This window comes from Mya arenaria, chromosome 13 (genome assembly GCF_026914265.1).
Source record: "Mya arenaria isolate MELC-2E11 chromosome 13, ASM2691426v1".
NCBI lineage: Eukaryota > Metazoa > Mollusca > Bivalvia > Myida > Myidae > Mya > Mya arenaria.
The window spans coordinates 68,119,866-68,191,954 of record NC_069134.1 but is presented as its reverse complement, the minus strand read 5'-3'; the positions used below and the strand labels follow the sequence as shown (position 1 = coordinate 68,191,954).

Genomic DNA, 72,089 nt, shown 5'->3' with positions numbered 1-72,089 from the left:
GGTCAGTTACGAAAAAGTGATATATTTACGTATAACAGTGAACTTAGAAGTAGTGGACAATTACCAATACTTAGGGTTTATTATGAGCTCTGGGGTTCCTTTCGTCAATGTATCGATAATATTGCGAGTAGAGCCTTGGAATCTATGTCACTTCGGAATATGAAAATCTACTTATATTTACTAATAAATATATCACATTTGATTTATTTGATGCTTATGTTTCCTCGATCCTTAATTATTGTGAAGAATTGTGGGGATTTTCTACGGACGATAGCCTGAACAGCCTACATCATAATTTCCTAAAACAATCACTTTTCAAAATTACCACAAATAACCTAGCTTTATAGGGTGAAAAGGGACGTTTCCCTTCTTTGTTATTAGGAAAGTCAGAATTGTAAAATATTGGTGTAAACTAATGAACTGTTACACCACCAACCATATATTGTACACGCCGTTACTTAGATGTGATCAAGGCAAAATAAATTGGGGTAGAAATGTTAATGAGATGTTACAATTAACTGGGTTTGGTGATGTGTGGACATTCGGAGACCCTTTCGTCAATGTGCGGCATTATTTTTCGAATAATTTAAACTAAGATTAAAGGACCTCTACATTATGCAATGGCTAGAGGGAGTTCAAGCGTCGTCTGCATGCCACTTTTTAACGCACTTAAACCGAACTTTGATAAGTCTCGATATCTGTAAGTTATTGATAATGTTAAACATCGACAAGAGTTAAGTAAACTTAGACTGTCTTAACACAAACTATTCGTAGAACAAGGACGATACACGAACATTGCAAGAAGTGACCGGATGTGCATTATTCGTGGAATAAATGACAAAGAAGACAAATTTCATTTCATTCTTGTTTATCCAACATATAGGGTATTACGTGAAAAATATATTCCTTTGTATTATCGGAGAAGACCGAATATGTTCGTATTTGAAAACATGCTAATTACAAAGAAAAAATACTAACTTCACAAAAAAAGCAACTTATTTGATTAAGGTAAATAAAGTAAGAAACGCTGCAATCAACATTCCTGTGTGATATATTAAATTTTGTGTTATATACTCTCATGTCAAAATTCACTTGTTATTTTGCATTTTCTGTTTGTATCATTATTTATGTTATTGTTTAATTGTAAACTATTTACATATATGCATGTTTGAAAATACTGTGTAATTGATAGTAAGCTGTACATGCTTACATCAGAATAAACTTAATGTTATGTGTGTTATGTTGTTATTTTTATTAAGCATATCATGTTAACCTCTTTGTTGTTCCATGTTAAACTCTATGTGTTACTATGTATTGTTTATATCAAAATTTAGGTAAAACGAAAATAAAACCGAGGCCGAATAGTATCATAAACAACTAGTATTGTTATGGCGGCAATTGTTGTTGTTTGTTGTTTTATTGTTCGTGTATTGTTTTAGTCTATCAGCAGATAGGGTTACAATGGATGTGTTCATCGTTTTGTGGGTTTTTTTTGTAATTTCTTTATGATGGTTTTATCAGAATTAACTACATTCCTTTTGCTGTTTTTTATAGTCTCAAATCCTTCGTTGTTTGTAGGCGTACAAAAAACACATGTTAACTATTAATTTCACATGCAAACAATAAAATTGTTCTCAAGTTACAAAAAGAAGGGGGTGTAGCTAAATAGAGATATCAGATATGTCATGTCCTGAGATTTCAGAAATCACAAGGTATTTTAATGATGACGTTTTAATTGAAGAAAAGCCCCAAAGCATCCAAATACCTGTTTCAACCACAATGTCATAATTAATGCATGGTGACATGTATGGAGGCAGTTCAAACGGACGTTATGTACTTTAAACTATGTTGTTTACCTGTGTTCAACAGTATACGCACTTCACATATTCTAATGATGATAAGATAAGAGAATAACGTAATGGGTATCACAAAAGACGCCTCTCACAAAAGAGGTCATGGGTGCAATCGCCACCACGGGTATTTTCTCATGGCTTCTTGAGAAGGAACTAGTACTGGTTTCTACCATGGTAACAGGCTCGATTGAGATTCATTGCAACATCAAGCTGAAGTCACAATCGAGATGAAACAAAATAGAATTTAAACTTAATTATGATCAATATGTATGCAAAAAGCTACAGAAACATGCTCAGTAGCAAAAAGTTTAAACATAAACCCGGTTTAGTGGCAATGGGCAACGCCAAAGACATAAAACACAAATTCATAAACAAGAAACATAGAACAGCACACAACTCTACAAACAGCACAGTGCATAAATACTATATATATATTTAAATAATTGGTATGTTTATCAAGAATTGTTAGGTACCGCCTTGGAACGGTCAGTAAAATGTAAATTTACTGGGGGTTTAAACCAGTTTATGTGCACAAACATAATCCAGGTTCATGCGAGACTGTGCTAATAAATGTATACTAACATTGCACTAGTTGGCGACTGGGTTCCCAATTATTTTATAATTATAAAAACAATGAACAACCTGTTATAAACATGGGTAAAACATTATTTGAAATGTGGATAAAACTATTTTTCGTAGAGTTCAATGGTAAAGCAAAACCCTTTGTGGTGAGCTTGGGATCTTTCCCTTCGATATTGCACGTAAAGAACGAATTACGGAATTTTGGTACATATACACCATGGTACTTTGGTTAATTGAGAACAAAGTGAAGGTTGATAATCAAGGATCATGGGCAGTAAAGGTAAAGAAATTGCTTAATAATTTAGGTTTTAGTTATTCAGGGTGTGGAATCACGTGACCTTAAGAGGTTCTTGCATGGGTCATCACGGGCCACAACCGCCGTAAACAAACAATAAAGTGACATCAAATTCACCGAGAAGTATTTTTAATGCAATCAAGGTCGTTTGTTTTGAATAACGACAATTCAATACAAACGACAATGCCTTTTAATAACCCTACAGTGGTGTCAGTCAAATCATAACAAAAATGCTTTGTATTTCTCCATAAACAAATTTCACACTTGGACCGACATGACGGAACTCTCAGTGCAAAACGGGTGCTCTGGCAACCTAACAGTTTGGTAAAACAATAAGTTTTCAACTTAAAAATAAAAACAATGAGCAACACGGATGTGGCTCAAATGGTTCCAATTTGACAAGGAAAAGTAGTGTATCTCTCATAATGAAGATGATGAAACAGTTATACTTCACATTTCAAGTTCTTTCAAAACGTATATGTAAGATAGGCGGGGAGCCCCCCTTGCATGCAAATAAATGAATTGGATCTGATTTAAAGAGATATGTCCTAAGGTTAATGGTAACATGAATTATGAATTTATAAAACATTCTTTATTATTATAATGTATCACAGTACTGAAGATAAGTTCCACATCATGTCAAGGTGAGTGACCTGTATAACTAAAGAGTCATTAGAATATCAAACATCAGCATTATGAGTTATACTATAACATATATAATAAAAACGGAAGCCGAGCTCATAATGCTCCTCTACGAAATAATGTTGTATGTACTGGAGACAGAACACAGACATAATTACTTTTACTCCCGTGTTTGATACATAGAAAAATGAATTTTGTTTTTAGATCGTTGATCATGCTATGCTGTTATGTGGTAAAATGAGATGACATTGAGACTTTTATGTGGTAAAATGAGTTGCCATTAAGACATGACTTGAGACATCCCATAATGCAAATGTTTATGACAGTGAAATCACTTTGGTACTCAGTTTAAGGGGTGCAGTCAACCTAGTCCACCTAAATGGACGTGATAGAGTCTTTTGACAATTTTGTACTTGGCAGACTCGAGACTGGGATACATAACAAATGTCAAAATGATTAAAAAGAATCCGTGAACGCATAGTCACAAGTATTGTGGCTAGCAGTCAACGTCATATCTATATCAACAATCTCTGAGAACGTAACGTATATAAAAAAAAATAAATAATTATTGTTTTATATCACAAGAAAATAGTTTGTATCGTATCAGCATTTGTCATCTCCTCATTGATGGTTCTAGTGACATTCCGAAAAGTGGCCACAAGATTGCCATCAATACCTCCCATTTCTTCGTTATTTTAAACGCCCTCAATATCTTTAGTTATACGTCCAAGCTTTGCATTCACTCGTTAACCAATCTCGGCCATCTGTCTATACCAGGCAGTGTTCAAATTCATCTCTAGAAGTTATAACTTTCAGTCCAACCAAACCGCCTTCTGCGGAAATTCTTAATCATAACCAACACAATAACTCGCGGGCTTCATGCTCATGCACTGGTTAGTCAGAAGTCGAATCAGCATCACCTTCGCGGGTTTGAGGATCATCTTTATTGCAACGCAGATCAGATCGCCTTCAAGTTTGCTCAAATAATTCGCGCATTGGGGAAACGTTTTTGATAGCAGGAATATCAGTTTCAAGACTTTAAAATTGTCTGTTAGATATTATGTCGGTGTCAATAAAATATGTTTGATTTAAAGTTAAATAAGCATATTTTATCTTATATACTAAAAATACTTTATTCTTAGATAAAGTTTATGATTTTTGTGTCAATGGCGGTTAGGTCAATACCATCTATCGTGTACATAATAAATAAAAGTTTTATATGATAGCATCATTCAAAACAAGAATTAGCAATTGACCAAACTTTTCAGACTGGTCAATTTAATTTGTTTTTAAAAGTGTCTTTTATTTCAGTCGCTCTGTGATTGAATAGCAAACTTTGCAATGGTTTGTCAAACAGCACCGTAAACCATTTTTACTCATTAAGTGGACATCATGATCTTGAAAAAAAAATCACCCGTAAAACCATTGTTACACGTGCGACCTTATTGCAGTCACGTGTGAAGCACTTTTAAATTCAATGTATTGCGGTTTTTAAATCATGGCAAACATTAAGAAATGCAAGATGGCGCCATCGACGACTTCCCTAAGGCTAAATGACAAAAAATAAACTTATTTCTTCGAAAAACATTTCCTTGAAAATCATACGGGCTAAAATGAATTGATTTGTATCTTTAAACGAACTTACTTTTTTTTATAAAACGTGATAAGACATTTCAACTTTCGAAGCTAGCATACGGTTTGCAATTAAATGTTCGTATAAAATGTTTACAGTGGCCCACACTCAAGGTCGTGATGAAAGGTCATTCCAGATCCGGATTTTTTTTTCTTTTGAAAGCATGAAAACGTGTTTATTTCGTCATGGTATACTTTCAGGAAATCCGGTGTTTCCAGCGCTCGTATAGAGTTATGGGAATTCTTTATTAAAGTATTACCACGAATAAGTCTATTAACAATTCGTTTTACTGCTCACATATATGTTAGAAAAACGCGTGGTCTAGAATATAATATTTCTGATATTTTTCCATGTTCTTTTTTACATTTCGGTCACGTTCTAAGCTTCTGTCGGTTACTCAACGTTACATTAAAATATGGAGCTAATAATTCTCCTTTTTCAGTTATTAAAACAACATCAGAGCGCTTAGGTCAAACGGCTTAAGGATGCAGAATGTCTTCTTCTTTCACTTGCAATAATTCAAAACCTGATTTTTACAATATGTTTTTGTCCAAATGGACAAAATAGTTATGTAAAAACATTTCTGTGTATTGGACAGTGCGATATGGGTGTTAGGGCCTCTCTCGTTGCGCCATTTAAGCAGGGTAGTGAGAAATACCAATCGGCAAACTATACCCCTTCGTGTATGACCTGATAATGTAAGGTGGTTGTCGATGGTAATATATGATGACTATTGTTTTGCGTGTTGTGTCGAAATTTAGAGCTTTCATTATTTAAGTGTGTTTTTATTGTACGCAATGTGATTTGAATAACTATAATTACTTAATTTCAATTAATGATTAAATGCTGAATAAACTTATCTCCAATAACTGAGAAATATGAAAAATGAGCTAAATCAATCTAAGTAACCGACGATAATTGGGATTTTTTTGCATTTTCAGTGAAATTAAGACATTGATTGATAATGCTACACATCTGTACATGATGTTACACACATTTGTTTTGTAAAACTTGTCGACAAGATAAGTAATAGTTCGTATTTTGCAAAATCATGGACCTAAAAACAATATAGCTCCTTGACAATACACATATTAAGGGTATATAATTCCCGTATGAAATGAAGAGCATCGATATATTATTACGTCTAAAACTTTGTATTAATTAAAACAATGAAATAAAGCGGATATATTTTAATAGTTATTTGTTTATTGTTGTTATTTGTGGGGGGTTTTAACGACACAAATTCTCTACGGCTTGTTTTAATTTAATATGATGTATGATAAGGAAATGGTTTGTTTTTTCATTGTTCAAAAAAACAGTAGCATTCTAATTGGTACGAATTGTTGTTACTTGGTATATTTTTTAACATTTTTGTTTTACTTTTATGATTTTCCTGACCATGCCCAGTGAAAAGATCATAAGAGCCATAGCTGAAATTTATTTTTTTACGAAACTATCCACTGCTGATGTCCAAATAACATTTAAACGTATTGGCATTGTTAAGTTTGCGATTTATAACACCCAATGTGTATGTTCTTTTTTGGAGGTGTGGTATAACGGTCAATGTTTTGAACACGAATTCATAAAAAACCATTGTTACCGCCACATACATGTAATTATTGCGCTCAGGAAAGCACAGGTCCGAACCGGATTAAAACTAAAGAACAAGTGAGAAAGGCGCCAAAATAAAGAAGGGCGGACAATTGAACATTCGGCAATGAGAAAGAGTTCCCTCCCTTTATAATTAAGCTTGTGGCTTATAGTTTATAACATATGCTCATTATTTAAAAGAGGTCTGGTTTAAAAGATTTACTTGCAAAATTTAAATAAACTTAGAACCCATGTTTGTATCTCCCTGGGTACATCGAATTTTAATACTGTAAACCCCTGCTAAACCGTTGCCCTATTCGGCATAGATGATTTAACTAACAGGTATTGTATCTTTAACTGATGTATGCACTGAAGTCATAGTAATAAATTAATACATGTAAATGAGCAGTTTTTTATGTGATTATTTAGAATATTAAACTTATGTTTACTTCTATGTTTAGATATTTTATATTACATTTGTCATTTTTGTAATAAATAGGTTGAATATGATTGTTCCAAGATGTATACGTATACGATAATCAAATAATATTCTTGTACTATACTTCGATGATTTGCAATAGCATTATGTTCACTTCTTCTTTCATGTCAATTATAATTTCTTAATGCCGCTAAACGCATAGTGTAGTTGTTATGTTGATATATTTATATGTAAATGTAACAAAAAACTTTAACATGTACGTGTAATAACATCTGTTCTGTCCTGTTATGATATGACTTAAATTAACTATAAAACTATGGAAATACACACAAACTGTGTTCGATTTTTCATCCTTTTTTTATTCATCTCTTAAATGCTACAAATACTCGTTATTACATTAAACCATTTTAATTAAAACGAAGAACAGGATTACATGTTAAAAATTTGAAGTGACAGGTAATTAATAGAGTTCATCGTTCTCCAATACATTATTAAATGGCACTTTTAGTTATTGTGTGCCATTGAAGATAATAAGTATCTTCCATGGTCGAGAGTGTAAGATAGGTTCGTTCCGATCCGAGCGAAGGGTGTTTTGCGGAAACGAGGTTTACCGAGTTTCCGCAAAACACACTGCGCGAGGTTCGGAATGAACCTATCTTACACTCTCGGCCATGGTAGATGCTTTTTCTCCCACCTCAGTTAAACAAAATTAAGTAAAAATGTAATTTTTGCTTGAACTTTTTTGCGCTTAGTGAAAATAATTGCTTATGGACATGCGATAAATCGTGGTTGTCATGGATATGCGCGCAGTGACTCAGATTATGTTAATAGTCAAATCGGTCGTTAAATAGTTCTAAGGCAAGTCAAGCATTTATTCTTGAAACGTGCGTGAAAACAGTTTTATGGTGACATTTGAAGCGAGAAACAATTAATTAGCGTTCTAAATATTGCAACAAGACAAGGTTTCCATGCAGCTACAGACGACAGTCTTCAACAAGGGAGGTAATTACAATGTGGTGATCATTAAAAAGGAGTTCCATACGGGCATTTTATCTTCGCCCGTGGGCAAGATAAGAATTTCTAGCATGGTTAAGTTATTGGATTTACTTATCTGACGTTGGAGAATATAAGTATCTTCAATGGCCGAGATTGAAAGATAGATACATTCCAACCCGAGCGTATGTTTTTTTTCGGAAACGAGTTAACCGAGTTTTACAGAACAACCTGCGCGAAAGTTGGTATGAACCTATCTTACACGAGCGGCTATGGTATATGCTTTCTCTTCCATCTAAGTTAAACAAAATTTAGAAAAAAATGCGTTGTTTTAGTCGGAATTATTTTGTGAGTATTTTTTTGGAGGTAGTAGTAGTTCAATACGGGTAATTTTTCATCTTTGCGCGTGGGCAAGATAAGGATTTCAGCATGTCGAAATATTTGGATGTTCTTATCAGGGAAGGGAGAAAAAGCTTTCAGCATCTTTGACATAAATAATAATATACACAGACACCTACCTTATTTAACACTAGTTCGGCAATATGATAAAATATATTATTAAACTGTTTTTAACAATAATAATTCGTGTATTATTGCAAAACACTTGTTTTATTATATACATAACAAAACAATATTTGATTTTTCAAAGGACACAAAAGTACTATATTGCGGCAAAGATTTCAACAAACTCAAATATCAAAATAATCTGTCTTCTTGAAATTAAACAAATAAATTAAATTGTATTTTTTTTTTACCACTGCTTAACTAGCCAAAATATATGCCAGTGTTGCAAAGACGCAAAACAAGGTGTTGAACCGTGTTAAACTCCAACGTTGGCAATTATTGTGCTTTTAAAGGAGTTTCAGACCCTTAAACTAATCTTACTTACAATTCTTAGTTCGTTTATTAGAAAGGCAATATTTTATAGCCCTCAAGGGTTTTCCCAAAATGCCACCAAAAATAATAAAATCAAAAGTTGTGTATCAAATTAAGAAAACAAATATTTCAGAGAGTATAAATACTTCTATATTAATTGCAGTCAAAACTAACAACACAAACCTACACAAAAAACATAACCAAAAGCAAAACTGATATAGAACTGAAATTAAGATACATTCTCAAGGACGTTTTTACGACACATGATTACTTAGATATTTAAAAGCTTAAACAGTAGTTTTGGGTGCTTTCCAATACTATAAAGAAAGATATTGCAATAAATCTTTTATTGTTTAAACAATGATGTAGTTTATTAAGAAAAGAATAACATAACTTGTGTCATACTTCAAAAGGAATAATGCAAAAAGAAAAGGCGTTTACATGTTGCATATTAGACTAGACATACATCTTATCATCAACATTTCGTGCACAAAAATAAATGAAAAATACATACATCATAAGACAAAACACTAATTATTCTTAGAATTTGAAAAGTCATAAATATGGTAATGGTAAAACGTATACAAATGCATGTTACTCCTAAGCGGTCAGTAGATCGAGTGCAAACCCATTAACTTCATTTAAATAATGGTAAATTGTATATCTTATTCATTTTTACAAATCTTCACAACGGGAAAATATACCATCAAGCATACGAAAAAATATCTTAAGATTGATAAGTTAATATCAAGATTGCGTCTATTAATTATAAGCCCTTAAACACAGCATTTGCCTCGTCCAATAATACAACGGCCTCCTATTTAACAGTGCCAATATCTATATCAGTTAGAGGCCCCGGGCCGAAAAGTGATATAGATATAAAGCCTGCATTTTAATTAATTTGATTGGCTTATTAAATAGGGCCAAAAATGATATAGATTCGCAGCTGGAAATTCGGAAACGGCAGCCGTTTTATTTTAAAGTTAGTATTTAAACGTTCGCATTGGTTATATGTTTCTGTTTTTTAATAAATTTAGTGTTTAAATTTGAATCCCTTAAGTGCATGAAGTTATTAAATAAAATTGGCAATAAATAAGTGATTTGAAATTGGCCCTGTTATTTGTCAGAGGGCAGTCGTATTGGCACGAGGGCCAATATCAAATCAATTATTTATTAACATATAATAATTGCCAATCCCGAAAAAAGCAGATTTGCTGGATAAAGGGGCTTCCATCCCTTTGTAATTGTTTCCAATCCTATTATATTCATTTCAAGGTACTTCCTACTGTTTTGGGTGCTAATTTTCGAGAGAAAAAAAAACAATTTTGTGATATTGAAAGCACTCAACATCAATCATGACATTTGTATCTAAAGAAACAGTATTATTACTTCGGTTTCAATCGTTGATTTACGTACCCAATGAGAATTCGACGTATCATGTTTATATCAATGATGCTACTATGTTGACAGAGTGTTCAAGCTTGTGGAACTGAAGGGGGCCGCAATCAGATTCCAACGCTTGTATGATTTTTTTTTGTCAATCAAGGGACAATTTCATAACACTTAAAACCAGAGTAAAGGAACTTGCTACGCATGTGCATATTCTTACAAAGATGTGTACCATATTCCATGTGAATATCTTGAACAGTCAATTTATAATGGCCATTTTTTGAAAGATTTTAGACTATCAAGTGGCATAACTCATCAATGACTGATCCAGAGTTTAGGTCTTGCTAAATAAATACTTATTGTCACTAGTAACTATACAAGTGTCATGAGAATACAATGTGTTTTTGTTATAGCGTAGGTAAAGATTGTGCACTGACAACAAAGTTTTGATAATAAATAACTCGACTTTTTTCGAGCCCAATATCCTTGCCAATGTTATGGATACTGTTTATTTGGCATATTTTTATCTTACATAAATGTCAATGTATTGTTGTTGGACTAAAACAGTGTTGGCAATAAAGCATGCATGGTATCACGGAAATTTAAACCATGGTTTATATGTTCGTGGTGTTATGACAAAAATATACCACGGAATCATGTTTGATATGATTGTGATGAAGAAAATGACAGCTAAAATATTTGCTAAAGATCAAAGACAACTGACATTGCTATTCTGGTCAACAATTTCTAAATGCATGTCCTAAATGGTTCTCTTAATCAGGAATGAACAAGGTAATCATTGTGGTTGATCCATTATGTTTAATATCTTACATCAAATCCATCAAACGACTGTGACTCTCTGCATCTCATTGAATTAAGCAACTGATTTAAATACCGTCGCAAATCAAATAAAAAAAATAAACCAAATAACGATTATAATCGCATGCAAAAAGTTAGGAAAACATGATTTTCACAGAAAACGCTGTTAATGACAACCAAGCATAATTTGATAAGTTCTTACACAAAAGAAAAAGTCAAATAAATAATGAAATGACAATTCTAGTCAATTACTTTCCACATTTACATTAACAATTAGAAACAAACTGGGGGGTTTCAATTTTCAAGTTCAATAAAATGTTCTTACACGACAAATAAATAATGAAAAGAAATCTGGTCAAAACTGTTCAAATTGACCTAAAAAAATAGTAACAAGATAGGGTTTTCAATTTCAGATTAAGCCAAAAATGATTTATTTTTTAGATATATTTGGTTAGAGTGCATACAATTTATATCTTATTTCATTCTAAGCATAGAACTGGGCATTCAGTTTTAAGTCAAAATGTGTTTTATTTTTGTCGCTTTACTTTACGATTTTCTTTAAACTTTAGTATCGATTACGATACCAAATGTATAGAACAAACCTATTGTATTAGGTGTATATAAGTATTTCACTTGAGTGCCCTTAACGCTGTTGAAACATATAATGCAATATATTTTTAAAATGTTTTTTCTGACTGCACTTAATGAATAAGTTTCCTAAAATAGTAAAACTACTTAAAGTTATCCTGTGTACCAAGTTTCAGAACAATCAGTCATGAACTATAGATGCTGTTTGAGCCACCACAAAAATGACCAATCAAAGATATGGTGGCTCATATATATCACAAACCAACTGAAAACCCAACCATATGGTGACACCCTGTAAAACTGTGTATGAAATACCAAAAAGGAACCATACACATATATTCGTTCATAAATATCAAATGGACAAGAAGCCACTATCTTTAAAAACTTTCTTTCCTTTCTTTTCTTTCATTTGACTTGACATAAGTTTATCATAAATAACTTTGAAATGCATTAACGACATGTAACAGTTACAAAATCACTCAATCTATAAATTGCTTGAAGAAGCTATACAAACTAATACTAACTGTATATAGCTGTAAGCGTTATCAATTAAGTTCATGTATTTTTCAGGCATTTAAGTCGTTGATCGTGTGGACTACCTTTGAAATCCCTTACTATAATGAATATTAATGCCGTTTTTGTAGTCGTTACAAGTCACAAATGCCAACATACTTTTAGACACTATTTTGTGACAATTCAGGACATACATGAAGTACTTAAATTTCACAACATTGGCGAAGATACACACGGTAAAGCAGAAATAGGTGAGCCAACAAAATATGATTAATTTTCAAGGCAGTGAAACATGATGGAGAATCGAGTAGTAAACACGGCATATAAATGCAGCAGTTGCTCTCAATTTCGAGAAAGTTAGTGCATTTTAAAGAGTATCCATCATCTTTTCTAATAACCATGGTATGCACGGAATGTGCGTTAATTAAACCTTTTAATTTATTGTTGCTCAGAATAGCGTTGTTAGGTCCTCAAAGTAAAAAAAGAAGTCTTGTTTTTGACAATTGAATGAGTACAACTCAGTCACCAACAGGCAAGAAACTTTTTCGACTTTCAGGTCTTTACTACACAATTCAAAGCAACAATAAAAAATACATTTTCAATCTTCTATTGTTGTGCATTCTGTGTACAGCATTTTGAAAACGATAATGAAGGAATATGTTTTAAGGTACACGTTTTCTAATAGAATATTAAATCACCTGCTCCATTATATATTCGTGTTTACTACAGCTCGATTAATGGAAGGGTATCGAAGCAAATATTACATCTTGCTTTCTGACTTGTATATCTTGCTTTATAGTGCCATTAATTCGTAATCTGAGTAACAGTAGGGTTAAAAGTCATATTGGTCATCTTGCTTGATGCTTAATTCCAATCATTTTTTTTCAAAGTCAATACCGGTGTTGTGATAATCTGGTACAAATCATTGCGAAACTTTATTACATTCTCCTGTTGACCGAAGAGCCCCGGATGATGTACCAAATCGACAATTATCATCACTATTGAAGAAAACCTTTTATACTAAATAGTGAAATTTATTTACGAAATTAATGAAACACTCCACATATCGATCAAAACGCAGTAAAAAGGGTAGGGTCGAGAGGGAAAATAGGGTCGGCCGGGTTAGTAAATTTAAAGAATTATTTATTGTACGCCCAAATCGAATTTTGCATTTGTTGACAATTTATAACTGTCTTATGAAACTCGTTACAAAAATATATAAAGCTCACTTCGTAGGCACCATCGTAGGTTTTCTACTGTATTTTAACGAAGAAAAGCTCTGAGCGATAAATTAAAATTTATAAGTCACCGATCTTTTACAAGTCATCTCAGAATTAATTTGTGCTGGACATATGGCAGTGACTGATTTTAGATGTTAGCCAAAAGCCCGTGCACGTTTGATTACCACATGTCTGTATCAAACATTGTGTACTTAAAGCTAAGCTTTTAACTATATACACTAGCGGAGGGGGGGGGGGGAATTGGCTGTTGTGCACCATCACCGAGAAAGAGGGGAGATAGTGTTCTATTTTACAAGTATATTAAAAAGAAAATCAGCAATAAATAAATCGTCTAAACTAGCATGACAAGTGACATCATAAAAGCACTTCCGCAATGTCTCCACCTCAACATAGCTTTAAAGCGTGATGAACAATCTCATTTCTCTTTAGTAATTTGTTTAATATTGACCGATTGGAAGCTTTTAATCAACGCAATCTATGAGACAATGAACTTGTAAAAAAGTCAAATCTCAATCATTTAAAATAAAACTTATGCCAAGTGTGGAAAAATGAGTTGAGATGGAGAAAGGACTAAGGAAAAGTGGTTATATTGCGACAAGGTTTATTATTCAACTTTTATATAATAATATTGTTAATAGGGTTAGGGTTAGAACAATCGTTCATGTAGAATAAACATAAGATGTGTATACAACTTTGTTTTTTATTAAGAGTTTCATAAGTCTAAACTCCTAAACTTACCATTCTATGTTAAATCATTATAACAGCAATATTTAATAGCCCTCAAGGGTATCCCCAAAATGCCAAATACATATTGAAATCAAATGATCTGTATCAAATTAAGAAACCAAATACTGCAATAATTTAAATATGTCTAAATTCATTGCAGTCAAAACTCACAAGATTAGTCTGCACAACAAAAACATAATCACAAGCAAAACTGAAATTGAACTGAATTTAACATGCATGGACGATTTTCGGAGACATGATTACTCAAATATTTAAAAGCTTAATAAACAGTTTTGGATTTTTACAATTACTAAAAAGAAAGATATTGTAATAAATCTTTTATTTTTTTAAACAAGGATGTAATTGATAATAAAAAGCATAACATATTTTGTATCATACTTCAAAGGAAGTATGCAAAAACAAAAGGCGTTTACATGTTGAATATTAGACTAGACATACATCTTATTATCTACAGTTCGTGCAAAAAAAAAAAAAAAAAAAAAAAAAAAAAAAACATGCACCATCAGGTAAAACACTGATTATTCTTTGAATTTGAAAAAGGCCCCATAAAAATGGTAAAATGTATACATGCATGTTACTGCTAATCGGTCAGTAGAACGAGTGCAAACCCATTAACTTCATTTCAATAATGATAACTTATATATTATACTTAATTTTACAAATCTTTCATTACACAACTGGAAAGTTTTACCAACAAACGAAAATAAATCTAAGATTGATAAGTTGATATCATAATTGCGTTGAGGTCTAACATTGCATTACAAAAGTAACTTGAAACAGGGATTCTAACAGCTGATAATTGTCAATTCTGAAAAGCAAGGTTACTGGGTAAAGGGTCTCCATCCCTTTTTAAATTCTTTCTTAACTCATTTATATTCATTTCAAGGTACTATGAACTGTTTTGATGCAAATGTTCGAGCCAAAAACATGTTTTACAACTTAGCTATAGTGAATTGTTTACTCAATCCAGATTTTAGTAATACACCTGATGTTTAGAAGCCCTGCTGAAATTAAGACTGGCCGTGTCTTACCGGAGTATCACCAATCATGAAAATGTTCTTAAATAAAGTAACACTATCACTTGGGGATACAAAATTGAAAAAGTCATCATACAATACAATCGTTGATAAGACGTCCCCTTGAGATTGTGTAGCGTCCCCAATGAGATTGTGTAGCGTACCCAATGAGATTGTGTAGCGTACCCAATGAGATTGTGTAGCGTAATGTTTATGACAATGATGTCCAACGCTGTCAAGAGAGAAATTAACAATAATAATATCTACAATAAGAACCTTGCAAAACATTATCAATATTCTACCAGAAAACTTGTGTTCCACTTTCCATGTGAATATTTCAAACAGTCATTTTATTATGGCCAAGTTTTTTTTAATTAATTGTTAGACCATCAAGTGGCATAACTAATCAAAGTCCTAAACCAGGGTTTAGATCTTGCTAAATAAATATTTTTGTCGCTGATAACGGTACAATTGTCATGAGAATAGAATGTGTTTTTGTTATGTGAAGGTAAAGATATTGCACGTCACTTCTGACAACAAAGCTTTGACAATCACTCGACTTTTTTCGACAAGCTAATTATCCTTTCCAATGTTTAGAATACAGTTAATTTGGCATATATTACACTAAGATAGTTTTCATGGACCAAAATAGGTGATGCCAAGAAATCATGCACTGTATCACGAAAATATAAATCATGGTTTATATGTTCGTGATGTTATGATAGAAATTTCCCCCAAAAAATCATGTTTGATATGATTATGTGATGAAGATGATGACAGTTAAAATATTTGCTAAAGATCAAAGACAACTGCCATTGCTAGTCAAGTCATCCATTTCTAAAAGCATGTTTTAATGGTTCTGTAAATCAGGAATAAAACAAGAGAATCATTGTGTTTCAAAAAGTATGTTTATTATCTGAAATCAAATCCATCAATAAGTGTGACTGTCTGCATCGTATTGAATTAAGCGACTGATTTAAATAGCATCGCAAATCAAATCAAATACAATCCAATGTGCTGGATTGTATTTGATTTGATTTGCGATGTAAAAACTGTTTTATTTAAATTTTTAAATTTTTTTAAATTTTATGTAAATACATGTTTAGTTTAACAATATTACAATAAGCAGCTATTCGTTTATACAAGATTTTTATGTAAGTTTTCAAACATGAAAACTTATTTTACTTTTTTTATCATGACAAATTATTATTTCAATCCACGGATTGATCACACTTTTTCATTTCTTTATGCTGTATGAACGCAGTGGGGCATGCTTGCAAATTGCCTAAGTGGCTTTAGTGTGCTGCATTGGATTTTTGCTTCAAAACCTTTCTATACTGATATCCAACATTTTTATTCAGTTCAGATTTTTGTCTTGTCAGTATGAGAAATTGCTAAGTACTTTATTTAATGGTTGTCATAATAATATGCACATACATCAAGTAGCACTATTTGTCTTTATACAAGTTTTATTTATAAACTCAAGCAGTGCAAGTAAATGACAAATGCTTACTTCACCAATTTCCATTTCATCATTTGAAGTCACTGTTAACATCTGTAACTCTGTACTGCATTATGGGTAGGAATATACATGAGTGCCTAAGAAAGACAAAAACAATTACACATGTACATGTTTCCTGACAGACTCTTATGATTCAGATACTTTGATATCAAATTGTTTTATTGCCACTGGACAAATTTATAAACATACATTTTGCATTGAAAGCTAACTTGATGTTTTAAAAGATTACAAGTCGTGAACAGTTCTGTCTTAACCCTTACCATGCTGCAATGTTGTAAGTGTAGTTCAGTTCTCACTGCTGAGTTGTTTTGAGTGAATGTTAAATATATCACCCATTGACTTTGAAAGAATACAATTTAAATAATACTTGTTCTACAGCATTCAAACTTTCAGACAGTGATATTGAAATGTTAAAGTTTTAATTAAGCTATCAGTAATTGAAATTGATTCCACGGTAACCATGGAGACAATTTCTGGTCTAAAAATTATACTTTTATTTTGCATATGCTATTGTTTTTCATAAAAACACATTTGTGTTCATCAATAAAATCCATCAATTGAAGAATTTTTGGGTAAAATGAAGATTCACATTGATATTGAACGCAATTAAATGAAAACTTATGTTATTGTTTATTTTGGACAACATTTGTTATATGGCGTGTGCTACAATATAATTGAAAAACAGCTGTTTATTGGAGAGAAACAAGCAAATATGTCAATGGTCATTCATTTGTTTTTTCTAGCTTTAGTGTTCAGATCAAGAATACAATACTATGAAGCAACAAAAACCTTTGTGAGAAAGTTATTCTGCATGTTCCCATGGCAACCAATCTTCTTTATTTGATATTCATACCAAAGTTAAAGAATTTGACCAATGTTCAGGTTTTTCATTGACTACATTACCATTATTTTATGAATATTTATCTGCTTTATCTAATTTAATGTCATAATAAATAATTTTCAGCAAATAAAAATTCACATTACGGTATTTTAGTGATACTAAGCTATGGAAAGAAGAACAGTTAACAATATACTAATGGCACAGACCTGATACCCTGTTTAAAGGATCACAAAACAATAGTCCAGTATGAAATTGATATTACAATATTACTGAATGGGAGCATGATTGATAAATAAACATTCCACAATTATGTATCTTTCAGTCATTTCATTTCAATTTTAAAAGGTTGCTATGGAAACATCAACTATGTTGTTGTTTTTTAAAAGTACAGTATACCAATAAGATACGATTCTTAAGTTGTAGTCATTTGAGACTGCATAAACACAACATGAGACAATGAATCAAAAACATGCTTTTGACCAGTATTAATTAAATATTATAAGTACAATCATGTTTCTTAAAGGAAACAAATGTTTATATTTGTTATTTCCAACCAGCGACTGAACTAGTCTTCTTTAGTAGCAGTACTCAAGACTTGGTTATAAGGACAGTATCAAAAGTGCATATGGTATATAATTAAATGAGCTTTAAAATATTGAAAAAGAAGTTTATCGCATCTTCTAATGTACATGTACTGAATAAACAATAACAAGCAGTTACTTTAGATTGACAGGATAGAACCAATACTTAAAAACAAGTTGCCCATTGTACCCACTGACTGCACTAGAGGGGGATGTGCACCAGGCAACGCCCCTCACATTGTTTTAAATTTACTTCTTCTATATCAGAGAAATAAGATAAAAAGTAATTTTATACATTCAAAATGCAACATCTCAGACTACAAATTGCTGACATTTTTTTGGGTGGGGTGGGGGGGGGGGGGAAGAACCCATTTTATGCCATCCACCCTGGTACCATTGTAAGTAGTTAATTTTGTAACTTTATGAATTCATAAAGGGAGCGTTAGTTAAAACATATTTATTTTCACAATTGTGAAACAAGTATTTGCAACTCTCATTGGCGTCTTGTGTAGTAGGGGAAACTGGAAACCCCGGAAAAGAAGCCCACTCGTCCAACTTGGTGACCACTAACCAAACTCACACTCGCCTAGGCTGGGAATTGAACGCAGGTTCTCTATGAGAGAGGCGAATAGGAAATTCCTATTGAGCCCATTGGTATAGTTCTATACATAACATATCATATTGCTTTCTTATTATTAAACATGCAAGTGTTACTTTATTTACAGCTTAAAAAATACTTGCTCTGCCTTAACAAATCAAATAGTTATAGTTCTTGGATGGCTGTGCATAATTTCATTGTAGGACTGTATATTCTAATAAATTTGATATTATTTCATCTTATGATAACATTAAAACAGAGAGAGATATACATAGAGAGATATACATGTTGTAAGCAAACTATCATAATTTTTATACTTTAACTATTTAGTTATCAGGTGGTTTAATGTTACCGAAGGGCCAACAAAATAAAGAACACATTAGCATGTCTGTATACTCATGTTTCAACACCATACTGTTTGTACATATTTATAAAATGCAATGTAAAGTTTGGTAAAAATAACTGCAACTTTGAAGAAATAAAATGTATCCACCTTTCAAACAATTATGGCAGAATGTTAAATCACATCTCTGCTTAAAGTTACTTGCCATTTATGCAATGATTTAACTTGTCATTTCTCAGAATTCTTGTGCATGTATGCAAAAACATAATTTTGGTTCATATTGTAAATGTTGATGAAAAGCTCTCATGAGATGCAACATGTTTTGCCTTTTTTATTTAATAACAAACATTGATTTTAGTGACAAAGAGTGTGATTATTTCCTTTTTTTATTTATTTTTTTAAATAAACATGTAAATCCATATTATGTTAGGTAGTTTTTTTTCTGTGTTAAAATTCCTTAATTAGCTGTTATCATACGACATATATAATAAATAAATTCATAAGAATGGTAATTGCCAATTACATTTATTACATTTGATTTTTTTATTGATAAAAGTAATGTTTCATTTTCTGTATAAATGACACTATTGTACATCAGACTCATAAGGAATACATTTATAAGTGACAATAGAGGTGTTTTGGTTAAGGGGTGTTTATTTCATGCTTTGGTCCTTTTTCCCCCCTAGTCAAACCTTACAGGTATTTTGCCACCTGGTGATTGGGAGGGGGTGGGGGCACATTACAAAAATAAGCAGTGTTAATATGGTGTTTTGTTTGAGGTGAAGTTGTCCCACATCCTTATGTGTAACATTGGAGCCTGTAATTAAGGTGTACCTTAATTGGTTTGTTAAAATTAAAATCTACTCTACTGTAACATTCTCCAGATAACAGCAGCCAAATGTATTAAACCAGTTAATTCGTTTTAAGTTTAAAATGAGTCGAAATGTTTATTAATTGGTCAACATTCATCAAATAGGCACTGTTCACCAATTTAATTATAACTATCATGTGTAAAGTAACCAAAAGATTACATGCGGATAATTGGCCCCCATATGACTTGCGGATATGTAAAACAGCATCCGATTAAAGTAAAAACTTGTGACATTTTTGAATGAACTATTGTTCTTTTTCGACTAGGGCTAAACAATAGCAGTCATATCATTCTTTGTATTAAATAATTAATTAAAATATGCAGGAGTTGTTAAAATAACAATAGCAATAAGCATTGACAAATGTAACAGCCGACACTTGTAAACAATAACTGTCACGTGATTGTTGTTTTTTCCCCGCCAATTTAGGTCATGCAAATATTGTTGTTTATAGATAAAAAATAAAAGTGTCAGCGGCTGCCATCCAGTATGTAGACACAAATATCTGTAAATTATGTGTAAGAAAAACATTTTATAACATTCTATGGTTAAATATCAAATAACAGTGCTTTAAGTGTGAGTGGTGAAATCGAAAGTAAGTTTTCTAAGTTGACACCGGTGACCTAGTTTCACAATTTAATCTCAATTTCGGAGGTGGTGTTTATGGATTTTAAATCACAGAATGGTTTGGAAATACTTGTCTTTGAGTCAATGTAAAGCTTGTGTTTATTCTAAATTACATGTTTATTCATGTTTGAGTTAATATAGTGTAAAAACAACGAAAGAGTTGAACACATACAAGTGTCATTGACATTTACTGACACTACTGATGCCGGGATTTGTAACTGCATAACATTTAGATAAAACAACACGGAAAACTGTTTTGAATACGTCCATTTCAATTTGTAATGAACTTGACATTTCACTTTAAATGAGATTTGTTGTTGTAACCAAGGAATACTCTTAAAAATGTAAAATAAACAAGTATGAAGTATAAATGCCCTGTGAACGCATACTCAAAATGGCGGAGTTGGGAGAAAATGAAAAAATCCGATACATAATTATTGATTTCTCTGTCAGTTTACTATTATTGGTACATAAAATTAAGTCACATGCTAGATTTATTATTTTGCTATGTGATTTTTATGTACTGATGTGGTAATTTGCTGCAAGATTTGAATTTGAAGTGGATTTGTTGAACATCCCATGGTAAATATCCCGGTCCGAAAATATCCGGACTTAGCATGGATCGGGTTACACACAACTAGGTCCGAATATAATCGGACCCCGCATGGTAAGGGTTAATTTAGGACATCTTCACATGACTTACTGATTGAATGTAGTCAATACGCAAATATACTGAGGAATCAAAGATGTAACAACTGTAATCAAAGTGATTTTCATGTTTTATTGATATGCCCAAAATATTCAGAATGAAGAACCAAAGATATAAAACAAGTTATAACATGTGGCCAACAAAGCAAAAATTTGTCAATTTATTATCCAAAATTTCGAGAATAATTCTAAACAACCTGTCTAAGTTTAAATACAATACAAACATCTTAAGAAACCAATATTTTTTTTATTTTTTTTTTATACTTATTTTTAGTATTAAATATTGTTGTGCTCTTCTGTTAGAACAATTTGTTGCCTTAATTCATATGTAATAAACAATGTTGAGTTAAGTTGAGTTGGGTGTATATAAGTGTGCAAATGGTGATGGCAAGTGTGAAAACCGAGATGGTAAAAATGATGTTCAGACACAGCTTAACCTATAAAGAATTGGAACCAGAAGCAAAATTTTTACCTTTTTGGTATTCTATTAATACATGCAATATCAATATAAATGAGATGGGTGATGATGAACACATGCGATGATGGTGCATGTTTCTTGTATAAAGAAAATGATGATCAGAAAAAAAATCAATGAACAAATGGAAAAAATGATCTGAAGCCAATTGTATAAAGCTGGATAAGTTATCCAAATGTTATCTTGGCTAATTTGCACAAAAAGACAATTTCAGTAATTATTGGATCAAGGGATAAATATAAATTAATATATATTATATAACTATAAAAAACGGTTTTATACAATCGCCTACTAATGTTTACAAATATCATATAAATATAATTGTACATCATAAAGGTAACCTTTCAAATAGAACTAGATAGATGTTTGCATAATTTAACAAAAAATGATTCTGTGCATTTTCACATATTAACATTAACATGGTTTAGAATGAACAACAAAAGCACTGCTAGAGCACCAACACTCATCCATTTTTTCAATTGATTCAATTTTTTAGTCAATCAAGGGGCATAACTTGAAACCTCAGAAAGAGTTATGTTGACTTGAACATTTGTACCAAGTTTCATGTGAATATATTTAGTGGTTTATCACTTTATGGCCAATAGTAAATGATTAACCTCAGATTTACGAAAGCATGCAAAAATATAATCAACAAACATGGTGTAATATTTACCTTCGCTGTGCTTTTTGTACATAGAAAATTCTGTATGTTCATATTGTAAAGCCTGACCTTATTGTTAATTTCAATATTGTGCTCTGATTGGATTAGCTTAAATTGATTGAGCCAATGGTAAACAATGTAACAATAACCCGCTATTCGAGTTTTTTCTACCTAAGTTACTGATAACTTTTCTTGAATAATAAAAACTCAGTTGCAAAATATATATATTAATCATGACAAATAATGATTTAAATCTATTGATTGATCACACTTTCTCATATATTTATGCTGTATGAATGCAGTGGGGCACATTTGCAAATTGCCCAAGAGGCTTTAGCATGCTGCATGGAATTTGCTCACCTGCCCTTCTGCATTCATACGGCATGAACACATGGATAAATGTGGTCAATCCTTGAGTGCTAAGGATACAAGGAATCTATAACTCTACAGGTAAAGATCAAGTACAGGGAATTTCAAGTTCAAATTGCATAACTATGTATAACAGTGAACACATTGTGGCTAACAAATAGGTGCGTGTTCACAATAGGAAAACAAAGCGTTGATAAAACTCAACCAATCTTCATCAACAAGTATAAATACACAAAAAGCATCATGATTTCATGCTCTCATCTCAACTGTCATGACAAAATAAATAAATAAATAATTAAATAAAAACTATTAACTATAGATAGAATTCTCCCCATGAAGTATAAAAAAAGTTAAAACATGATGTGAAACTGGATGACGTCATGGCAGTAAATGTTAACACAATGGGTGGTTCTTAAATCCAAAAATAATTTTGGAATTATGAATCAGTAACTGTCATTTATGTTTACAGCTGTCATGAACGCGGTTTTGTGGTCAATTTCTAAAAGCTGATGTTGCACCTGCTTGTCCTTAAAATACAAATGGAAGTGGTTTGTGAGTCAAACTCTGAAAAAGCTTGTTAACTGCTGCTGGCCTTTAACTTGTGGCAAGAGTTTTCGCCTACACGACTTTGACTGGTCCTGTTTCTTTTTCTTTTCTGGTTGTGAGGTTTCAGTAGACTGTGCATCAATTGGTAGAGCTCGTTTTTTCAAATTTTTAGACTGGTTACCTTTCGCCTCAAGTGCTTTACCATCTTCTTCAATTGGTTTAGTTTTCTTTCCTCCAGGCTTTTTGTTTCCATTATCTTTATTATCATCATCAGAAGATTTCTTGGTATGTTTAGACTGGTTCCGGGCATTTGTAACATCTGATAGACTGGTGTCTGTACCCACGTCCTTCTCCAACATGGCTTCAAGGGCTTTTTGGGCTTCACCGGAACTCAGCCTTGAGCCAGCATGGACAACTGTCTTACTGAAAAACAAAAGTTAAACTCTTAATTTATAGTACTGTATAAAAATGATGAGCCCAAAGTTCTTCGCCTGATTTTCACCAAGAGAAGTATATGTTATGGGCCTATAGCCACTATCAATCTATCAAAGAGTTTGCTTGTCAATTCTCTACCCATATTTAAGGTGTGACAAGGTAGATAAGTTTCTGTTTGTTTGTTTGTTTTTTAACTTCCTAACACCTTAATTTTGTACTGAAAACACAAAAAGAAACTTAAAAAAGAGTTTTGTGTCGCAGGTATTTATGTGAGTCAGTCGTGAAACAGTCCAAACAAATTTTTGATATATTGTGGCCTAGCTATGCCCTTTAAATGTTTAGCCAACAGTAAGATTCAACTTCTGGAGCATTTGAATCTTTTTCCCTCTTTTTTTAACATTTTCTATGCATTTACTTGTCATACCAAATTGCATTGACTTATAGCTTTCTGTGCGCCTCTGTAACTTAGACTATGGCACTGCTTAAATCTTTTTACAAAAGTTTTCTTAAGTCAGAACTGTTTATTAGTTTATGAACCCTGATTTAATGGTCATGATTTTCTCCCATTTATAACAATAAATTGTTAACAGACTGTCAAAAACACTTCATAATTTAAAACCTCCATAACAACACTCGTAAAATATGCCCTACTTTAATATGAATATTTTTTTTTTTAATTAAAGGGACATGCTCACAGTTTACAGGGTCCTCATTTAAAAGCTATATTTTAAGTGCAGAGAAAATTGTTCTCATATCAATCAGCAGTGGTCAGTAGTGGTCAACATAATATTTTGTGCAATGAGAAAGCCAAATTTATTCAATAAAATTATTTTAAATCAGCAGTCAGGCATTGTTCAATTCAATATGGTGAAGTGGTAGATATCAACAGTGGCTGACCCAAATTAAGTGGGTAGTTCACAAAATAATATGTGGACCGCTATAAAATTAAAGAGTGTGAGTATGTAGTATTAGTACATACACAAAATAAATAGTTATAAAATGCCACTTATTTTAGTACGTACATACTAACAATCTTTCATCATAATTTAGTCAAAGTTAGAATACCCAAAGGGTCTTCTGTTGATGGTAAATATTTACAAATCTCGCACTAAAAATGCTCCAATTCCCTGAAAGCATACTGTAGTCAAACAATTGAAAATTGTACTATTTTAAATTCTAATTAACAAAACATTGGCAACTTTCTGTCACTGCTTTGGTTCAAATGAGTATCTGTCTGTCACTTTTTATTTTTTAGTATCAATTCAAATGACCCAATTTGATAAAAAAAAAAATGGGTAAAATTACTGCCAAAATGAAATCTGTAAGCAAGTGACTTTAAACCCCCAGTTTTCAAGAAATAACTATCCATCACATGAAGATCCATCAATCATAAAGCTTAATGGTTCTAGTATTAATTATGAAATAAAATTTTCTATTTTAAAGACCTGACTCTAGCACTTTCTGACAGCTTAATAAGTATCAAAACTACAATTATTTAATGACTATATTTTATAATCAAACAAAAAACTGTCAATAAAAGTAACACAGTGACTATAAAAATGATATATCAATAGTACAACTGACATATTCGGAATAATAATAATTTAAATTGTAAAAGTCATGACTAATTGCTTATGCTTTGTACTTCTAATTATGTAAACTACAAAAGGTCACATGAAGGTAAAACTTTAATATCTTCATAAATATAAGCTTTCTTGTCATGAAACTTTATCTAGAATACAATCTATATTTGAAGCTAACAGAATTGCAGGTAGGCAATCATTAAGTACTAGATTTCGCTACACTCACTCTGCCCATTCTTAATCATGTCAATTTACTTCATGTCATCTAACTATGACATACTGACAAAGGTGTGCAACAAATTTAACTTGCTAATTATCATCACCTTTAAATAAAGTTTCAATGTCTTCATTAAGCATAACAGCCCAACCTTTCTGATGCAACAGTTTCTCTTGGTCTCACATAAAATATAACAAGAGCACCTCAGAGTGTCAACTCTCATCTGTTCATGATAGTCAGGGCTATAGCTAGCCCTCTATTTATGTGGATTCATAATTGTGCTAGGGGGGTTTGGGGTCATGCCCTCTCTGAAAATTTTGAAACCATGGTGCAGTCTGGTGCATTCTCTGCGTTTTGAGATGCTTTATTTATCATCATGTAGTCAAATAGGCATACTGCAACTTTGGCTAATTTATTTGAACTTTTTTGTCAGAATGCATAAAGGCAGCTACGCCCCTGATGGTAGTGTTTCCACTAGGTGTTTTGGGCATCTGCCAATATGATGCTGCCCCTTTGACTGCCTAAAGTGTGCCATGCTGCCCTTTCATCTTCCCACGTACCTTGTTATTGTGTATTTGTTTAATGAGCAGACAACCTGTGTTTTCATTATTTCATTGTTTCTGTCAACATGTGTACCAAGTTTCAATTGAATATATTGAGGGTTTTCTTTCAATATAACCAAGGCAATGACACAGAGGCTATGACAATATTGCACCTTTTCTTCTTCAAAAGACAAACCAACTAAAAATTATAATCATTAATAATTAAAACTGTTTAAGTGAGTGACAGCATTTCGTGGAAGTTTTTGATACTTTGACTGCTTTTTACAGCCATTTAAATTAAAGTAATGCACCTTCAACATTAAAATCTATTTATGGAGTGATCCTATGAAGGCATGTCAGTAGCTGTCTCTTGTTACTGTAAAAAATGAACGTTGCTGCGTGCAACTTCATACATGATTCAACGTGTGTTTAAAGTAGAAACAATGTTATGATGGTAAACAAAGGCAGCTTATGATTATGTAATTAAACATAATAATAGGATCTTAAAAGTAATGTGAAAATGAAGAAAGGTACAATAAATCTGATGTATAGGTCAAAGTGTCACTCAAAGATGATGTAAAATATAACAATCTACATCAATTAGAAGATAATTATAAGAAAACAAATCATTTTCGGCATCACTGACTGATACTGCCCAGGTTGAAAGAACATATCCAGTTGATCCATTCTGGGGTCTGTGTAATCCTACAAATTCTAGAACATTGACTGATCTCCACAGCTATGTAGGGACATATACTCATTTCCCACCCAAGAGCTGTGGGGCAAATGCTCGTCTGTTTATTTATTATTTTGAAAAACTAGCATTAGAGTTATGGATCTTGCTACGCATGGAAATTTTGTCTGTAAGTAGATATTAACACATGTATTTATTTAAACATCATCTTCATGTTTTTATAATTATGGTCAAAATTATATTTTTGGTAAGAAAAAGGGCATATTTGAACAATTATGACCATTATTTAAGTCAGGGTTAAGGGCCTTACATTTGCATGTACATAATCTCATTGGCAACATGTGTGCCAAGTATCTTGAAAAAAAATAAACCCACATATATAACCAAAACTGTAGTCATGTACAAACTTTAATACATCGAAAAACCAACAAATGAATCATAAATTCACGTGTACCATTTTCAATTTGCATTTTCAACAACTTTTATAAATAATTATAATTAGGAGCATAGAAACCAACTGCACCTTCACACCTGCTATACTGTCTTCCAATTTCATGGTTTACTTACGTTTGTAATAACTCTGTCAAACTCTTCCTAAAATATGACTTGTAAAGCCTTCAAGGTTACCTCTCACTTCAAGCCTCAACCTCAAGAAAACCTCAAGCAAACAGTTAAGGCATAAATTACGAAAATAAAAGAAGTTTGGTTTATAATATTAAAATTGCATCAACACGAGTTACGTGTTATGTCTTAACTGAAGTTCATTGTTTTTATTTTGCAATTAAGGTGAGGTTACAAAAAAGAATTTAAAGCTTGGGAAAGTAGATGGTGAACATTAGATATGTTTTGGATATAAATAATCTTTAATGTTAGATCCCATTTTTTTCTCATCTTATATCTTTGAGGATATTGCCCCTGGACTCAATAATTATGTTTTGAATTCTGTGATGTGTCTTACACTGAATTACACAGTGCTCCAGACAGGATTGAAAAGCGCAGGATGGAATATTGGAATTAACAGGCATTTTGAGCGGTGCAGCAAATTAAGGAAAAGGGCCTTGGTGGGGGTCACCCCACCCACAAGGATTTTTCAATAACCCCCTCCCTCCAGAACATTTCGATTTTTAAACCAACCAAATTCATTTTCCTTCAATTCCTGGCTTTAACACAATATGCAATCTTACAAACAACACTTGAAAAATTGTTCATAAGACAAGAATAGAGAGAAAATTGGACCATATAATGGAATCTAATGTCTGCAATACCAAACTCTCTAATTTGTGGCTGAAATTGGCTTATCAGTACAAATGTCTGCATATCACCTCTGAGGTAACGACTAAAGCCCAACCAGTGGAACATACTGTTGGCCTCTCAGAAAATTCAAAAACTGGTTTCAAATTAGGAAACAGACTGGAGAATGGAGAATTATAATAAATTAACAGTTGTCTTTCAATCAAATTAAAATGGGTGGGTTTACAGTAAGTCTCACCTTGGCAGAATAAAGACCTGTGATGCGGCCATGATGTCATCATCTCCAGTTACATCAACGTTGTGAGCCGGGTCTGCCCAGTCATATGTCGACTTGTAACGCTTTGCATACACCGGCGTCTGGAGAAGTAAACGAAACAAGGTTTTCAAACTTAAGCTTTATAGTAGGCTACATACACAATTACTGTGAATTTATATAATGATTTTAGTTTATAAAACTTATTCTGTCTCTGTTTTATAGAACAAATTTTCTTATGAATGATGACCATGATTAAAGTGATTGCATGACAGCTATGCCACTTATAACATGACAACTTTATTGCCATTGACAGCATGACAACTACTTTGCCATTGATAACACAACAACTACCTTGCTAATGGCAACACAACAACTACTTTGCCATTGATAACACAACAACTACCTTGCTAATGGCAACACAACAACTACCTTGCTAATGACAACACAACAACTACCTTGCCAATGGCAGCATGACAACTACCTTGCTAATGGCAACACAACAACTACCTTGCTAATGACAACACAACAACTACCTTGCCAATGGCAGCATGACAACTACCTTGCTAATGGCAACACAACAACTACCTTGCCAATGGCAGCATGACAACTACCTTGCTAATGGCAACACAACAACTACCTTGCTAATGACAGCACAACAACTACCTTGCTAATGACAGCACAACAACTACCTTGCTAATGGCAGCATGACAACTACCTTGCCAATGGCAGCATGACAACTACCTTGCTAATGCCAATGGCAGCATGACAACTACCTTGCTAATGGCAGCATGACAACTACCTTGCCAATGGCAGCATGACAACTACCTTGCTAATGGCAGCATGACAACTACCTTGCCAATGGCAGCATGACAACTACCTTGCCAATGGCAGCATGACAACTACCTTGCCAATGGCAGCATGACAACTACCTTGCTAATGGCAGCATTACAACTACCTTGCCAATGGCAGCATGACAACTACCTTGCTAATGGCAGCATGACAACTACCTTGCCAATGGCAGCATGACAACTACCTTGCCAATGGCAGCATGACAACTACCTTGCCAATGGCAGCATGACAACTACCTTGCTAATGGCAGCATGACAACTACCTTGCTAATGGCAGCATGACAACTACCTTGCTAATGACAGCATTACAACTACCTTGCTAATGGCAGCATTACAACTACCTTGCTAATGGCAGCATTACAACTACCTTGCTAATGACAGCATTACAACTACCTTGCTAATGACAGCATGACAACTACCTTGCTAATGACAGCATGACAACTACCTTGCTAATGGCAGAATTACAACTACCTTGCTAATGACAGCATTACAACTACCTTGCTAATGGCAGCATTACAACTACCTTGCTAATGACAGCATGACAACTACCTTGCTAATGGCAGAATTACAACTACCTTGCTAATGACAGCATTACAACTACCTTGCTAATGGCAGCATGACAACTACCTTGCTAATGACAGCATGACAACTACCTTGCTAATGACAGCATTACAACTACCTTGCCAATGGCAGCATTACAACTACCTTGCTAATGACAGCATGACAACTACCTTGCAAATGGCAGCATGACAACTACCTTGCTAATGGCAGCATGACAACTACCTTGCCAATAACAGCATGACAACTACCTTGCCAATGGCAGCATGACAACTACCTTGCCAATGGCAGCATGACAACTACCTTGCCAATGGCAGCATGACAACTACCTTGCCAATGGCAGCATGACAACTACCTTGCTAATGACAGCATTACAACTACCTTGCCAATGACAGCATGACAACTACCTTGCTAATGACAGCATGACAACTACCTTGCCAACGGCAGCATGACAACTACCTTGCTAATGACAGCATGACAACTACCTTGCCAATGGCAGCATGACAACTACCTTGCCAATGGCAGCATGACAACTACCTTGCCAATGGCAGCATGACAACTACCTTGCTAATGACAGCATGACAACTACCTTGCCAATGGCAGCATGACAACTACCTTGCCAACGGCAGCATGACAACTACCTTGCTAATGGCAGCATGACAACTACCTTGCTAATGACAGCATTACAACTACCTTGCTAATGACAGCATGACAACTACCTTGCCAATGGCATCGTGACAACTACCTTGCCAATGACAACATGACAACTACCTTGCAAATGACAGCATGATAACTACCATGTCAATGGCAGCATGACAACTACCATGTCAATGACAGCATGACAACAACCTGGTCAATGACAGAATGACAAGTACCTTGCCGATGACAAAATGACAACTACCTTGCCAATGACAGCATGACAAGTACCTTGTCAATGACAGCATGACAAGTACCTTGCCAATGACAGCATGGCAACTACCTTGCATATTGACAGCATGGGTACTTCCTTTCCAATTACAACTACGTTGCCATTGACAACATGACAAGAAACTTGCCCATAAAAACAATGAATTTGCCAATGACAACATGACACCTACCTTTCCACGGACTACATGTCACCTATCTTGTCAATGACAAAATTACACCATCTTTGCCATTGACAACACAACACCTACCTTGCTATTACATCACTTACCTTGCCATGGACAACATGACACCTTCCTTGCCAATGACAACATGACTACTACCTTGCAAATGACAAAATCAATCCTTTGTTGTTACCACAACTATGTTTCTGTCAAAAAATGATAAGAATAATTTACACATCATTTCTGTTAGACAAACTCTTACTTACATAACAATTTAATAAGTTGTACCTGTTTCTTGAGCGACTGGTTCAGTACTCTCTGTGACAGTGACTGGTTAAACCGGTTTCCAGGGCTCGTCACTTCCAAGTCTTCCATAGGAGACCTGCAAAAACAAGCTAGTTACAATCTTATAACAAAAGTGCCAAAAGAGGATGTTAATGCTTGTCTGTTTTTTTTCTCAGTGACCCAACAAATAATACCTCCCAGGATTTTTCATAGGACATTCCAGCTGGAGGTCCTATGACTCTTATTGTTGATGAATTCAAGCTACCTGAAAATTGTATGGCTTCCCAATATAACTGTATACACTCAATGAATGCTTATTTAGGGGTCCTAGAGATGCACAGTAATTTCAAAATGGGAGTCCCTAGCTTTAAAATTGTATTATGGATTCAGGTTTTCTGAATCAGGGTAATCACTATGATTTAAAATATAATCTCCAGACATATGGCATGTATAAATGTTTACTGGAAAACACATTATTTTAAAAATTATTTTCAAATTTTTTGTCAGCAAATCACCTTTTTGTGACTCAAAAATCAAACTGTTTGTGACTCATGAAAATTATTTTGAATACTTTTCAGCTAATTTTAGGTTATTTTCTGTTGTTAGTCATCTCTATTGGGAAACATCAATTTCAAATGACAGAAATAGAAAAACAAACAACTAATGTAGATGACTCAGATGACTGACTATCAACAAAGAATAAATGAATAACAATAAAATAATTTTGAGATATACAGCATTGTAAAGTTTGTTACTGGTTTACTGGCGAACATTTATAACTGTAAAATGACAGGTTTTATGACATAAACATTTGATCAACGTTCCCAAAACACTGTCATGTATTAGTACATTAATTCAGATATGAAAAGGTTAATTATCTGTGATATTTTGAGAGCGAGTTCTTATAACAAGTGACATTTATCAAAATTCAAATCAGCTGCATTAATGGTTAACCATCAAAACAATTGTCAATAACAACTCAATCCAAAAAGACATTAGTTGAACAAAAAAAGCAGAAAAATACCACGTTATTCCATTTTTGAGAGCAGATATCTACATGTTGTTCTTTTTTCATTTGTAATTACTAGAAACACATAAAATTGGGAAGTCTGTTTTTAGCGCACTTGCGATTTATCATTTAAATGTGATGGGGTTAACAAGTGGCATTTCAGAACAGCCGATATAAAGGTTCATAACCTAAATCAATTTCCTGGTAAGTTACAAATAGAAGAGCAAACATTAACTGAAAAAAGACCATCATTTTCCTCATTGAATGAAAAACTTTAAGGTGATGGCAACCTTAGTTTTAAGTGTCATAGAAAATGAAAATATTCACATACTAAATTCTGGAAATCAACTAAAATTTGGCGTGGTTATTGAATTTTTGTTATCATCTTGTAAGAGGCAGCTACTGAAAGTGGTGGTATGTCATAACCTGTCTTATGTACATGCATGAATTAAAAACTATACAAAATCTTGAAAATGCACAATAATTGAAAATTTCCATTTCAAAACAATTCATTTTAGCTTGATTGCATTTGGAGCTAAACGTATTCTTTCAGTATGAAAAGGTAGAATTGTTTCCTGCTGGTACTGGTACATGCCTGCGCCACAGTCATGAAATGATTCATTTTAAACACTATATGCAGCCATTTCAATGGTTAAATCAATCACCATTTTTTAATATTTCCTCTTCACCATTGGCTAAAACTATATGTCAAACATAAAAATAACCTGTTACTTTTTGTAACAACCTTACTTAAAAGGTTAAGGTGAAGACAGATTGAATCGAAAAAGGCAACATGAGTCAAAGTTAGAGGTCACTCACAACACCAGTTGTCATGTCCAGTGTCCAGTGAATGATGTACGTGTGACCTGAAATAATGTACTTTTACTGATGTCCAGTAACGAGGAAACTAGTCCAGTAAATGACTTAAACTGTGGATGACCAAAAATATGTTATAATAAATATACTGTTGTCCGTTAGTTATGAAACTATTAACCCCATAGCCTTATACAATTATGTCAAATTGCGCTATTGTCTTGATATGTTTTGACACCATGATCATCTTAAAATTTGTATTCACTAAATGGTGTTTCTTCAAGTAAAGTTTTACAGTAAATCATCCTTGTAAAAACATCCTTTTTGACAATGAATATTTTGAATGTCATGTTTCATTTAAACAATTTGCACATATGTTCTAAATAGTAATAATTACCTTACCATTTTTATTTTAACCTCATTTCATATTTGTCATAGTGCTCCACTAGTATTCATAGTATCTTGACTTGCCATTAATTTGAAATTACACAAAAAATGCTCTTTACTTAAAAAAAGCTCCTAAAGTTAAAACTAAACTTTGAGGAAATTCTATTAAATATTCAATGTGTGATTGACAAAATGTCAAGTACAAAGGCATTAGACAATCAACACCAGATGAATCTAACAAACATTTGGCCTTGAGAATGTTTTTCATTTAAGAGTCTGACCTGTTATTAAGGAGGTATAATTAGCACTAGCTAAAAAACAGTTCATATAAATGAGATGAAAATTAGGTTTAAGTCAACACAAGCAATCACGAGGACAACACATGGTTTATATAAGAAAACTGGGTTCAATTGGAGGGTAGTCAGACAAAAGTAGATCCAAGGCCCATCCTGCCAGAGAGGTCAGGGAGTATATTATCCAACAATGTTTTTATTATAATGCAAAACGGCCTCATATTTCTCATACAAGCTTCTGTCATAAGTTAACAGGATCAAGCTTAGCTGACTTCTTTTGTTTTTGGTATAATTTGTGTAATGTTCTTATTTTAAAGAGTTTTGAGACTTTCTTAGGAAGGTAGTTTAAAGTAAAACAATGTTTTAGTCCATAAAATCAAATTTAAGCAAGCAATTTGACTGAATGAAATATGATACTGAGACCTGTTATCATTAATATATTTCAAGAAATTGGGGCCAGGATAATAGCCAGTCTCAAACAATTTGTAAGAAACTGGTCAGATGGATTCCTGCCTAAACCAGTAATGGTCAGATGGATTCCTGCCTAAACCACACTGGTCAGATGGATTCCTGCCTAAACCAGTAATGGTCAGATGGATTCCTGCCTAAACCAGTAATGGTCAGATGGATTCCTGCCTAAACCACACTGGTCAGATGGATTCCTGCCTAAACCACACTGGTCAGATGGATTCCTGCCTAAACCAGTAATGGTCAGATGGATTCCTGCCTAAACCACACTGGTCAGATGGATTCCAGCCTAAACCAGTAATGGTCAGATGGATTCCTGCCTAAACCAGTAATGGTCAGATGGATTCCTGCCTAAACCACACTGGTCAGATGGATTCCTGCCTAAACCACACTGGTCAGATGGATTCCTGCCTAAACCAGTAATGGTCAGATTCTTTACCTGTGTCCTCCACTTGAACCATGTGATAATCTTTCACAAAACACTGACAGTTTTTTTGTCACAAAACTAGGGTTGTGAATTGGATTGTATCTCTAAGATGGCGTTTTTTCACCAAACCATACTGCTTAAGAAGTGCACAATGTATTTTCATTTGAGACATACCAAATATAGATTTAAGAAACCAGCCATTAGTATCTAACATTCTCACCTAAACTGAGATAGAACGGAGGGAAAGCGTAGCGGTGTACGTTGACTAGAGTAGATGTCGGTCAAGTGGTCAAGACTGGACATGTCATCATCCACTGTGGCCAGTTTGTCCAGAAGGCGGCGTAAGGCTTTACGGGCTCTTCGACTCGTCAGGGAGCCCCCACTTGCTGCAGGCTGGAATCAAACATGTTTTGTGCACTGGAATTTGAGAGATTTTAATATTTCTCACAACCATATCGGGAATTCAAAACCTAATAAAATAAAAATTTGCAGATGTTTGCAGATGACACGTCACAAACTACCCTCATAATTTCCCATTCATTTTTCAATGTTTTATTTCTAAAAGGGAAGTAGACTTTAAATAACGGAATACAAACATACAATTATGAGTTAAATGTCCAGAAATGCGAACATCAAAACATTTGTGTCAGTGAACTAAAAAGCACCATATGGCAAAAGGATGCCTTTTTCGTTTAACCTATCACAGATGGGTTTTTTCTTTACAAACACACTGTGACATATTAATTTCAAAATCATAATACAATTTGTAAATGCCAGAATAACAAGAGCCGTCGTAAGACAGCGCGCTTGACTACGCCGCTTTGACTTAGAAGTGAATACAATAACGATGTAATATTACCAAGTTTGGTCTCTTTATGTCAAACCTAACTAAAATTATTCAATACATAAGATGACTTTGATGCTGCCCTCCTACCAGCCCACCCGAATCAAATAACTTGATTTCCCATTTTAAAAATGTGGTCAAGAATATGTCTTTCAAAAGAAATAAAAAAAAAAATCAAGGGCCATAATTTGTATTTAGGGTTTAAATGAAGTTGTGTTTCTTGTTGTAAGATGGTCGTAAATAATAATTTTGAATTTTATTAAGTGCATTGAATGAACGGTATAGAAGTTTTTTTATTAAAATCCCAACTTGCCCTTAACTTTTACTTGCCCTAAAACTTTAACCTAAGTCAATCAGGGGCCATTACTTGTATTAAGGATATGGAGTTATGTAACCTCATTGGGTGATGGTCCTGAACAATTGTGTGAAGTATTAAGTCAATTGAATGAAGGGTATAGAAGTTATTAATAAATATCCCAACCTGCCCTAAAACTTTAACCTAAGTTCCATAGTTAATCAGGGGCCATAATTTGTATAAAAGATAATATGGAGTTATCTAACCTCATCATGTGATTGCTCTGAACAACTGTGTGAAGTATTAAGTCAATTGAATGAATGGTATTGGGAGTTTTAAGTGAAAATCCCAACTTGCCCTAAAACTTTAACCTGCCCTTAAACTTTAACCTAAGTCAATCAGGGGCCATAACTTGTATAAAGGATAATATGGAGTTATGTAACCTCATTGTGTGATGGTCCTGAACAACTGTGTGAAGTATTAAGTCAATTGAACAAAGGGTATAGAAGTTATTAAACAATATCCCAACCTGCCCTAAAACTTTAACCTAAGTTCCATAGTCAATCAGGGGCCATAATATGTGTAAAGAATAATATGGAGTTATCTAACCTCATCATGTGATGACCCTGAACAACTGTGTGAAGTATTAAGTCAATTGAATGAAGGGTATTGGAGTTTTAAGTGAAAATCCCAACTTGCCCTAAAACTTTAACCTGCCCTAAAACTTTAACCTAAGTCAATCAGGGGCCATAACCAGATCCATAATTAGGGGCCATAACTTGTATAAAGGATAATATGGAGTTATGTAACCTCATTGTGTGATGGTCCTGAACAACTGTGTGAAGTATTAAGTCAATTGAACAAAGGGTATAAAAGTTATTAATAAATATCCCAACCTGCCCTAAAACTTTAACCTAAGTTCCATAGTCAATCAGGGGCCATAATTTGTGTAAAGAATAATATGGAGTTATCTAACCTCATCATGTGATGACCCTGAACAACTGTGTGAAGTATTAAGTCAATTGAATGAAGGGTATTGGAGTTTTAAGTGAAAATCCCAACTTGCCCTAAAACTTTAACCTGCCCTTAAACTTTAACCTAAGTCAATCAGGGGCTATAACTTGTATTAAGGATATGGAGTTATGTAACCTCATTGGGTGATGGTCCTGAACAATTGTGTGAAGTATTATGTCAATTGAATGAAGGGTATAGAAGTTATTAATTAATATCCCTACCTGCCCTAAAACTTTAACCTAAGTTCCATAGTTAATCAGGGGCCATAATCTGTGTAAAGAATAATATGGAGTTATCTAACCTCATCATGTGATGGCCCTGAACAACTGTGTGAAGTATTAAGTCAATTGAATGAAGGGTATTGGACTTATAAGTGAAAATCCCAACTTGCCCTAAAACTTTAACCGGACACCGACGCTGACACCGGGGCGAGTAGTATAGCCCACCTATTCTTCGAATAGTCGAGCTAACAAGGATTATCACACAAAAAGTGTGATTGACTATTTCATTGCTTTTATCCACAATTCAAGTCAAATAATAAAGGGCAATCATCTGATATTCATGCTAGATAATTATCTTCTTGATCAGTTTATTAAAAAGGATGGAATGAAGCTGTAAGTGTTGAATAAAGTTTAATGCAATACATCAAGTAGTTGCTGTGATGCCATAACCAGAATTTCTAAGTCAATTAACAACGGGCCATTATGAGCATTACTTGCAAAATAAAGTTATATAACGTGATAAATTTAGTAGGTTTGATGGATGGAAACCCTTGCAAAATGTTTCAATGCAATATGTGAAGAAGATGCTGCGATACTGACTTATATGTGCTAACATGCAAAACCTTCAACAGAATTTCTTAGTCAAACAATAAAGGGCAATAATTTTCATCATATGCAAAATAGAGTTATCTTATCTGACACAAAAGCCAGGGTGAGAAGTACAGCTATACTTATTCTTGGAATAAATGAGCCAATAACATCAAAATGTGCCTATATAAAGCCTATTCTTTGTGCTTGACATTTAGCTAAGGCGTTATGGAGGGGTGCTGTACCCTGGCCCTTTTTGGTAGCGCCCTTATAAATGCCTTCATAGAATTAAATGCTTAAGATAATCATAAAAATGTTTGTGTTGTTTTAATACAGTAAAACTGCGATCGCTCGAGGTCGCCAGGAACCGAGCCAAAACCTTGACGGAACCGATGTTTCGAACGACCCGATTTTCAATTTTCCAGTTTGATATGAAATATCTTTCAGTGTATTTTAAGGTTGAAGTCGTCAAACAGACTGTTTACTAAGACACCGATGTGTTGCGTTGTGGAAATCGCTAATATGTTCAAAGGTTGATGTAAACTAAATGTAAAACGCAAAAGAAAAAACAATAAGTGAATAAATAGAAATGTTTATTTTAACAAAAAAGCACATTTTCGTAACAAGCAACATTTGAATGACAGTACATATTGTGGCATTAGTCAAATTTAAGTTTCACAAAATCAAGGATTGTTGATTGGCGTATCTTGTCGGTTTCGCAAAACTGTTCAATCGTAATGTGACGTAACAGCGTACAGAGCGTCTGAAGATCACGGTCAGCATCGGCAGTGAATTCAAAGAACATCTAAAGCGTTAACTTCTCTTCATTAACTTTTCATTATTATCATCTCAAATGCCCATATAAACTAATATCGGTCATGCGTTAACAGTGAAAAACGGTTTTTCACACCTTATTAAATTGCCTTTCAACTGTCATTGCAATTTTTACAACTTGCGAAAATTTTAACACCTAGCAATTGTTTGTTTATTTTGGAACACGCGTTCGGGAAAAAGTGTGAAATTATGTCCTCGAGAGACCCATAAGGTTTTGTGAACGATTTGTGTACTTGGGACCGAGGATATTGCTCGACTGCTCGACATAATTAGGTTTCGATGCAGCGTGGGTATATTTTATATGAAAATAGAAGGAAAAAAGTTCGGGACCAAGCTCCGACCTCGAGGGAACGCCGGTTCTCGAACGATCGCTTGTTTGAGGGAACGTAGTTTCACTGTACATATAACATAATAATAAATACATACTTAATCGAAATATTTTGCAGTTGAAAACTAAAATTTCTTCAAAAAAACATAATTCCGAACTTTTCCTGCAAAGTTCTTAACCTTCAAGTTCCTCAAGGCCAGATAGAATGTGCGCTTATCTCCCTTAGCACCTTGTGGCTACAGTAGCACTCAGTCCTTTCAAAACATCGCTAAAACCTCACGTATGTGGTAAAAAACCAACAATAAACAGCTCATTTCCTGTAAATAATAACTATTAGAAGATGCTTTACCATATTTCTGTTGCTAATGAATGGCTGTTTTTCCAAAATGACACATGGGTATTGTCAATTTTGATATTTGGTTTCAGATGAATTATTACATGGCAAAACTATATAACATATTCAGCAGGAAATGCAAAAATTATGCAGAACCAATCAAATCTCTTTGATTATTCATTTTTATTTAAAGTTTATAGAATGTACCAACCAATTGAAAAATACAAGTAAACAAAATCACAGTCTTGAAACAGTCATAAAAAACCACTAATGGGACATACTAAAAGTTCACATTTAATGATCTTTGTGGTCAGAAGTAACATTTTGCCAACACATTACGAATCAAAGTGATGATAACATCATGCATAATCTTTGTAAAGGTTAATTAACCTCCCCCACCAAACTGTTACCATTATCAGAGAGTGATTTATTTTCATCAAAGTCAGTAAAGCTATTTTTACCACTAGTTTGACTGAAATTAATGACAAGTACATCAAAACAACGATGTTTCCGAGAACATTACCCTCCTGTCAGTGATAGTACGTAAATGTGATAAAATCACAAACAAAGGTCTTGACATTTAACTCACAATGAAACAATGAACAATTGAAGTAACTTACAAATAAACATTTTACTGCAGATGAAAAACAAGTATTAACATTTATTGTAAGTATTGCAGGGTTTTTTGTTGATATTTCAGTGTAAGAAAGGTTAACTTATACAACTATAACTTAATAGTGTATGTAGGTTAAAAATTAACATTAATTCACAGCAACAAGCAGAAATCAGTCTTATGGTAAATTTTCAAGTTTTAACATCAAATCAAAATATGTTTTACACCTTTTTTTAATAAATAACGATAAAAGTAACCATGATCTTTACTGCACATCACACCATGTGAATTGCAGTTTTATTTTTAGCAACAAGAACCTATGATGTCATATTGTTGGCTTATGTCATATTCTCTATATTACTTATTTCAGCTTGTCAACATTCATTTGCAAACTATGCAGTGAAGTTGTTCAAAGGGGTGCAACTTAAAAAGTGCTTCAGTCAGAGTGATTGCCCTTGTTTGCATAATGTTTTATGGCACTTGCTTTTCAACTATTCAAGACAATGTTAACATTTTAAGTTATCTCCTATAGGAGTTAATCTATTCTGCCTTAGCACCCTGGCATTCGTTTGCAGCCCCGTTATTTCTAAAACTTGCTCAAAATTCTACTTGTATGTAAGCAATGGCCAACACAGTTTGTGCATGCAACCTTTGACACAGATGTCTTCTGTTGCAAAGATGCAGGTATGCCAATTTAATTTGTCATGATGCCTTACTATCAGACAAAAGACATATCATGTTTCTACTGGATTTTCAATTATATTCTTCTATAATCTTGATCCAGTTACAACATATAGCAATGAAGTTTCTCGGTGTATTAACTTAGGTATCTAAGGTGCCTGTAGTGGCAGCTAGTGTTGGGAATCAGACAGAAAAATTACTATCGATAATCGGTTTATGAAACCGATCAATGATCGATTATTAATCGGTTTAATTATCATTCAATTATCTTTGGTCATTTAAGGCATGCAGATACAGTACATGTACCAGTTTTAAGCACCAATGTCCCCTTACAATAGTGTTTGTACATTTCTTTGTATAAATTACATTATTTATTCAGAACGCAACTGTCCTTTAGTGTTTACACGTTACTATTACAGAACATTTGACCACAGGCTCAATTTTGGTCTTAGCATTGTATACATGTGTAAAATAATAAAAAAGAAATATATCAATTTGTTTTTAATAATCAGTCAGTAACAAGTACAACAAGCAGTTGATTATTCTATATATTTTCCAAGAACCTGCCTTTCAGAAAACTGAGAAAACTAAATTTCTACATTGTAAGAAGTAAACGGGAACATGTTTTAAAATCACTTTTAAACCACAAACATTAGAGGTTGAGAACCATTCCTATAGCAGTTAAATTAAAAAAAAAATAGTAATAAAGTACTGTACTGACTTGATAAGAATATGACTAAATAACTGAACATAGTAACACCTTACATGAACTAGCATTAACCAGAATAAGAAAATTAGTCTGTAGTGGTTATGTCCCTTGTCTCTATAATCGATTGTTCAAATTTCACTATCGATTGTCGCCGACGTAGACCTTTCCAATCAATTGTCGATTATAATTGATCATCGGCACAACACTAGTGGCAGCTATCTGTTCATAAGGTAGTCAACCAGACCTTCAAGGCTAGACTGGCGTACCTTACTGTCCCCCCAAAACCCTTATCACCAACACATACCTTTCCAGGTGTGTCAACAATCTGGGTGTCCAGAGTATCGATGATGGCAGCTATCTGTTCATGTAAGAGTTCAGCCACACTCTCCACGCTAGACTGACGTATCTTACTGTCCCGACATTTCACCATCTCTCGCTTGACGATGTTCACTGTACGCTTACATGCAGATCTTCAAAATAATCAATAACAACAGTGACCAGAGATTCAAAACTTGAAGAGAATGTGTGATTATTCAAAACTATTCTCAATTAGTATGTACTAAATTTTAAAGATGCAAAGTATGGATCAGAAGGCTGACTTTATTGTGATCACATACCTTATTGTTATGACACTATTTACAAAACAGACAGATATATGGATGTCATTGAACTGCCAGCGGAAGGGCTGTTTCGTTAGGGGTATTGGGGCCAGTTTAAGCCCCCGATTGGGATGCAGAGGGGCAAAGCTTCCAGCCACATAAGCAAAAATGCTGTTTAGGTAGGAGCCCTGTTGAGGACTCTCATGGCTTCAAATTCGACACCAACTAGAGTGTCAATACTAACAACAAAGAAAGTAACAACCAATAGAACTACATGAACATAAAATATATTTGACACGGCCTGATCTGTACCTGATATCAGGTTCCTCCTCCAGCACAGTCTCCATACGATGCATCAGGGACACAAACTCCCCAACCCCCTTTACATGTGGAGCCAGGGGGTTACTTGAGTCTGGGGCATACCCTTTCCCGCCCAGTCGGATACGCATTATGTATGAAGTTGCTGTCTGAAAATTAAGTTAACTGATTAGTGAGCATTAGCATCATTATGATTAACTTTTCACTTAACATGTAGTTACTTGAGTCTGGGGAGTATCCAGTATGTATATAAGCATAACTTATGAGGTTGCAGTCTGTAATACAAGTTAACTTGAGTAAGCTATACAAATTTCTCAACCCTCTTAACTTGGGCTTCAAGGGTGTTACCGGATTTACATGTTATTGGTAAGTACACATGAGGCAAAGAAATTATACTGGCATACGAAGTAAAGGCAACTCATTTAAGCTTAGTTAAAGGGAGACAACTTAATGAATAAGCTTTGAAGCCTGCAAACAAAAGTTGTCAAAACTTTAAACTAAATATAGACATGTACTCTAAACACCAGGTTTGTTCTAGAACAATTAAGACATATATGTGCAAGTCAATTTTTGTTGTGAAACCTTAACGTGTCTAAAGTGTTTGTCCCCTGTCATGTTTGGCTTATTAACTCAGGGAACTAGGGCTTTACGGCCCTTCATATGTAAATACTTTAAAGTGACACTTATTGAAAATCAATACATACACATGTAAAACAAACTTAAATTTTGAGTGATAAACCTACTTACTAAATAATGTATTTATTGAAAAAAAATATTAATGATAACAAGATTGTAATCGTGTATTTAATAGCTGAAAACGCCAAAAAATTAAATGATTGGTGAATGATAAAAGATTTACTGTGATCTACTATCGTTTCATAAGGTAGAAGTACCGTGTTTTCTGCAGCTTTCTTTCAAATTAAACTCGCTATCTCTCATAAGAACCTTTGTTTCTGACATTTATTCATCCTTTTTGATACATTAAAACAATTTAATTAATTTTGGTATATCTTATTTGGGAGCAAGAGTGCATCTTTAAGCATAAATAGATGGAAACAGGCCATCAACTCCAACCCTAAAAATTATTTGCAATATAAGGGATGCATGCCCAAAGAAGGGCCATCTTAGACCGTATGTTGAAATTGTTTCCAAAGTTGTTTAAATCCAATTCAAGGTACTTCTTACTATTTTAAATGCAAACTAACTTAACAACTGTATGTTTCTCCTAAATTGAAAGCTCATAATAATGAACTTTATTTTCCTTGCATACATGCACAGTTTGTAAGTTTTTTAACTGATAAGCCTTCTCACCTGGTACATGGTCATGTTTTTCTGCCTGGCCTGGTGTTTTAGATCAGTGAAGGCTGCATGGGTAAGTTCACGTTCCGGTACATTGAAAACACGGGACATGGCTAGCTCTGAGCGCGAGTTCACCAGTAACTCCAGGTATGACAAATAGATGATACGAACATACGCCTGCAATTGAAAACATTTATGAGTATAAGCAACACCAAGCAAATATTTTCGGCCTTGACTAGGTAATGCAAACATCATAACAATGGTTTGAACATTTTATCTTCATCTTTACAAATCAAAAGAGCAGGAAGCATTTAACATGACAGTGCTTACGTATACAGTATTATAAGCCTTATCAAACCAAATTACACTTAAAGCTGCACTCTCACAGATTGATTTTTTTTATTTTTTGTCTTGGAAAGAGCAAATTTTAGCATAATCATCTGCAAACGAATGATATAATATTGTTGACAAAAAATCAGATCGAAGATTTTCATATTTCCGTTCGAAAATTAATGTTTTATGGCTTAAACCGTTAGTAATGGTTTAAGAAAAATGCATAAAACATAAATTTTTGAACTTAAATATAAAAATCTGCTATCTGCCTTTTTGTAAGCAGTCTTATATAACTGGTTTCCAAGGATTTTCGCAAAAATTGGCTCCTTCCAAGACAAAAAATTAAAAAAGTGTCAAACCTTTCAATCTGTGAGAGTCAAGCTTTAAGATAGTCGTCTCCAACTTAACACAGACAGAATAATTTTGAATACAATCTAATGGCATTTTCCTGGAAAATAATCTTAAAGAAGGGTGGATAAAATCCAATTATTGGACATTTTTACATCTGTGATAGATGGGGCTTTCTTCACAGTGCTCATGACCTCCTTCTCCACCAGCAGTGTATCTAGGCAACCGTCGTCAATGGTAACAGTTATGTTGTCTTCACAGTCCAGGGGAACTTCAACTTCAACTGCTCTCACTTGCCGTCCCTCGCATAAGTACTTTAACATGTGTCGCTGTAAAGAGAATACCAAGTAGTACAAACAGACAAGTAAATGAACAGTTTTTATAAATTGTTAAACATTATCCCAATGAATGCAAAAATAAAACTCATTAATCAAAACTTTCATAGAACATAAATTACGCAACAGGGAAACAAATATGTCGATCAAAATATGTACATACGCATTAAAACGTTTTTGTTTAAATAATATTAAGTCAGTGAATATCTATCTAAAGCCTTTGATAGTTCAGTCCTTGAATATAATTATTGTACTAGTATATTTATATAAGGATATTCCCAACGCTCATCATTTTTTTAATCAATTCAATTTTTTAGTCAATCAAGTGGCATAACTCGAAACATTCTTAGCAAGACTTGAACATTTGTATTTACTCTTTTTTGTAAAAACTATATCATCCTATATCAAACCATAACATATTAAACAAATCTTACATCGATTTCTGATTTAGGCGCATCAAGGATGACTGGAGTTTTCTTCAGCAGTTGTTTTCTCATGGATTCATCCTTTTCGCAGGCCTCTTTCACAAGTTTAAAGGCGTCACACATGTCAATGCAGTTACATTCCTCCATGAACTTCCTGTACAGTTCACATATCCCAGACTCCTGACTGCAGGAAGTGATGTCATAATTACTCAGCAGTTTTGAGTTGTTGATGTCTTTTGAGGCTTGAATAACGATGCTTGATTCAACATCAAAGTCACCAGTTTCCTGCATGTTGAAAACATAAAATCAGAAAATGTACAAGAAATGAGATGTTATCGTCTTTAGGCATGGTAGTAAGTTAATAAACTTTTAAGTCACAGTATGGTGGTACTATGGTATAAATTAATACTTATAGCAATTGAATATGAATAGCGGGTGACAAGTCAAACATCAAGAACAGATAAACAATACACTTCACTGATGTACATATAATTATGAAAACAAAATAGTTCAATATGTGATTCAATAACCAATAATCTTCATTTACCAAGTGAATATGCATTTGCTTGTTCAGGGTTATCATGTAATTAGTTAACACTCCAGACAGATTGGCTTAATAGTTATGAGTATTTATATCAGGGAAGATCAGCCTTATTTTCAATGGAAAAAAAAGAACATAAGAATAGTTGACAAAATATTATTTAAATATAGAGAATAATACTAGAAAAAATCTAAATATATTACCTTTTAAGTTAGATGCAAACTCCAAATGAATATATAACAATTTAAAGATGCAAGTGTATCAATATTTGACTAACTTAATGACCTTATGCCATTCCATGAAAAATCTGACTAGTCACCTGTTTGTTTTTCTCTGCAAGACAGAGCTGTATGGCTATAAGCTGATCCATGGGAGACAGAAGAGTAACTCGATCATTCTTGAGTAGGTTGAACTCCCGGCACAACGACACAAAAAACTGCGGGTACCCACACACAGTCAGCAGACTGGTCAGACGACGTCTGCTGCTTAGAACTATGGTATTGTCTGAAGATACAATGAACAATAACGAACATACGAATATATTTCAACAATTTTATATAACAGTTTAGAGCATTTTCATTTTTAGGGAATACATTGCAAAGTCAACTTAAGAAGATGCATGAAGAAAAAAAGCTTAGAAAACTCACTTTTAAATGCCTCAGCACTATTGTGATGGAGCTTTTTTCATACACATGTGCATGGCGAAATACACAGAGTATACAGTTAAATATCCTTATATACAGTCGAATCCTGTTGGCTCGAACTCCAAGAGGCCGGTGAAAATACCTCGAGCCTCAGAAAAATTGAGCCAAGTGGGATTGTTTACCTTCAGTATAAAGAAATCGGTCCTTAACATCAAGTTCGAGCTAACAATGAATTCAAGCCAAGGGAGTTCAAGCCAACGGGTTCTGACTGTATTTACCAACATTGTTTTAAAACAGTTATTCCAGTAAGCATGTTATTTTGATTCACTTCAATTAAAAGCAGTGGCGAATGTAGGAATTCGTAACTGGGGGGAAAGGTGGGTGGCAAAACTGTTAAACCCCCTCAAAACTTTTATTTCACTGAGGTTTTGATATATTTCACTGAGGTTTTGATATGACATATAAAATCAGTGATGCTTATCAACCCTTGATTCAAAAATACATTTATACATCTCATAGAGTGGAAATACATGTACTTATGAAATAAATACATGAGTGTTTAAATTGTCAATGTATCAATGAGCAAGTTAAAATTAGGTGTTTATAGATTGGCCAACTGCTAGATCCACCACTGGTTGAAAGTGGGAATGCTGTCAATAATAAGGCCTGCAAATGAATAAAAAATGAAATTACATACCACTGCTGTTTTGGTCCTCTCTGATATGTTTAAGCACAGTATGAAGGCTGTTTTTGATGACATCAATGTCACAACATTGCACAAAATATGCAGTGGATGATCCATCCTCGCTTGATGCGACTTCAGTCGGATTTTCTGGCATGATGATGTTTTATGCCAGTAAATTGGCTTGCTTATGATATTGTGTGGCCTTTCAAGTATGTTGAGGTACCTGGAATCTTCCTCTAGTCCTGGAAAAAAGAGTTTAAAGACTAGATATAATCAACATTTACTACAATGCATTTCAACTTTATAGTAAATAGCTAAACAATCTATTTTTTTATTGTTATTTATTGCCAACTTTAAATAAAGATTTTTGTATCTTGTCTTGGTCATTGGTTTTATCAGTAGAAGTCAACTGTTGACTGATTATATAACTGGCCGGATAGACAATGAGGAAATAAGATTTTAAAGCTGCAACTACGATTTAGGGATCTTAACGTCTAATTTAGCAAAACTACATCAATAAGTAAACTGAAAATTGCACCTGTGGGGTCAAAAAAACAGATTAGCGGAGAATGAAGAAAAATGATTTTTCAACTTGTGGATAGAAAAGGACATATTGCACATTTGTTATGAAGAAAACAAAGAAATAAGCAACAGCTTAAGTAGCTTATTTCATGGAAACAAATTCCTTAATCAATCTTTATTTTACAAGAATCAGCTTATCGTGAGTAACAAAATTATATTTTCTTTTAAGATCCCGAAACTTTTAAAATGTAAATATAATTACACAAATTAAGAAGCCGTAAATAGATCCTAACATATAATTATTTGGACTCAATCATACAGTGACAAACGATCAAGGCATACACATATTTTATGCTTTTTCTGACTGACTTAAAACCGCACAAAATACCTCATACCATGTTTTTTCTCTGAATTTCATATCTTACCAGCAAATACAGCAATAATGTATCCTGTTAAAATATTGGCATTCAATGTAGAAAGAATGCCACATGGCAGTATTATGTGAATGCTAAGCGGATTGTTTTCAGATAAATTCAGCCCAGTGTTTAGAAAATATCTAAAAATAAATGAGGTGTAATGTCAGTTGTATAGGGCACTTCCTAAACAATCTTAAATGCCGTTCAGGCTTGTTTTTTAAATAATGTTTACTCCAGACTAAACATCATTAAAAAAGAAGCTTGGATGGCATTTTAGAATGACTAGGGCACTACCAATAGCCTGTTAAGCTTGCTTTATAGCAATGTGGTTGTTATTTACTCGAAAGGACTGGTTCAACAACCCCCCCCCCTCCCCCATTCATACTTCAGGCATGCAATATTTCGCTTTAAAGTGTCACAGTGTGTTTTGTATCTTTCGATAAAACAATCTTTTCAACCTGTTAACAATATCTGTGTTAGTTATTGGCACATATTTAGTACTAGTGGTATTGTACAGCGTAATGTAACGTATCACTTAGTAAGTAGTTTAACAACTTCTAACAATGGCATGCATTTCCCACCAGTGATCACAGTAACAGTAGGGCTGTGTATCGCCGGACAAAAGGCGATCCGATTCGAATCACAATCTTTGACCTGGGATCCACGAATCGACTCACAATTCACATGGTTATAAAGCAATATATAATTTAAAAGTAAATGAATAATGAAAGTATAACAAAAGCTTCATTTTTGTTCAGTTTTTACTTTTTTGTCAGCCTTTACATCAATCCCGAAATGTTTTCAGATTTAAGAAGAATAGGAAGCTGGGTCATTTCTAAATAGCACTGGATTTGATGTTTTTGTTGACGGGGATTCCATGTTGACTTTGAATTGCAGACGAAAATTAATGATAGCTGTACATAAGTTTCGCATTTTATTTTATTATTGTAGATCTTCTCTTTATAATTTCTTTAATGCCCTTTGACTTTTCATTTCTTATTTCTATTTTTGTTTTCTTTTTAAAACATTTTATTCCCTTAAAACCTTGACAAGAAGCATTCTTCATTCGAACACCGCACACTGAATTGAATGCTAGCGCTGTATGAATTAACTTCCAGTTGCGTCAGTGTAACACATTTCGGACATTTTGGATAAACATTGCATTATATGGGTTTTTTTAAACAGTAAAATATTAGCTGGAATTGAATTAAATCATTTTGTTATATTCTTTTATTAAATTTTGCACTTGAATCGCGATCCAGCGATCTCAGCACTGGCGAGTATTTGGGTCGAATATTTTGCTTTGACTCGCGATTAATCGGGTACTCGTTACAGGCCTAAGGAACAGTGTGTTCAGTCAAGTGTGATCTTATCGCCGATTGATAAATCAAATTCACTTGACGCTTTGCTTACATACTGTTTGGTTCACGCAATAAATATATATTCTATGTATATAAATATATTACAGTCCTTCCCGTTGATAGAACCCGTAACGCCCATCCGGTGACATTTGGCGCCCAACAAGGGACCGTGGCAGCACTGTTTGGCAGCATAACACGCTCTCAGTGTTAATTATGTGAACTCCTTAGCACTGATGTTCCTCAAATTCGAGGACGAATTTCCAGTTTGCAGGGAAGTATGTCACGGTACCGATACCTATACAGATTGTGAGGTGTGTAAGCAATCCAATAGCTTAGTCGGTAGAGCACTCGCCCTGATAGCGAGGGGTCCCGGGTTTGAGCACCAGTCTGGCTGCACACTTTTCTCACCCTGTGACATAATATCTGTTAGTTATTGGCACATATTTAGTACTAGTGATACGTTACATTACGCTGTACAATACCACTAGTACTAAATATGTGCCAATAACTAACACAGATATTATCAACAGGTTGAAAAGATTGTTTTATCGAAAAATACAAAACACACTGTGACAAAAGGATAGTTAAAAAAAACAAATTTGTTAAATAGAACGTACAGCCAATAATTGGGAAAAAATCTCAAACCTCAACGAACACTGTCTTAATTATTGTTCCAATCTAAAATGAACTGAAAATTGATTGAATTATCGTGGTGTACCTCTTCTCGTGTTCGGTGTTGGCCCTTTTTATGAATAATTAGAAAATACTAAGTATGACTGGTGGACAAGTTGTGCAGTTATATTAAATGTCTTTGTTTACAAATATGAGAACTTGAATTTGCCCCTCCAAATGTCAATATACAGCAACCAATGAAATTACTTATTAACAAAGAGTTCACCCAATGAAAAGGCGCCTTTCATATTGGTCACTCGAGACAGACAACAGTTTTTTAGTTACATGAGTCAAACACGGTAGAACTCGTTTACCTGGAGTTTTATGATTTTTAGCTCGATTTTTAGGTGGGCTATACTACTCGTCCGTTAAAAGTTTTAGGGCAATTTGGGATTTTCACTCATAAGTCCACCACCCTACATTCAATTGACTTAATACTTCACGCAGTTGTTCAGGGCCATCACACAGTGAGGTTACATAACTCCATATTGTCCTTAATACAAGTTATGGCCCCTGATTGACTTAGGTTAAAGTTTAATGGTAGGTTAAAGTTTTAGGGCAAGTTGGGATTTTCACTTAAAACTCTAAGACCATTCATTCAATTGACTTAATACTTCACACAGATGTTTAGAGCCATCACATAATGAGGTTAGATAACTCCATATTATCTTTTATACAAATTATGGCCCCTGATTGACTATGGAACTTAGGTTAAAGTTTTAGGGCAGGTTGGGATATTGTTTAATAACTTCTATACCCTTCATTCAATTGACTTAATACTTCACACAATTGTTCAGGACCATCACCCAATGAAGTTACATAACTCCATATCCTTAATATAAGTTATGGCCCCTGATTGACTTAGGTTAAAGTTTTAGGCAAGTAAAAGTTAAGGGCAAGTTGGGATTTTAATAAAAAAAAACTTCTAAATCCCATGATCAGGGACATATAAACATAACCGTCGTCAAGGTACAATGTATACATGCAAACACATGCACGATCAAGAAGTTATATAGCACTTGTTAATTTAATAAAAGCGCTTACTAAATACCAAATTAAGACAAGTTTTCAGAAATATATACGACGTCAGAATATACAGGTATTGACAGTTTTACTGCCATCGTATGCCGCGTCATCGCCACATTCAGCATACACTGCGTCATCATCTCCATCAACATTATCATCCGCATTATCACCGTGTCGTCATCATCGTCATAATGACCATCACATATATCATCACTGTCCCTTATCATCACTGTCCCTATCATTAAAGTGTATGTATCCATTCTCGATGTTGTACATCTTCCTCTTCATATAACTCATGTATAACCTTGACCCCCGCATTGTCATACTTGTATACGATATCCACCGCCACCGCTTCGCATACTTCTCGAACATCCGACGGACACTGGTGACGACAGATGTTCCCCGACGGAGGCTGGCGAAGCAGGTGAGGCTTCCGGTGATATTGTCAGTGGTGTTCCGGCTGAATACGTCAGTAACTATGCTGGTCAAAACTGGATGTTGCCGCAGCGCAGCCTTTAGACTGGCCGCCCATCTACGAAGGAAGCTCGAAATAAATGATGGTGGTTGAAAGATAATTTTAAACTTTGTCTTTAATTAACAATGCTTCGATGTCGGTTTTAATTAGTTAAGTAATAATTCAATTACTTGGGACACTTACCAGAAAGGAGCGGGATCGAAATGGCATTGGCAACACAATACTAGACACGACTTGATGAGCAGATTCCACCAGCAGCCAATTGTATAAACAATGGTAAATAATTACCTCGGTTATGGGTCTGGGCTGTATGGTTGATGTTGCATTACTTGGGATATTGTGTTGCTGCAGATATTATGTAACCAATGCAGCAGTGCATTATAGTGTGACAACTTGACACCGCGCACTCGGTTCGCATTCTCATGCATAATGTTTAATAATGATAAATAATAGCTTAGTATCATCGCTCTGGTGTACGAGAATGTCAGGTAAGTGGGTGCTTGGTAATTTAGTGGCCAATAACAGCTGAAAAAAAAAGATTTCAATCAGGTATGCCTGCGTCACCTCTGTCCGCCTGACGCCCCTGCTGCGTTCATTCAGACGCTAATTAATTTCACCCTCCAACTTTTAATTTGCTGGCGGATTAGAACTAGCCACAGAGACTCATGCCGATGCATTTTCAATATATGCCAGCTTCTGTTACCGATCTCTTCTATTGAAAGGGTGATTTTACTATGGGTTTGACAGTATCAATATCTTTGCCGGGACGGTGCTAAACTTTTACGTTCTTTCTTCCTTACTCAAACCAGGATACCCATCCTGGCACAGTACGATACGAAGAACATTCCCATGGTGATATACAATGATCAGTTCTTAAGCACTTTTACCATGTAAGCTGCGAATCTTACAATACGCGCTTTGCTCTTTTCGGATGTTGTCGCAAGATTCAGTAATATTTCAGTCGGTTGCCTTTTAAATCGCGTTACCCCAATTATGGATGTTGAAAGCATGCACAATTTAGATAGGCTCATATAAAGATCAATACCCTAGGGTCCCAGTGGTATGCTATACATGTATGAGCACTAGGAAACCGTCATATTGCAGCTATGATGCCACTTCTAATTAACGTTCCTCGGATGCACATGCACGTGAATAACCTCAGAAGCGAGATGTACATGTAGTATACCATTCAAAGCTGTCGGGATTGTAATTTGTTTGTGCAACTATTACTTTTCATTATTATTTACACAGAAAATATTGGATTATGCTCTTATAACTTTATATATCTGGAAATTGGAAATGTTATATTCAAATAGGTTTAACTTAATCATTCTTTTATATAAATTTGATTGAAGAACACACATTTTACATAGTTGTTTTATTTATATATCATTTTCATACAAGCAGCCAACAGTTCAACATTTTAAATATATGTACATTTTTATACATTATCAAACAAGAGCGCCAACTGTCACCAAATACGCCCATCTCAATTTTTGGAAACAAATTTTGGTGTTAATTGTATGTGAAGCCAAACTGAAAGGACAGATGGGGATAAGGCTGATTATCGTACCTGACCAACATGGCTGATTATCGTACCTGACCAACATGGCTGATTATCGTACCTGACCAACATGGCTGATTATCGTACCTGACCAACATGGCTGATTATCGTACCTGACCAACATGGCTGATTATCGTACCTGACCAACATGGCTGATTATCGTACCTGACCAACATGGCTGATTATCGTACCTGACCAACATGGCTGATTATCGTACCTGACCAACAAGGCTGATTATCGTACCTGACCAACATGGCTGATTATCGTACCTGACCAACATGGCTGATTATCGTACCTGACCAACATGGCTGATTATCGTACCTGACCAACATGGCTGATTATCGTACCTGACCAACATGGCTGATTATCGTACCTGACCAACATGGCTGATTATCGTACCTGACCAACATGGCTGATTATCGTACCTGACCAACATGGCTGATTATCGTACCTGACCAACATGGCTGATTATCGTACCTGACCAACATGGCTGATTATCGTACCTGACCAACATGGCTGATTATCGTACCTGACCAACATGGCTGATTATCGTACCTGACCAACATGGCTGATTATCGTACCTGACCAACATGGCTGATTATCGTACCTGACCAACATGGCTGATTATCGTACCTGACCAACATGGCTGATTATCGTACCTGACCAACATGGCTGATTATCGTACCTGACCAACATGGCTGATTATCGTACCTGACCAACATGGCTGATTATCGTACCTGACCAACATGGCTGATTATCGTACCTGACCAACATGGCTGATTATCGTACCTGACCAACATGGCTGATTATCGTACCTGACCAACATGGCTGATTATCGTACCTGACCAACATATTCTGCCCATACACATTCTGACCAAATTTGATTCGATAAAGGCTTCTATAGTTGTTAATCGGACACAAACATTTTTAGCTTTTTTTTCTATACCACTAATAAAAGAAGATAACTATTGATTTATTTGATCATTATGACTGGTTATCAAACTTGTCCAAGATATTTTGCCACTTCACATTTTGCCCAAATTTGGTGATGATTTGACAAAGGCTTCTAAAGTATTTGATCGTACACACACTGAGCGCCACCCAACTGTCGCAAGCAAAAGTTAAACACGGACTGGACAGAGGACTGTAATTGAATGCTAACACTTGTTTACTGGGATGACAGGCATTTTAAGCAAAGCCACAACTAAACAAATATTTCAGCTTTAATAGACAAGACAGTTTATTACACATTTTATGCAGTCCTTCGGGTATTATTTTGCGAAAATTGGTGGTAGGATTTTGTCCTGTCCATATCCAATACATATTTTGCTTTGTACCATTATTTTGGGTGCTTAATTTCAGCCATAGTCACATGTAATGTGCTGTAACAGATTTTGCTTGAAACACATTTTATTGTGAAGTATAGCGATGTTCAAGTTGTTATTTTTAACAGGTTCCACGGTAGGTTTTTGCATGATGCCGAAGATGAATCGCACCACTATGCCACCATGGTTATATCAATATTTCAACTTCTTCTTTTTAGGGCAGGGTGGGATCTGTCCGGTGGTGGACTTTTTCCATCTTCCCTTCTAAAAAATTTAACCAGCACTCATGAAACTATTGCACATATCAGAGTGACTTGGACATGTACGGCCCATCCAGTTCATATCCGATCTTTCTGTAGTAGTTCCTGGTTCCAACACCTGAAAACAATTCAGACATCTTTATTTTGTTTGTTAATGGTTACACAAATAATTTATGAGCAAACTAGAGCTATCACAGGAGTGATGAATACCCCAGACACCGGACACAGGAATGGTTAAATTCCATCAATGTTCAAGATATTATAATTGCTTTTCATTCTTTTTTTGACAAAGGGGTATTACACTTACAAAAAGTCTGTAATGTGAAAGCATGTCACTCACCTACTAGCTAACATGTTCAATAATGTGTAATCTAATCACTATAATCAGTCTTAAAATATCTTTCTTTCGAATATTCAAACTGATTTGTTTTGTTCTAACTCTTATTATTGTCTGGTCAGAGATATGTCAGCAACCTTCTTTCTGATATGTACCCATCTGTGAAATACTTTTTACTTTCAACAATGTTTGTTTCAGATATTGTAATTTAATTTTTAATTTTATTTGAAATCCCATCAAGAGGCATAACTGCTGAAATAGTTAATTCAGAGTGATGTGACCGACTGCATGTCAGGGTTGGTCTGACATATACATAGTATCTACCATAGTCATAATATTTGATCAAAGTTTCAACCATGCAAAAGTATGCAAGTATTCACCCACCTGATATGACAGCTATTTTATGTGAGCCATGTTCGTCTCTCGCTATCCTCTCTGCTTCCTCCATCAACAACATTCCAAAGCCCTGTAACATTATTTATGCAATATTCACCACGTTGTTAAAAATATCTCTCATATTGAATTAACAAAATGCTTCCATTTTAAGATCCAGTTTATATATTATACAATTTTAAAATTGTGACCTTTACCTTTGTTGAATTAATATGTATGGAAAGGTTTTGGAAACATTTCAAGGCCAAAACAGTTTGTTCCTCGTGTTTCTCATGCTAATTTAGATAGAATTTTAATCTATTCTTTCCCTGCATTTGAATGATACAATTATAACATGGTGTCACAAGGCATCAAAAACAAACTAGCCTCTTGATTGGTCCCATTAGACCAATTATGAGGAATTGAAATGTCAGTTCCAAATGTCATTCAATGATCCAATGAGATCACAACTTTGAACTCTTTTAAAGCAGGACATCAACTGTTTTGTCAAATTTGATGGAAGCTCTTCACATAGGAAATTCTTCCTTTTTTATTATGGACTATTTCATTGCTTGGAAAAGGCTTATAAATATATAAGCTTTACCAAGTTTTGCTAGCCAATTTTTCCAGGGTGTCATATATGTTATGAATATAATAGGGTGCAGAGGATAAGTTTGCTCAACAAATAGAATATTATTGTTCTATGACCAATGCTGACAAGGTTCATATGTGGTTGACATTATCTTTTTTCTATACCCACATCATTAATTTTAATCCCTAGTTATTGGCATAGCTTCAATTGTGAATATTATCAGTAAATAGCTTTTATAGACATATGTACTTTGTTTCATGAGATTATCTTCAAATTTTTTTCATTATGAAGTTTCTGAACAATCTTGCCGATGAAAGAAGACAAGACAAGCAAATAAAACATGGCAAGTTTAACTTAACATTTCTATTAATTCTCTGTTCAATTATACCTGATGCTGAAATTTGGTGGGATCTCGAGAATGTACTGGCACCACACTGCCATACACATGCAGTTCCCGAACAATGGACACGCCCCCCTTCAGCTCTGGCCTGAATGTGTCCTCTGAACACTTACGCAGTCTCAGCAGACCTATCAAGATGTCCTGTTCTGGATCCTCATAGGACAAGAATGTTTCCCAGCCCCCATTGGCTGTGTAGTCTCTTCGGATAAGCTCAGCCTTAAAGAGAAATGGATAATGTGAGCATTTGGACATAAATAAGGAGGTAAGGAAAACTGTATTGATATGAGGTAAGGAAAGCTGTATTGATATGTGGTCTATTTTTCTTTTCTTTCTGTTTTTTCATGCTTTATTCTAGTTTTAAAACTTTGATTATATGTATGTTTAACTTATTATATCATGTAAGGAGAAGCATGTATACGTATAATTCTGGTTTAATTTTGACTATTAAATGGCCATTTGCATTATGAATGACTAATATTTATACATGATCAATGAATAACTTTATCAATTAATGAAGAATATGTCGACGTTTAGCGCAATTCTAAAATTTGATTTACTATTATACCCGGTAACTAGAACCCTCTTTTACAGAAAGAGATGAGACATGGAGACAGAGAAGCGTTACAGCAATTCTTTAATAAAAAATTTCATTCAATACGTTTAACCCATAAAATTGATTAAGTTTAAAATTAAGAAACATGTTCACTAACCTCATACGGCTTGACTTTATTATGTATTTCCTGAATGCCGACCTCGCGTGTACGCACGTCCCTACACTGTGTTCCCAGGTCCTTCATGCGAGCCAGCGCCAGCTCTCGGAGGTTACCGTGCTCCACACCAGAACTCACCAGCGGCATTGGAATGTCTCTAAAGAATTATACAAGAATGAAGCTTTAACAAGAAATTAAGGATCCTTCTCTCAACAAACCATTAATAATAAGAACTTATTCTTATTTTTTAGGTGGCAATCTTTTTTATAGTTACATGTGTGTTTTGATTAATAATGATCTAAAATAAGAACACCGCCACCAGACAAAAACAAACACACATTTTTCTCAAGACAGTCAAGGGGCACTTTTCCATATATGATTAAGCTTATTACAACACAATTCATATAAAAGCTATGTAAGATGTCTGATCTCTATATTAACTATTTTTCCAATAAATCTGAAGATAATAATTATGATAGATAGCGTTCTTATCCTACCTCTGTACCCTGTAAACCCTGGTCCAGGGGGGCACCAGGGCAAGAATTCTGGCTATGAGGTCAATCAAGGTGGAAGGAGGGTAGCTCTTGTATCGGCCAGTCTTCCACAACTCATATAGACCTGAGGGTACACAGATATAGGTCTTTTCAGTAGGTTTATGTTTAATATACAACTTTAAGGTGACTTATGAATTTATCTATTTTTTTAATTTCACTAATTTTGATAAAAATAGAATAAGTTAAAACCAAAACCGCTTACATGTGATTGATAATATTTAATATTTATTAGATGCAAAATGAGCCCATAGAGAGGGGCAAACTATGAGTGAGCTTAACAGTCAAACACCTTGGAGAAAAGTTTTTCTTTGGATATTTTCATTTCTAGAAAATGTATAAAAACTGTATAATTATATCACATTTAAACATCAATTATCTGGCAAATGCATGGCTACAAAATGTTTGTGTGTTACCTGTGCCTCTGATTACCAGGGTTGGGTAGATCTTCAGTCCATCAGCTCGAAACGCTGGGTTCTCAAAAAACTCCTAAAAAGAAAGACTTTAAATATATCCAGTTTAAAAGAAAAATATGAGGAGCTGCAAACATTACTTAAATGATGCCAAAAAGGCATGAGTTGATTTTTTCTTACTAAGACGTATCATAACGTATTATGATGAGAAAGTTATGCCATAAAAAGAATACAATGATTGAACTATAATTGGACTACAAAATAAATCTTACAATAAACTGTTCAATATCTCTCTCGAGGCCCACATTGGGCAGGTCTGGCATCATGTGGGCGACGACCTTGAAGCCCGCATCCTTTGACATCTGGAAGGACTCACAGACGGCCCGGACTGTGTGTCCACGGTTGGTGTCCCGGGCGACATCCTCATAGACACTCTGTACGCCAATCTCCAAACGTGTGCACCCATACTTCAGCATGTCACTATATTACAAGTAAACGTATTTCAAATAATTTGTTTGCAGGTTTATACCAGTATTTTTTCTCTTTATTTATTTTCTTAAAAAGAATAGCTCAACATAATTAAGTGTATCCTGAATTATTGAATTCACAAATTTCCTCTCTTATAAAGTTATTTTCTCTACAATATATTAAGAATTTGCTAAACATACCCGTATTTAAAACTGTCATCCTGGATAAACGAGCGTAAACAAACATGCTGATCTGACCACTGACTGTATTATTATTTGATCAGCTTTATAGTTATGAAATTTGAAAAAAATACAAGCAGCTGTGGCAAAATTATAATCAAAGTTTATCAAAGTTTTGTTTTATTAATTGTTCTATGAAACCCCACATTTTACCATATAAAACACGAACCTGGTGTGTTTCCTGAGGCAGTAGTCCGGTCTTGTCTCTATGGTGATACCAATACACTTAGTCTTGCTTCTTTCAGAGTATCTATAGTAACAAATATCAATGAATATTTAATCAAAAGAAATAGGGTTTCACGATCAAGACATTACTGAGATAAGTTAAAAATAATATACAAGGTAGGAATGACATGATACAACATGTAATCTCATCAATTAATTTATAAATTTTTAACAATATATGCTGGCAGAGAGACTGTATACAGGTGACACCATTCCAGATTAGTATGGGTCGAGTAGTTGAGTGGTTTAGGTGTCCACCTCTCATCCATAAGGGTGTGGGTTTAATCACTAGGGGCAGCATTTAATATAATTCTTATCCATATCCATAGATATGACTCAGTGATTCTCTTCAGTCTATTGGTCAGTTACTTTTATAAAAAACTCACATTCTACTCTTAAATTTAAGTTAGATCTAAGTTGGTTATTGAATAAAGCACCAGGGTAAAAGTGGTCTAGTGATATATCATCCAAGAGGTTGAGGGTTCGATCCTAACCAGAGGAACTTCTCACAACGTCTCAAAATGGACATCTTTCCTGTTTATATTCAGGAAATTGGTACAAGTGTGATTCTTTAAACTGATGTCACTTTCAAGCTTAAAGGAATTAGAATCAACTAAGACGAGTATGCTGTCGACCACAATTTAAATGTCAAATGATGGAGGTTTCAGGCTGTTTCAATTGGTTACAACAGGGGTTCCTTCCTTTTATGGTTATCAGTACTGATTTCTATAGGACTTGAGCAGGATTTATATCAAATGTTAGCATGTCTAAATAATAAACCAAATAAACATGACTCACTTGACTGCTTCGTCCACAGAGCTGCTTGTATGGCCTGATAACGCATCATGCAGGTTGCGTATAAAGTAGTCCCTGTATTCATCAGCCAGACTCATAAACGTCCCACCCATCACAATGAACTCAACCTTATCCACACTATGGCCAAGCTGCTTCAGCTACAAGGGAAAATAACATATTGATTTACACAAACTAGAACTCAGCGAGTCGGATGTGTCGCCTGACGAATTATTTACTGTCGACATTATAGCTGTTAGATTGGCATTTTATTCGTTTATATACAATGATGTTGCCATTTAACTTTCAAGTGTAGGTGGCATTTGAACCCTCAATCAGATATACCTACGGAATAAGTTTCAGGTTGAAACCTCCTATAGTTTACGAGATATGCCACGGACAAAACCTAAGCAAGAAAATTAACAAAGGGCAATAACTCTAAAAATATGGCAGCAAGAGTAGGTTCTTGTGGACTGCACTTGCCCTCAATGAGATCTGTCTAGCTATGAAGTTTCAAGTAGATACCTCTTATATTCTTCAAGATGTGCCCCGGACAAAACTTTAAGCATGAAAATTAACAAAGGGCAATAACTTTAAAACTAAGAAAGCAAAGAGTTACTGTTATTGTGCACTGCATTTGCCCTCAATGAGATCTATCTAGCTATGAAGTTTCAAGTTGATACCTCTTATATTCTTCAAGATATGCCCCGGACAAAACTTTAAGCATGAAAATTAACAAAGGGCAATAACTTTAAAACTAAGAAAGCAAGAGTTACTGTTATTGTGCACTGCACTTGCCCTCATAGAGATATATTTAGCTATGAAGTTTCAAGTTGATACCTCTTATATTCTTCAAAATATGCCCCGGACAAAACTTTAAGCATGAAAATTAACAAAGGGCAATAACTTTAAAACTAAGAAAGCAAGAGTTACTGTTATTGTGCACATACCTCTTATAGTCTTCAAGATATGCCCCGGACAAAACTTTAACCATGAAAATTAACAAAGGGCAATAATTTTAAAACTAAGAAAGCAAGAGTTACTGTTATTGTGCACTGCACTTGTCCTCCATGGGATCTATCTACATATGAAGTTTCAAGTTGATACCTCTTATATTCTTCAAGATATTCCCCGGACAAAACTTTAAGCATGAAAATTAACAAAGGGCAATAATTTTAAAACTAAGAAAGCAAGAGTTACTGTTATTGTGCACTGCACTTGTCCTCCATGGGATCTATCTACATATGAAGTTTCAAGTTGATAACTCTTATATTCTACAAGATATGCCCCGGACAAAACTTTAAGCATGAAAAATAACAAAGGGCAATAATTCTAAAAATATGGAAGCAAGAGTAACAGATCTTGTGCACTGCATTTGCCCTCAATTAGATCTATCTACATATGAAGTTTCAAGTTGATACCACTAATAGTTTAGGAGATATGCCCCGGACAAGCGAAAATGGGACGCGGACGCTGCCGCCGCCGCCGACAAAAGTAACCCCTATATGTCGTCTTTTCAGGCGACACAAAAACTGCTTCAAAGCTCTGGTAAGTAAGGTTACAAAAGCAGTATGGACTTGCTTATGATCACTTTCAATTCAATCTGTAAAATATTTAAGGTAACTTGCTCATAAGTAGTTACACTCCATTGCTATCAATGCAGCGTTTCTCTTTTGAGTTTTGGGCTTTAAGACAATCTATCTTTACTCGAGAAAGCTCTAGAATCCTTCAATACACAACAGGAGTGCTGCAGAGCAAATGCCAACATCCGTCCTTGTTTAAGGCAAAAAAGGAGCTTTACTCTACAATTATAAAAGTCAGAATTATGGGCCTTTGGCAACATTTTAACCATGTTTCATTTGAACATCTTGAATATTTTTTACTTATGGCCAAGGTTTGAAAGAATGGTGAGAATAGGACAATGACTCATCTTTTTTTCTACCAAATGCAGATGCGCTAAAGATGACAAAAAGTACAATCACAAAACTACCTGGTCTACTCTGTGTCTTGTCTGTAGATATGGGTTATATCTGGCTCGGATTGCTCTCATGGATGTTGGCTGGAACACAGTTTAAAAATATAAGTACAAAGTTATTTCATCTATGATGTAAAGTTGATCGAAACAATGGTTCTGACCAAAATGATTGATTCACTCTTGAAAAAGAATATATCTACATAAAAAAATATCAAAGAAAGAACACCTGAAAATAATTATGCGTGGTGATGTTGATATATAAGGTATGATTTTATAATGAGCAGATTTTATTCATTCTGAATTATTCTAACAAGCGATTTGTTACAAATCAAATACCTGGCTGGTAATGATTTTAAATAAAAATATTGATAACAAAAGCATGTCTGTTGTGTGTTTCAATCAAGTTATAAAGGAAATAAAATCAATTGAAAGAACTCTTATGTGACGGTACTAATGCTAAAGGCTGAATGATTTTAATATAGTTTAAGCCAGATTCATGGATAATACTTAAAAAGTAACTATCCTCTCCCACACCAAATAAATAAACAATAGTGCTGCTGAGCAAATGCTTACGCTCGTGTGTTTTTTATAGTAAAAGCCAGATTCATGGATAATACTTAAAAAGTAACTATCCTCTCCAACACCAAATAAATAAACAATAGTGCTGCTGAGCAAATGCTTACGCTCGTGTGTTTTTTTATAGTAAACAAGAGTGACACTCACAAATACGCCCATCAATAATTTCTTGGATTCTAAGACAACTTACTGTCACATTGGCCCTTTGAGAAGCAAGCTTTTCAAGAAGCAAATGATTTGGCACAATATGGCATTAACAGTAGAAAAAAATTATTTTAATTCGAGGGTTTCGAGTCAAAAGGTGCTAAAATGTCTATAATTTTCATAGGTTCTTATCAGATGATAACTGTTCAAATTAGACAGTGGACAAAGCAAAAATGGCAAATTTTGACCAATTCAAGGGCCATGATCCTGAAGAGCCTGGCTGGTTATAGAACTTTGCCAAGAATATATACCAACAAACATTTATAGTAGCAAGTTTGGTGAAATTCGGATAAAAACTGTTCAAGTTGGAGAGTAGACAAAGCTTAAATGGCCAATTTTGATAAATTCAGGGGGCCATAACTCTGGAGTGCCTAAAGCGATTAGGCTGGTTATCAAACTTGGCCTAGATATTTCACCAACAAACACTTTCATGAAGTTTGGTGGAAATTGGATAAGAAATGTTCAAGTTAGAGAGCGGACAAAGCTAAAATGGACAATTTTGACAAATTCAGGGGGCTATTACTCTGGAGTGCCTAAAGCGATTTGGCTGGTTATTGAACTTGACCGAGATATTTCACCAACAAACACTTTCATGACGTTTGGTGGAAATTGGATGAGAAATGATCAAGTTAGAGAGCGGACAAAGCTAAAATGGCCAATTTTGACAAATTCAGGGGGCCATAACTCTGGAGTGCCTAAAGCGATTTGGCTGGTTATCGAACTTGACCTAGATATTTCACCAACAAACACTTTCATGAAGTTTGGTGGAAATTGGATGAGAAATGTTCAAGTGAGAGAGCGGACAACATTGTGGAGCCGCCCGCCCGCCCGCCATGGGTGTTCCCATAATACGGCCATCGTAAGATGGGCGTATAAAAAGGGACATAATTCATCATTGAAACTAGAGTTATCCGTTCGCTATATATGTGCACATAGTCTCCGGATACATTTGTACTTAAGACCAGCTTAAAATAATGTTGCTGACTTTATCAATACAAGAGCATAACCAATTAACTAATGCCTACCTCATATCCTGTATAAGACTGGGTGGAGTACTCAAAGTCTGAGTCAGGACCTCCTGGGCAGTACCTGATGTAACAATGATCACAAATAAGTGTTTGCATAAAATGAAAATAAACTTCTGTTCTATTTTTTAGTTAAACATGTAAACATCAATCAAGGCAATTATTCATTATGTAAATGGACTGCTAGGCTTAACTGAATATCAAAAGCTTGAATAAATTCCTTAATGATTCTACAAATCATAAAAATGTCTTTCAAACAGAATTGAAACCTTCAAATAATACTTATTCTTTTCATTTGAGGACAAATAAAAATTGATATGTGGTTTAATTTCGATTTACTATTGGACAATAATCATAAGTTCATAATATCAGTCAGGAATACATTCTTTATATATAGTATCATCATGATCATTTAAATGGTTAAACCTGGAATCAGTACATGTTTTGCAACATCTTTTTTTTGTCTTCATCAACTTAACGAAAAAACATCAAAACACAGCACATACTTAATATTTGCATATCAGTTGCAAAAAGATGCACACCGCATCAAGACAGTTATCTGTCCATTTCATCCATGTAAAAGCATATTAAATATTTTTGAACCAGCTTAACCTGTTTTATTGAAAAATTTATTAGAATATCTTAATTTCGTACTTTCACAAAAAAAGTAAATTAGTTAATAACAAACGATACCAAAAAAGGTTTCAAAAATAGAATGCATCAAGCTGGGATCCCCGATATTTGTGGGTAAGACCAGACCATCATAGAGACAGGTGATTGAAGAAGGTTTAATGAAATATATAAACAATTAAAAACAATTTGTAATTTTTGGAGAATTTGTAAGTTTTTATGCATACATGTTTACATTCACCGCCTAAGTGTAAGACAGTGACCTCCTTTGTTAAAATGAACTTGACGAGACATTTACTCAAATTTTACTACAAAACAAAAAATATGTAGTTACCGGAAGTAATATTAGCAACATCGATTTGGACAACCAGTATCGATTGTCGCCGACATAGCATTGTCAGGGACGATTTAGCGATTTTACTCAATAATCGTTTCATCACTACTGCAAATCCCTTTTGATCCTTTTTTTTCATTAGGTAACTAGAAACAACGCTTTTTTAGGCCTTAGATAGTTGCTTTTACAGGTTCATTCCCAAAGTAGTAACTCTTTGAATAAGTGTGACAGTGTAAATACTTGCACCCAAATATTTCCTGTCACAGCTACATGGGGACATAAATTTTATATGTATTTACCTGCACACGAAAATTGCTTGCCACAGCTTTATGAGGACATATGCTCTATTACTTACACACAAATATTGCCTGTCACGGCTATATGGGGACATATGCTCTATTACTTGCACACAAATATTGCCTGTCACGGCTATATGGGGACATATGCTCTATTACTTACACACAAATATTGCCTGTCATGGCTATATGGGGACATATGTGCTATTACTTACACACAAATATTGCCTGTCATGGCTATATGGGGACATATGCTCTATTACTTACACACAAATATTGCCTGTCATGGCTATATGGGGACATATGTGCTATTACTTACACACAAATATTGCCTGTCACGGCTATATGGGGACATATGTGCTATTACTTACACACAAATATTGCCTGTCACGGCTATATGGGGACATATGTGCTATTACTTACACACAAATATTGCCTGTCACGGCTATATGGGGACATATGCTCTATTACTTACACACAAATATTGCCTGTCATGGCTATATGGGGACATGTGCTCTATTACTTACACACAAATATTGCCTGTCATGGCTATATGGGGACATATGCTCTATTACTTACACACAAGTATTGCCTGCCATGGCTATATGGGGACATATGTGCTATTACTTACACACAAATATTGCCTGTCACGGCTATATGGGGACATATGTGCTATTACTTACACACAAATATTGCCTGTCACGGCTATATGGGGACATATGTGCTATTACTTACACACAAATAATGCCTGCCATGGCTATATGGGGAAATATGTGTAATAACTTACACACAAATATTGCCTGCCATGGCTATATGGGGACATATGCTCTATTACTTACACACAAATATTGCCTGTCATGGCTATATGGGGACATATGTGCTATTACTTACACACAAATAATGCCTGTCATGGCTATATGGGGAAATATGTGTAATAACTTACACACAAATATTACCTGCCATGGCTATTTGGGGAAATATGCTCTATTACTTACACACAAATATTGCCTGTCACGGCAATATGGGGACATATGTGCTATTACTTACACACAAATAATGCCTGTCATGGCTATATGGGGAAATATGTGTAATAACTTACACACAAATATTACCTGCCATGGCTATTTGGGGACATATGCTCTATTACTTACACACAAATATTGCCTGTCACGGCTATATGGGGACATATGTGCTACTACTTGCACACAAATATTGCCTGCCATGGCTATATGGGGAAATATGTGTAAACTGTAATAACTTACACACAAATATTGCCTGCCATGGCTATATGAAGACACAAGTGCTATTACTTACACACAAATATTGCCTGTCATGGCTATATGGGGACATATGTGCTATTACTTACACACAAATATTGCCTGTCATGGCTATATGGGGACATCTATGGGGCTTGCACATCACAGCAACCACTGCTATCTGAAATAACACGCTGATCTTTTTAAACAATATTAATTATATGCTAAACAAACATAATTTCTATATTTTTAAGTATATGGACTGTTGACTGATACACTTGGGAAATATATACAATCATGTAACAGTATTTACTATGCAACTGATAGTTGTTGAAAAGAGATTTCCTAAATGAACAGGAAAATAAATGTACATGTATTCAGTTTGCTGTCTGCAGCATAACCCGGTAGCATCCCTCACTATTTACCGATTTTGAATGTAACATAGTTGTGTCCACTAACAAGAGCTGTCACAGAGACAGAGCGCTCGACTATTCCGCCGCTTTTCAGTGTAAGGATTGAAAAGTTTTGGCGAAACATGCATGGATCACTGTTAGATTAGATTTCAATGCAATACATGATGTGCTGAGATATTAACATTAATGTGATTACATGGAAAATTTTAACTAGAATTTTAAGTCTAATAAATAAAGGGCCATTATTTGCAAAATAAGTTATCTAACTTGGTTATTCAATTACGTTGGGTGGTTGAATACCATTGTATAAAGTCTCAATGCAATACATCAAGTAGTTGCTGAGATATTATCCTATGTGTGCTAACATGCAAGACCTTAACCAGAATTTCTAAGTTGCATAATAAAGGGGCAAAAATTATATAATATGAAAGATAGAGTTATCTCAATTGATTAAAGAAGAAAGTTAAATGGTTAAGAGCCTGTGTGTAAAGTTTCAATGCAATACATGATGTATTCACTGAAGTATTGACTAAAATGTGGTTACATGCAAAACTTTAACCAGAATTTCTATGTTGAATAAAAAAGGGGCTATTATTTGAATTTAATGCAAACTAGAGTTATCTAACTTGGTTAATTAAGTAGGTTGGATGGTTGAGTACCATTTTATACAGTCTCAATGCAATACCTCAAGTAGTTGCTGAGATATTAACCTATGTGTGCTTGCATGCAAAACCTTAACCAAGGTGCGACGCCGACTCCGACGCTTGGGTGAGTAGTATAGCTCTCCATATGCTTCGAATAGTCGAGCTAAAAACTGGTTTTAAGGCAAGTGGTCAATTTTTAACAAGGAAGATAATTTGTCAATGGTAAGTGTTAGGTTGTAAATCACTAAAATCTGACAGGGCTACAAACGTACAATCATGTGAGAGATTGTCTTATTTTGTCTAATCATTCTAAGGATCTTACCCCACTCGCTGTCCTTACTGGTTTAGCCTTCAGTTTTGGTAACAACATCTGAGGAAAACAAGTTGACATTTATAGTACAGAAAGAATACATTTTTTTAAAATGTTACAGAAAGACAGTTTACATAGAACTCAACTTGTTATATTAATATCATTGGTTTAGTTTCAATATAAATAATACATCACACACTGGTGACATGAAATAACTTGCAACACAAGAACAACTCAAAAGGGCTCATATTCAATTTAACCAACATAAACATATTTTTCAAAATAGTTGCACTGCTGATCACTGTAGATCACTGTAAACAACATATGAACAGTTTGTCTCACCTTTTTGTACTGCTGTGGAACTGCTGCGATGATATCCACCAGTCTTGGTTGACTTGGAAGGCCATACTTGCTGGCGATCCGGGTCTTTACTCTGAAACACAGTTTAGTTTCAGTAAATTAATATCTTTGTGTGACAAACACTGTCAGAGTGACAAAAGCTATAATAATGATCTAGTTGTTAGATAAAGAAAGAATGATAAAGCATGGTCAATAACATCAAGACCACGAAACTCATTATTATGCAGAAGCCAATGCTCTTCTGTTTTTCTATGTTAATCAAGTGACATAACTTAACACTTATTGAAAGAGCTGTAGGCATAATAGTCATGTTATCTTCAATGACGTCTTACACTATCTGTGAATACTCTGAAAAGTTTCATTCATATGTATTTAATAAGGCCAAGACTAAAGATTTGAGTAATGATTATACAACAGCTACAGTATAACAATTCCTTGAACTTTTTTCACAATAAGACAAACTGAACTTAGATAGTTATTATGTTACTTAAATGTATAAGACTCATTAGTTAGACAGAGTCTAGGCTAAAGGGATCAGGCATGACAAATAGTGTATGGCTCAAATACTACTGTTGAAAATAAATCTTCTTGTAGATTCATTCTTACCTGTTCAGATTTATGTCTTTGTTATGCTCATGGGCCTTGATAAGTTCACTGACAATTTCCGACACAGTCAGTACCATCAGCTCTTCTTTTGATGCACTGACAAACTCTGAAAATTTAAATAAGAATTAACATAATGAAATTTATGATACAAACATGATTACATGTTTTTCCATGGCAGTGTATACCAAAAACAAACACATTCTAGTTCTGAGGTGAGTTGCCCTGGGAAGTAAGCCACATTAAGCAAGAGCGTTGTTGCCACTTGGAAGTGAGTAATAATAATAATAATAATAATAATAATAATAATAATAATAATAATAACATTCAGCCATAGGTGAAATCAATAAGGTAAAACAGGTGTTTAACTTGCTTGTATGAACTGTTTTTATGCACTGCATATTTATCTTTCCGCAAATTGTGTCTCAAATGTGTTGAGTTTCAAACAACAACTATATAACATATACCAGATTCTTAATACAGATGCTTTTTTGTTGTATCTTAGTATTTTTTATCGGAGCATTTACATGAGCAAAAAAGAGTCTGAGAACCTTATAATACCGGAGACCTAACAATAGCCATAAAAATGGGCATTCAGAGATTTTTTTTCTTATTCTGACATTTTAACAAGGCAACTCTGGACATTAAATCACATTCCCAAATTATCAAGTATTAAAAGCCAAATAATTTCACTACAGTAATAAATTCTTTTCAAATACACATATATATAAACCCTGGCAAAAACATGCGCTCTTTAATTACACCTTGTAGGTAAACCTTAAAGCTGGAAGGTACTGACTAGCACCTTTCCATGTTTTCATACCTAAAATAAGATTTTTTTTCTTTTTAATTTCAATGTCTTTTCCAGTAACATTTAGACTAAGTGTCAATAAAGTGATTGATATCAACGTAAACATTACATAGTTTCTTATTTCACAAAAATAGAGATGAATGAGGGCACTTGCTCTGTTGCATTTACCTATAAGTTAATTTGTTAAGGCCTTTTTTTTTTAATTATATGTTTTACGAACGGCCAGAGTTGTGAAGTGTCGTAGGAGGAGGAAATAAAAATAAAATTACATTTCTGGAATTTTATTTTTTGGTCGGGGAAAAAAACACATAGAAAAGCAAAAGCTATGATGTATTCTCTATGATTTGCCATTTAGAGTTTAAGGAATCGGCTATCACTTCACTGTGTTGTCTTGGCTGCAAATTGTCTGATACCAATTCACCAACCATGTCATTGTTACAGTTAGCAAAAGAGCTTTTTTGTTTCCTTCTGTACAGGGAATATTTATCCGCCAGGAACTAGCGATCCAGGAACTTGTAAATCAACTGATTATAGCTGTCTGATAAAACAAAAGCTGTCTATCCAACAGTGATTCAAATAATACTAGTTGTCCATCACACATTCTGTCCAACAAGCAGTCCAAACAACACTGGTGGTCCAACCAACACTTCCGGTCCAACCATTTATAGTAACTGTTGTTCAACCAACACGTATGGTCCATCCAATATAGCGGTCCAGTAAGCAATAGATGCCCAACCAACAATAGTGTTTCAAGAGGCACTAGCTTACATCATATTGCTACCAATCTAGCAGCCCAACCGATTGTAGTGATGTTCTACATTGAAAGTGATGGTCTCAGTAGATAACATCTGCATATCATATCTGTAAAGAAAGGAATGGAACACTAAAAGTATATTTTTTATAAAAAAAATTAGTTACTCTCAGACTTATTTATGGATGGGTTTTAAGACAATCTGGACTTTGATTTAATTCCAGGCCTGGGTGTATGTGACTAGTCCTGTGGCCATCATAATGTTTAAACAGAACTTACTACATGTAGTAACTAGTATCATTCAGAAGCTGAGAACACTACAAAGGTGACAGCATAACATAATTACTCTTTCTAAGTTTTTTTTTATTACATAGTAATAAAACACACAGAACAGTATAAATATCATAATTTATATTAATGATGATTTATATATGTTCATTCATAAGACTATTACATAGTTATACTGTACCTGGTAATGAACATACAGATTCCTCATTATAGATTATCACTGTCAGATAGTAAAACAGTCTAATGTATTATTTGTGTTAATTTTCAAAACAAATGTTTTAGAATAGATGATATTTTTTGTTATTAATAATACTCCAATAAGAATAGTAACCGCAGTCTTTTGTGAACCATCTACCCCACCCACCAGAACTAAACTGTCCAGGTAAACAGTCAAGCGATTTATAGCTCATGACATTCAAATTATATCACAATAATGTAATATAAACTCATTTAAATGACAAATCTAATAAAAATAAATAAATAATAACAAACCTGGAACGATAATTAGTCCATATTTATCGCTGTTATGACCCGGAAATAAACCGGAAGTCACCCTGCCACAAAGGATTATCTGGGTGAACTAAAACCCGGTACCAGGTATCGATATCGAGAAAAGCCGTTATCACAGTTTATGATACCGGATTATGTTGATACCGTGTTATTTAAAGTATGCATTGGTTGTCAAAAAGCAATTAATAACGGACTGTGGATACTTGGATTTATCATCTGATATAAACCCTGATATCAACATAATTCGGTATCAGACAGTGATACCGGATACCGGGGGATTCCAGGTACCGGATACCAGGTTTTTATCACCAGCCTGCAAATCCGATGAATGTTTTTCATTGGCTTAAACTTTTTCAGGAATGTTTACTCCAGTACACCAATATTTTTACAGCGATGTCCTCTGCTTTTTATGATTTGCCGCGATAAAGTTTCATCGGCGGAAATAAAAAAAAACGAAATCACAATTTTATTTTAATTTCAAAAATGAGTTATTTTGAGCGGCGGTGTTTGTAAAACATTGAATCAAATAAAAAAGGCCTAATGGTAGCGAGTATGACAATACCAAAATTCAATAAGACTCTTGCACGTGCGTCTTTTAATATCTAAAAGACAGTCTTCCCGAAATGTGCCGGTCCGGATGACCGACATATTTTGAGACAATTAAACAGCGAAAAGGTACCTGCAAGCAAAATGTCTCTAAAAACTTTCGCTGAATATTTGCCTTTGCGTAGTTAATCGATCCCATACTGATATTGACGTCATATAACATCACCAAAAGTCAACCATTTCTGAATAATTCTGTATAATGAAAAAGTTATAGGCTTTTATAGCAAAAAATTGCTGTAACTGTGAATACTTTTTTTCGTACTTTCGCGTCTTAAAATACATTAAAATTTCGCCAACTTAAACCTGCTAAAAATCCCCCTGAATACTACCAAAATCCCCCTTTCTGAACAAATCCCCCTGAATGGTCTCTAGAAAATATGGCATATATGCATGGCGGTGTTTAATTATTTTGCGAGACCAAGAGTTTTTATTTTTAGTAAACGACATGTCCGTGTAGTGTTTACATTGTTTTGTTTTTTTTTGTGAAATAAATCAGGAAAGCATTTAAAACAGTTGACATTCACTTTTTTACTTTTTATGTATACTATGTAATGACATAATTATTCGGACAGGCAAATATTATTTCTAACAGACAAAACTTCCGAAGTACTTGTCTGGTGGATAGGCAGAATTTTTACAATTTCGGGAAGACTGATCAGACTTGGTTGAAAATATTATAAACAAAGAATGGATACTGTTCCAGTATGAATATCATCAGTAGAAGGGTTGGGCCATAGGCTAGGAGATGATCGATCAGGATCGCTTGTGTGTGTGGTTGACGTTTCATTCGACACACGAAATTATATGACAACTCCGTCAAATGTACAGAAAACTGAATGGTTTATTTATATTTTTGTCTCACTCATAACTTTAATACCTCTTTTCTTATTCTTCACCATGTCAGTATCAAGGGTGTTATCGCTCTTAAATTATACAATAATTATGTTTTCTTCTGATGTGATGTTGTGTAAGCGTCCTTGACCGTGTAATCACTATTAGTTTCGCATTTACAGTTCATTATATTTTATCAAAACAAAAACATTTGCAATTTTTAAACTGCATCATAAAAATATTTTGTTCATTTAAGAAGAAATTCCATCTTTGATCCATGTTTGATATCAAATGATATGTGTGTTTTTTTTCCGAAAGTAGGAGATAGGATAGCTCTGTCGAAAAAGACAACACACTTTCGAGAAAGAAAAAAAAAACGAAAACAACCATTATAATTTAATGGGACATATTACGGCAACAATCCAAACAACAACTTCAGGACTCACAA

At 34.2% G+C, this 72,089-nt stretch overlaps 2 protein-coding genes across 4 annotated transcripts; both read right to left on the bottom strand.

The window, feature by feature from the left end:
* Window positions 1-21,395: 21,395 nt before the first annotated feature.
* LOC128214275 (PCNA-interacting partner-like) lies at window positions 21,396-49,652 on the bottom strand. 2 transcript variants are annotated; one of them, XM_052920662.1, is made up of 12 exons: window positions 49,516-49,652; window positions 46,511-46,740; window positions 45,489-45,673; window positions 44,638-44,913; window positions 44,024-44,197; window positions 43,200-43,364; window positions 41,883-42,037; window positions 41,276-41,441; window positions 34,731-34,903; window positions 31,117-31,210; window positions 28,317-28,435; window positions 21,396-23,779 (listed from the first exon to the last, which is right to left on the bottom strand). In XM_052920662.1, the coding sequence occupies exons 2-12, from the start codon at window positions 46,650-46,652 to the stop codon at window positions 23,368-23,370; spliced, it is 2,061 nt and encodes a 686-aa protein (XP_052776622.1). In that variant the 5' UTR covers window positions 46,653-46,740; window positions 49,516-49,652; the 3' UTR covers window positions 21,396-23,367. The 2 variants fall into 2 exon arrangements, with proteins under 2 accessions (XP_052776622.1, XP_052776621.1); XM_052920661.1 differs by having other exon boundaries at window positions 49,443-49,633.
* A 4,093-nt stretch (window positions 49,653-53,745) lies between these two features.
* On the bottom strand, window positions 53,746-71,794 carry LOC128214983 (elongator complex protein 3). Of its 2 annotated transcripts, XM_052921707.1 has the most exons (16): window positions 71,688-71,794; window positions 67,848-67,953; window positions 67,224-67,314; window positions 66,894-66,941; window positions 65,625-65,695; window positions 62,999-63,062; window positions 61,209-61,277; window positions 59,225-59,379; window positions 58,371-58,451; window positions 57,767-57,974; window positions 57,498-57,570; window positions 57,028-57,148; window positions 56,531-56,687; window positions 55,809-56,036; window positions 54,841-54,922; window positions 53,746-54,237 (listed from the first exon to the last, which is right to left on the bottom strand). In XM_052921707.1, exons 1-16 carry the CDS (start codon window positions 71,707-71,709, stop codon window positions 54,164-54,166), a joined length of 1,650 nt encoding a protein of 549 aa, XP_052777667.1. In that variant the 5' UTR covers window positions 71,710-71,794; the 3' UTR covers window positions 53,746-54,163. The 2 variants fall into 2 exon arrangements, with proteins under 2 accessions (XP_052777667.1, XP_052777668.1); XM_052921708.1 differs by lacking the exons at window positions 65,625-65,695; window positions 66,894-66,941; window positions 67,224-67,314; window positions 67,848-67,953; window positions 71,688-71,794 and adding an exon at window positions 64,422-64,451.
* Window positions 71,795-72,089: the final 295 nt, after the last annotated feature.

Coding starts and splice junctions, on each gene's coding strand:
- LOC128214275 (XM_052920662.1), bottom strand. CDS start 46,652: ATGCCAGAAAATCCGACTGAAGTCGCATCAAGCGAGGATGGATCATCC. Junction 34,904..41,275: donor TTGTTGACACACCTGGAAAG/GTATGTGTTGGT, acceptor GTTTGATTCCAG/CCTGCAGCAAGTGGGGGCTC. Junction 23,780..28,316: donor CAGGTCTTTATTCTGCCAAG/GTGAGACTTACT, acceptor TTTGTTTTTCAG/TAAGACAGTTGTCCATGCTG.
- LOC128214983 (XM_052921707.1), bottom strand. CDS start 71,709: ATGGTGAAGAATAAGAAAAGAG. Junction 57,975..58,370: donor TGCCTCAGGAAACACACCAG/GTTCGTGTTTTA, acceptor CTTGTAATATAG/TGACATGCTGAAGTATGGGT. Junction 54,238..54,840: donor TAAAATAGCTGTCATATCAG/GTGGGTGAATAC, acceptor AATTGTTTTCAG/GTGTTGGAACCAGGAACTAC.